The sequence below is a fragment of the Sciurus carolinensis genome, chromosome 14 (assembly GCF_902686445.1).
Source record: "Sciurus carolinensis chromosome 14, mSciCar1.2, whole genome shotgun sequence".
In the NCBI taxonomy this organism is placed as follows: Eukaryota; Metazoa; Chordata; class Mammalia; order Rodentia; family Sciuridae; genus Sciurus; species Sciurus carolinensis.
Window position 1 is genome coordinate 80,688,338 of NC_062226.1, and position 72,089 is coordinate 80,760,426.

Genomic DNA, 72,089 nt, shown 5'->3' on the forward strand with positions numbered 1-72,089 from the left:
AGCTTTATATTTTTGTATGTTTAATGACCTTTTGTTCCTACCTTATTAATAGAAATGTTGCATTTTTAATTTAGTTTTCACAGGGTTATATCAATTATGTAGCCTGTCCTGGGTGGGCCATAGGTGGGGGCCTGACAATAACTAATTCTTACTGTATCTAAATCTTAAACCAACTCTTCTAAAGTTCTTTTCAAGGCTTATTTGTCAAGGTAAGAGGGTAGAAGCAATTTAATAGATTCAGGTAAATTCATAATTTTTAAGATATTTGAATATATTCCATTTTCCTTTGTTCCAAATCTATTATTATCTGTGAGTTTGCCATTTGGAGTCAACAGTATTTAAAAATAAAGAACAGAGAAGAGTTCTAGACTTCTGATTTTTTTTGTTGTTGTTGTTTGTTTTGTTCTTTATTTTTGTATTTTGAGAAGCATTGATGGGGACTGTTGGTTGCCTTCACCAAATCCAACAGTAGCAATGACAGAAAGTAAAGGAACATATATAGATATGAAAAATGTGTGTTAAATCCTGTGTAAACTCCTGGAGAGATGAAGGTGGTTGTGACCTAGCATGGGATGGAAAAAGGAGTCTAAGTGGATGTAGGCTGGAAGCTCCCATCAGGAGACTAGTTAAGGGAGCTCTTTGGACTGATGCTGCTTTAAAAAAGAAAAATAGCACCTGCCCTGAATGGCTTGTTCTCCAGGTAATTGCAGGGCAGCATTAAAGTCAGACTGAGGTGTAAACAAACTGCTGAAGCCTTTAGAGTTACCTCCTACTCTTATGTTATTAATGCTATGTGATGGAAAGGGAGAGTCCTTGAACAACAGGAAGCCATGAGAGGCAGAAAGTTTTGCTGAAAGACTAATTTGCAAACTGAGTTGGGGTTGAGCAGCATATAGATGAATATAAGCCCAGATTATGGCACTGGTGCTTGTCCACTCTGATGAAGCTTTTTTCTGTTGAAGTCATTGAGACCTGTTTTTAAAAAAAGTCATCAAGTCCTGTTAAAATGATAGAGCCTGGACTTTGGCTCCTCCTCCCCAAGTACACATAACAAAGTAAATTGTACTGAGGATACTTCCTTGGAATCTACAAGTAGGATGCTTATATACTTTATACTTTATCATCAAAACTAGGATATTCTGAGAGTTAAAAGAGGAGCAGTAAGTAACTGCCCATGCAATGAGTGTGATCTGGGATTGTCCCAGACCAACCAGGACACAGGATCACCTTACCCATAAGTTTCATTTTCATCAATTAGTAAAAGGCACCTAGAAACAGGACATAAGGTGGACAAGTTGAGAAAGAAAAAAAAAAAAAAGGCACACATTTGAGAGGAAAAATTAGAAATAGTCATTCTGTACTAAGAATAAGGAAGATAGCACCATATGACCTGGCTTGGAAAGTGTCACTTTTGGATGGAGAAAAGCTTATTTTCACTTTTAGTTGTTGCTATGTCAACAACTTGGTAATGGAGTACTGGAGTTTTTCAGGTCCCCTTGTCCTTTGAATTGGCTATCTTTATATAATGTTAAATCATCAGTTATGTATAAAGGTCCTGCTTATGAATCTAGGAGGGGAAAATTAATGCCAGAGAACATATCAAGGCATCTGAGGAGTTTTGAAAGAAAATAAAGGTGAACTTAGAATTTTATATCCTGCTCAATTATCATTTACAATGAAGGCATTTTCAGGCATATAAAACATCAGAAGGTTTACCATATAGAAGGCTCATTTGGAAACACTTCTTAGGAAAATGTACCTTAAATAAATAAATTCAGAAATGTGCTATGAAATATGTAGACTCTATGGTAATTATAATTTATTATCTAAAAAACTCAATGATCACGGGGCGATCCAAGATGGCGGCCTAGAGGGAGACTGCACCCCCGGTCGCTCCAGAACCCAGGAGTTAAGAGGGGGAGGCATTGAGAGACTCGGACTGAAATAGAGCCACGGGTGAGTCTGCCCACTGGGTAAAGCTCAGCCCGGGTGGCAGGCCCAGATAGAGGTGGCTTATCCGAGCCGGGCAGGGCAGCTAGAGTCATCCACAGGCAGTCCTGCGCACTCCGGCGGTGGGCCCCGCCCACACAGCCAGCTTCTCCAGGTTCTCGGAACGGAACTGGCCCGCTAGTGAGAGCCTTTCTGACCAGAGCAGGCTCCGAGTCCCGGAGCCCCTGCAGCGCAGCGTACTCCGGCAAAGAACCAGCGGAGAGCCTCGATCTGCAGGCAGCCTCTGGGATTAGGGCAGGGCAGCCAGAGACCTCTTCAGGCAGCTCTGCCCACTCCGGCTGCGGACTCTCTTCACGGGGCGATCCAAGATGGCGGCCTAGAGGGAGACTGCACCCCCAGTCGCTCCAGAACCCAGGAGTTAAGAGGGGGAGGCATTGAGAGACTCAGACTGAAATAGAGCCACGGGTGAGTCTGCCCACTGGGTAAAGCTCAGCCCGGGTGGCAGGCCCAGATAGAGGTGACTTATCGGAGCCGGGCAGGGCAGCTAGAGTCATCCACAGGCAGCCCTGCGCACTCCGGCAGTGGGCCCCGCCCACACAGCCAGCTTCTCCAGGTTCTCGGAACGGAACTGGCCCGCTAGTGAGAGCCTTTCTGACCAGAACAAGCTCCGAGTCCCGGAGCCGTTGCAGCGCAGTGTACTCCGGCAAAGAACCAGCGGAGAGCCTCGATCTGCAGGCAACCTCTGGGATTAGGGCAGGGCAGCCAGAGACCTCTTCAGGCGGCTCTGCCCACTCCGGCTGCGGGCTCTCTTCACGGGGCGATCCAAGATGGCGGCCTAGAGGGAGACTGCACCCCCGGTCGCTCCAGAACCCAGGAGCTAAGAGGGGGAGGCATTGAGAGACTCGGACTGAAATAGAGCCACGGGTGAGTCTGCCCACTGGGTAAAGCTCGGCCCGGGTGGCAGGCCCAGATAGAGGTGGCTTAGTGGAGCCGGGCAGGGCAGCTAGAGTCTTCCCAAGGTAGCCTTCCACACTCCGGCAGTGGGCTCTTCCCACATGGCCAGATGCACGGTGCAGGCCCACAGTGAGAGCATTTCCGCACAGAGCCAGTTCCAAACCTTGGAACCAGTAGGGGGTTAGGGGCAGTTTTCTTCAGATGAGCTGCTTTATCAGATTCCTCCAAGACATCAGGCTACTGAAGGCTGGGAGGTGATACACTGGAAATCTACTGGGACACTATAAGCCAATAGTGGAAAACTGCAATATCTCAGGGTCCCACTGACAACTGACCAATATGAGAAAACAAGGGAAGAAAATGTCCCAAACAAACCTAGATACTACATCAATAAAACCCAATGACAGCAGAGCAGAAGAAATGTCAGAAAGGGAGTTCAGAATGTACGTAATTAAAACGATCAGGGAAGCTAATGAGGAGATGAAAGAGCAAATGCAGGCATTGAAGGAGGAGATGAAAGAGCAAATGCAGGCATTAAATGATCGCACCAATCAACAGTTAAAAGACCAAATACGGGAAGCAAGAGATCATTTCAATAAAGAGTTAGAGATACTGAAAAAAAACCAAATTGAAATCCTTGAAATGAAGGAAACAATAAACCAAGTTAAAAACTCCATAGAAAGCATAACCAATAGGATAGAACACCTGGAAGACAGAACCTCAGACATTGAAGACAAATTATTTAATCTTGAAAGCAAAGTTGGCCAAACAGAAAAGATGGTAAGAAATCATGAACAGAATCTACAAGAATTATGGGATATCATGAAAAGGCCAAATTTAAGAATTATTGGGATTGAGGAAGGCTTAGAGAAACAAACCAAAGGAATGAACAATCTATTCAATGAAATAATAACAGAAAATTTCCAAAATCTGAAGAATGAAATGGAAAACCAAGTACAAGAGGCTTATAGAACTCCAAACATACAAAATTACAACAGACCCACACCAAGGCACATTATTATGAAAATACCTAACATACAAAATAAAGACAGAATTTTAAAGGCCGCGAGAGAAAAGAACCAAATTACATTCAGGGGGAAACCAATAAGAATATCAGCAGATTTTTCAATCCAGACCCTAAAAGCTAGAAGGGCCTGGAACAACATATACCAAGCCCTGAAAGAAAACGGATGCCAACCAAGAATCTTATACCCAGCAAAACTTACCTTCAAATTTGACGGTGAAATAAGATCCTTCCATGATAAACAAAAGCTAAAGGAATTTACAAAAAGAAAGCCAGCATTACAGAACATTCTCAGCAAAATATTCCATGAGGAAGAGATGAAAAACAACGATGCAAATCAGCAACAGGAGGCGCTAGCCTAAGGAATAGCCAAATAAAGGAGAAACCAAATCATGTCAAAAACAAATATGAGTCAATTGACTGGGAATACAAATCATATCACAATAATAACCCTGAATGTTAATGGCCTGAATTCATCAATCAAAAGACACAGACTGGCAGATTGGATTAAAAAGAAAAATCCAACAATATGCTGCCTGCAAGAGACTCATCTCATAGAAAGAGACACCCATAGACTAAAGGTGAAAGGATGGGGAAAAACATACCATGCACACAGACACAGCAAAAAAGCTGGAGTATCCATCCTCATTTCAGATAATGTGGACTTCAAACCAAAACTAGTCAGAAGGGATAAAGAAGGACATTACATGCTGCTTAAGGGAAGCATAAATCAGCAAGATATAACAATCATAAATATCTATGCCCCGAACATTGGCTCATCCACGTACGTCAAACAAATCCTTCTCAATTCCAGAAATCAAATAGACCACAACACAATAATACTAGGCGATTTTAACACACCTCTCTCACCACTGGATAGATCGTCCAAACAAAAATTGAATAAAGAAACTATAGATCTCAACAACACAATCAGCAATTTAGACTTAACGGACATATATAGAATATACCATCCAACAAAGAACGAATACACTTTCTTCTCAGCAGCACATGGATCCTTCTCTAAAATAGACCATATTTTATGCCACAAAGCTACTGTTAGCAAATACAAGAAGATAGAGATACTACCTTGTACTCTATCAGATCATAGTGGATTGAAATTAGAAATAAATGACAGAATAAAAAACAGAAACTTCTCCAATACCTGGAGACTAAATAATACACTATTATATGATGAATGGATAACAGAAGACATCAGGAGGGAAATAAAAAAATTCTTAGAAGTAAACGAGAACAAAGACACATCATATCAAAATCTCTGGGACACTATGAAAGCAGTACTTAGAGGAAGATTTATTTCATGGGGTGCATTCAAAAAAAGAAGTAGAAACCAACAAATAAACGACTTAACACTACAGCTCAAAGCACTAGAAAAAGAAGAGCAGACCAATACCAAAAGTAGTAGAAGACAGGAAATAGTTAAAATCAGAGCCGAAATCAACGAAATCGAAACAAAAGAAACAATCGGGAAAATGAACAAAATAAATAGTTGGTTCTTTGAAAAAATAAATAAAATTGATAAACCCTTAGTCACACTAACAAAGAGAAAGAGGGAGAAAACTCAAATTACTAAAATTCTGAATGAACAAGGAAACATCACAACAGACACAAGTGAAATACAAAACATAATTAGAAGCTATTTCGAAAATCTATACTCCAACAAAACAGAAAACCTTGAAAACATCAACAGATTTCTAGAGACATATGAACTACCTAAACTGAACGAGAAGGACATACACAACTTAAATAAACCAATTTCAAGCAATGAAATAGAAGAGGTCATCAAAAGCCTACCAACAAAGAAAAGTCCAGGACCAGATGGGTTCTCAGCCGAGTTCTACAAAACCTTTAAAGAAGAGCTCATTCCAATACTCCTCAAACTATTCCATGAAATAGAAGAGGAGGGAACCCTCCCAAACTCGTTCTATGAAGCCAATATCACCCTGATACCTAAACCAGACAGAGACACATCGAGGAAAGAAAATTTCAGACCAATATCCTTAATGAACATCGACACAAAAATTCTCAACAAAATTTTAGCAAATCGCATACAAATATATATTAAAAAGATAGTGTACCACGATCAAGTGGGTTTTATCCCAGGGATGCAAGTTTGGTTCAACATTCGGAAATCAATAAATGTCATTCACCATATCAACAGACTTAAAGTTAAGAATCACATGATTATTTCAATAGATGCAGAAAAAAGCATTTGATAAAATACAGCATCCCTTCATGCTCAAAACACTAGAAAAAATTGGGGTAGTGGGAACATTCCTAAACATTATAAAGGCCATCTACGCTAAGCCCATGGCTAATATCATTCTAAATGGTGAAAAACTGAAAGCGTTCCCCCTAAAAACTGGAACAAGGCAGGGATGCCCTCTTTCACCGCTTCTATTCAACATCGTCCTTGAGACTCTAGCCAGAGCAATCAGACAAACCAAAGAAATTAAAGGGATACGAATAGGAAAAGAAGAACTCAAACTATCCCTGTTCGCTGATGACATGATTATATATTTAGAGGAACCTGGAAATTCCACCAGAAAACTTTTAGAACTCATAAGTGAATTCAGTAAAGTAGCAGGTTACAAGATCAATGCTCATAAATCCAATGCATTTTTATACATAAGTGATGAATCTTCAGAAAGAGAAATTAGGAAAACTACTCCATTCACAATAGCATCGAAAAAAATAAAATACTTGGGAATCAATCTCACAAAAGAGGTGAAAGACCTCTACACTGAGAACTACAGAACACTAAAGAAAGAAATTCAAGAAAACCTTAGAAGATGGAAAGATCTCCCATGTTCCTGGATAGGCAGAATTAATATCATCAAAATGGGTATACTACCTAAAGTGCTATACAGATTCAATGCAATTCCAATTAAAATCCCAATGATGTACCTTGCAGAAATAGAGCAAGCAATTATGAAATTCATCTGGAAGAATAAAAAACCTAGAATAGCTAAAGCAATCCTCAGTAGCAAGAGCGAAGCAGGGGGTATTGCAATACCAGATCTTCAACTCTACTACAAAGCAATAGTAACAAAAACGGCATGGTATTGGTACCAAAATAGACTGGTAGATCAATGGTACAGAATAGAGGACATGGACACAAACCCAAATAAATACAATTTTCTCATACTAGACAAAGGTTCCAACAATATGCAATGGAGAAAAGATAGCCTCTTCAACAAATGGTGCTGGGAAAACTGGAAAACCATATGCAATAGAATGAAATTAAACCCCTATCTCTCACCCTACACAAAACTCAACTCAAAATGGATCAAGGACCTCGGAATCAGACCAGAGACCCTGCATCTTATAGAAGAAAAAGTAGGTCCAAATCTTCAACTTGTTGGCTTAGGATCAGACTTCCTTAACAGGACTCCCATAGCACAAGAAATAAAAGCAAGAATCAACAACTGGGATAGATTCAAACTAAAAGCTTTCTCTCAGCAAAGGAAACTATCAGAAATGTGAAGAGAGAGCCTACAGAGTGGGAGAATATCTTTGCCAACCATACCTCAGATAGAGCGCTAATTTCCAGAATCTATAAAGAACTCAAAAAACTCTACACGAAGAATACAAATAATCCAATCAACAAATGGGCTAAGGAAATGAACAGACACTTCACAGAAGAAGATGTACAAGTAATCACCAGATATATGAAAAAATGTTCAACATCCCTAGTAATAAGGGAAATGCAAATCAAAACTACCCTAAGATTTCATCTCACCCCAATTAGAATGGCGATTATCAAGAATACAAGCAACAATAGGTGTTGGCGAGGATGTGGTGAAAAAGGAACACTCATACATTGCTGGTGGGGTTGCAAATTAGTGCAGCCACTGTGGAAAGCAGTGTGGAGTTTCCCCAGAAAGCTTGGAATGGAACCACCATTTGACCCAGCTATCCCACTCCTTGGCCTATACCCAAAGGACTTAAAATCAGCATACTACAGAGATACAGCCACGTCAATGTTCATTGCTGCTCAATTCACCATAGCCAGATTGTGAAACCAACCTAGATGCCCTTCAGTTGATGAATGGATAAAGAAACTGTGGCATATTTATACAATGGAATATTACTCCGCAATGAAGAATGATAAAATTATGGCATTTGTAGGCAAATGGACGAAATTGGAGAATATCATGCTAAGTGAGATAAGCCAATCTCAAAAAACTAAAGGACGAATGATCTCGCTGATAAGCGGATGAGGACATATAATGGGGGTTGGGAGGGGCTAGCATTAGGTTTAGGGTTAGGTTTAGAGTTAGGCGAAGGAGAGCGGTAAGAATGAAGGAAAGAAGGACTGTGTAGAGGGAAAAGAGGGATGGGAGGGGTGGGGGGGGAGGGGAAAAATAAAATAAACATCATTACCCTATGTAAACGTAAAAAAAATAAAAAAAAAAAAGAAAGGGAAAGACTAAACATTGAATTAACAACGGGAAAAAAAAAACAAAAAAAAAACCTCAATGATCATATCAGTGGACATATTCATAATAATTCACACAAAATTTTTGATGAGGAGGGTGAGGGGAGCTGAAAAGAAATAAAATCATGTTAGAATACTTTTCTAATTTGAAAGAATTATAGATTGATACTTGAAATTGCACTTCAACATTGAAATGTACAAAAGAAAACTATAATGTGTAAATTTCCAAAAAGAAAAAAATATCTGCAATGGAAGGTCATGTAGGAGAAAGCAGAATACAGTGAAAGTGTGAGTACACAGAAGAAAAACAAAGTTAAATGGCCTCAATAGATTCTACCATAATATTAATTACAGAATATATAAATCGGTGGAATTCATTTACTGTAAGACTGGACTAAAAATGCAAGATTTAACAACATGTGGTCTACATGATTCATCCTTTAATAAACGGAACAAAGGTGAGTTAACATAGTAAATTTAAAAATTTAATGCAAATAAAGTAACTATAATAATTAAAAACTAGATACAATAAAATATTGTAACACAAAGAGAAATTATATATTCTGCTAAAATAAGCAATAGATAAAGAATATATAACATCTGGAACCTAAATTAGAGTATAAAGTATGTAACAAAAACAACTGATACCTGAAAACTTAAAAAAGAAAAGGTATTTTAATGCCAGTTTCTCAGAATGAGTTAGATCAAGTTGGCAAAGGATAAGTAGGAATAAAAGTTTGAATACTGCTATTAATATCTTTAAACTGATTCAGGAAGAACTTTATAATAAACAAATAAAATAAATTTTTCCAGATTACATGACAGTTTCCCAAAAAGTCATCATAAATCTTCATTCTTTTAAAGAAATATGATACATCACGTAAAATACAGTCTCCTACAATAACATCAGATGTATAAAATTAAGAATAGATATGTTAATTTCATATATCTGGTTGTTAAAAATAAATTTCAACATCCTTGAGTGAAATAGGTCAAGAAAAATTCTTAAATACTTAACACTTAATGATATAAACAATTTACATCAGAATTGAGTGACTCATAATAAGTAGTATTCAAAAAAACCAAGACTTAAATACATGCCTATTAAAACATAATATATTTAAAATAAGTGGTAGTAAGTCTAGAAATTGGGTAAAGAAATGTATTTTTTCTTTTCTGGGGGTTGAACCCAGGTCTCATGCCTGCCCCTACCAAACAAAGAAGAAATGGCACCACCTGAAATATAGTCTTGTATGTTGGAAATATGTTTAATATAGAAAGACTTCTGGTAACACTATTGGAAGAATTGTAAAGTAAGAAATGCAAGCCATCAAAATACCAAATGAAAGGCATGAAAAATAACTACAAATCTGATCACTTGCATCAAAATAATTTAAAAAGCTATCAGTAAACTATATGCTAGTGAATTTGTTTGAAAACAGTATATGAATTCATGAAATGAATGACTTTTTTTGGAAGAAAGAGTTAAATTGGCATGTTTGACCAGTTAGAAATAGGACAAATAGAATGCTTGAATATATAACTCCTTAAGAAAATGAAATAAAGATAAGAATATCCAGGGGGAAGAAAACACACATACATATACCCACAAAAAATTCAAAATCTAAGTCATTTTGCTGGTAGGTTCTATAAAATATTGAAGGCATAGATCATTCCTACTAGCTTTTACATTTTTTATTAGAAAACTGAAAATATACTCCAAAATATGTAAAGGGATAAGAAAAGTAGAATTAAAAGCAGGGAGAGGGGGAAAGATTGATTTATCAATTAGTTTCAAAACTAGATGGAGACAATATAAGAATATAAAATTCTGCAACAATTATGAATAGGATGCTAGCCAGCCAATTCTAGTCATATGTTTAAAAATAATACATCATTTATTCCAGGAATTCAAGGATGACTTAGCACGAGAAAGTTGACCAAATTGAAGGAGAAATATATTGTGAGTCAATTATTAATGAATGTTCCTTAGAAAGCTTTGTAAAACATTTATTTAAGATTAAAATTCTCAGACTAGAAGTTTTTGTACTTGATAAACACAACAAAACAAACAAAAACTAAAGAATGTTACATTAAAATTTATGGAGTAGATTTTCTCCCACTGTACACTCTCTCTTCACATTATTGATTGTTTTCTTTTGATTTTGAATCCATCCCATTTATTGATTCTTGATTTTATTTCTTGCTCTTTAGAAATCTTGTTAAGGAAGTCGGGTCCTAAACCGACATGATGAAGATTTAGGCCTACTTTTTCTTCTATTAGACCCAGGGTCTCTGGTCTAATTTCTAGGTCTTTGATCCACTTCGAGTTGAGTTTTGTGCAGGGTGTGAGACAGGGGCTTAATTTCATTTTGCTGCATATGGATTTCCACTTTTCCCAGCATCGTTTGTTGAAGAGGCTGTCGCACACATCAGATAGAGCACTAATCTCCAGGATATATAAAGAACTCAAAAACTGTAGCACCAAAAAATCAAATAACCCAACCAATAAATGAGCTAAGGAACTGAATAGACACTTTATAGAAGAATTACAACTGATCAAGTATATGAAAAATGTTCAACATCTCTAGTAATTAGAGAAATGCAAATCAAAACTACTCTAAGATTTCATCTTATTCTTGTAGAATGGCAAATATTAAGAATACAAGCAACAATAAGTGTTGGTGAGGATGTGGGCAAAAAAGTACAGTCATAAATTGCTTATGGTACTGCAGATTGGTGCGACTACTCTGGAAAGCAGTATGGAGATTCCTCAGAAAACTTAGAATGTAACCACCATTTGACCCAGCTACACTCCTTGGTTCATACCCAAAGGACTTATAATCAGCATACTACAGTGACACAGCCCACATCAGTGTTTATAGCAGCTCAATTCACAATAGCTAAACTGTGAAACCAACCTAGATACCCTTCAACAGATGAATGGATAAGGAAAATTTAAATATACACAATGGAATATTACTCAGCCTCAAAGAGGAATGAAATTAGGGCATTTGTGGGTAAATGGATGGAACCAGAGAATATCATGCTAAGTAGAATAAGCTGATCTCAAAAAACCAAAGGCTGAAATGTTTTCTCTGATAAGTGGATGCTGATTCATAGTGGGGGGCGGTAGGAAAGAACGGAGGAACTTTGGATTAGGCAGAGGGGAGTGAGGGGAAGGGTGGGGTGGTGGGGATAGGAAGAGTGGTAGGATGAATCAGACTTTATTACCCTATATACATGTATGATTACACTACTGGTGTGACGCAGCACTATGTAAAACTAGAAGAATGAGAAATTATGCTCCATCTGTGTACAGTGTGTCATAATGCATTCTACTGGTATAATCAATTAGAACAAATAAAAATAATAAATTTTAAAAAATCAAGATTTTCTACTCAAGATATTTCATAAATGAAATTAATGTGCAGTGACTGGGAGAATAAATTCCAGCAAATCAAAAGAAGACTAGAAACCCAAAGGAAAAGGGAAACGAACAGATAAATGGAAAACTAAATATCACCGTAGCACTGATTCTACTTCATATATCTTTTCTGGAGTTTCAAAGATCAGACGCTTACTTTCCATTATTCTTTCCAATTTCTCTTACAAAGCCCTAATATTAATCATGCATTGAGAGTAAGGGGTGGAGGTGCTAGCATGTGCATAATGAAGCTGTTTCTTTCTCTCTTCTGCTATCTCTGTAATGCGACACATGATTTTTCTCCTGTAGTTTAATGTTTTCATCAACGCAAACTGGGGTTACTTTCTTTTCCTATTTAATGCTTTAAATGTATTTTTAATTGTATGAGTTCTTTATATTTATCTCTTCCAATGACTGAAGTATATTCTCAGAAGAGAAAAATATGGGGAAAGGAGAATGATTACTACCGAAACCAGAAAATTTAGTTTATGCCATAATATTGTATTTTATTAACAGGTCAATAATGTAAGAGTGTGGATGTGTCTGTGTTTACTTGGGTAGTCTCCTGATTATATAGTAGTTGACATGATTTTCACTTAACCTATACTTAACTGAGTATCTTCCAGTGGTAATTTTAAAGCAGCGTAACCCTGCTGAGATTTTAAGAAACTAGCTTTTTTCCTCTCCGATACATGAGAGACCACATAGTGCAGATCCTGACAATATCTTGGTGGATATATGTTTTGCACATATCTGAACTGAATATAAACAAATTCTTTGTTTTACTTTTGTCCTTATGTTTATTATTGCTTTGAGGTAGGGAGGACATTTTTGAAGTATTACGTTCTAGAAAATTTTTTAAGTTCAAAAAGTTATTGTGTGGGTAGCTCCAAGTGTTTGATATATGCATTGTTTCCATTCTCTACTGAGGGAGAAAAGAAAATTAACCTTAAGTTTCAATGGTGGTAAATTAGACACAGGTATATCATGGAAGTATCTGCATACTTAGGGTTGTCAGAGGTTGACCAAAAAGAAGGAAGCTAAAGTTAGAGGGGACAAAGAGTCACAAGAGTTGTAAGTTGTTTAGAATGAGTCCTGTTTGATGAATTCAAAGATCAATACTTGTAAAGCCATATATTTTATATATGTATATGTATTAAAAGCATATTAAATTTGACTATGAAATGTCAACAGTTAGTTTGAGGGGCATTTATACTGTCTTTCTGCTTGCTTATGTTAACACTGGCCATATATCAAGATCGTCTGTGGAAATAAAAAGACAAAAGTTCAGGTGCCCAAGCCCAATTATGGTTCAATAGGATTTTGATTTACACAGTTGTCTGATGTGATGCACAGACATTATTTAAAACCTCTATTGTAAAGTAAATAATACTTTATAACATTATTATTTGATAGTTATATTAATACATAGAAACTTGATGGTTAGATCTGATGTCAGTGTACTCCCCACTTAAAAAAAACTAGTACTCTCTACTGCCACTTGGTGGCAGCATACATATATTGCAAGGTCAATTATTGTAGGAGGCCAATTTAATAGAACATTTTAGATCTGGAAAAACCTCACAGATCATGTAATCAAGTGTCTACCTTTTAGAGTTGTAGAAACTAATGCTCATTTAGTGATTTATCTCCAAAGAGAGTTAGTGAAAGAGCATGAAATTTTAAAAAAAAGATCTCTGGATTCTTAATTTAGTGCTATTTCTATTAATGTCAAATTATAGCTCAAACTCCAGTGTGACATTTGGAATTGAATTCTTGGTAAAATTTACTGCAGTGTGCCTTTCAGCTAGTTACTAAAACACTTCAAACCTTGATTTTCACATATGTAAATTGTAAAATGGTGAGACTTGAATGATATATATGAAAGTTCCTAGAACTGTTCTTAATATGTATTTAAATACTTTAAAAAATGTGTTTGGCTCTCATCCTTCTTAAACAGTCTTTCTCCATTTAACAGTAAAAGTGCCATTCAACTAGCAAAGCACCCTAGAACTGACAACATTTTGGCAAGAGATATAGGATCTCTCCACCCCACTCCATGCCTTACACCTGATATTTAAACTGCACTTACCCATCAACTTCTGTTGTTTATATTGTATTAATAAATTTGATGGAAGAATTTTTAAGTATCAGTATGAAAGAATTAAGCAGCTGACTCTTAATACATATAATTCATTATTGGTGAATAGAATCATAAATACAAAACATATCAAATATCAGTATTTGGTATGCATAACATGCTTTTTCACTTTTTAAGAATAATTAGAATTCTTTTAAATCTTTTCTTAATGGGCAGTCATTTTCTTCTGACTCATTTTAAACTACCTTATAAGGAAAAAAAAGCCCAGAAGTCCCGCAAATAATAAAGTAAATAACTTTTTGCAACATTTCCCAAACTTTTATCAAATTGAGTACAGATTCCCAAAGATCATAATTATATAGTATTACCTCCATTTTTACATTACTCTAATGAATAGGCCTAAAAAATGAGCATTGAAACCAGGGCTCCACTTAAAACATATTTTTAATTTTATACACAAGCAGTATTAGGAAAACAGACCATTAAAGGATCAGGGAATCCAGTTATGAAAATGAATGGTATATATGCTATGGTATGTATGAAACTTGAAGCACTATGATAAATGAAAGACACAAACATAAAAGGCCATATGTTGTGGTTCCACTTATATGAGCTGTCCAGAATAGGCAAATACAGAGAGACAAAATGTCTCTGATAGAAAGACAGAAAGTAGTCACCAAAGGGTGAGGGGATGAGGAAATAGCAAGTGATTGCTTAATGGTACAGGTTTCCTTTGGGGTGAGGTAAGTGTTCTGTAACTGATAGTGATGATGGTTGTAGAACAGTGGAAGTATATTACATTACACTGAATTACATACTTTAAAGTGATCAGAATGATGAATTTTATGTTTATTTGACTACAGTATAAAAGAGGTTTAGGGAAAGACTTAATGTTTGGGAATATCAGGTGAACTGTTCAAGAATAAAGACAGTTTTAGTACTCTATTTTCTCTCAGCCTTCGCAGGACATTGGTACTCAGCAAACAGTAACTGGAACACATATTCTTCATTCAACACGACCCTAGGAAAAATAAATATAAATAAAATAAAATTCAACTTTCTCTATAGCACATCTGTCAGCCATATAGACATACATGTACACAGTTCAACTTACAGTTTCCTCTATGTCAGCAATTTACTCATAGTTGATTCACTCATGTAGACAATATCATTCTTAATTCAATGGATTCTCCAGCACTGATTGTAATCACTCTCATTCAAAGAGAAGAAAGGGAAAACCTCTAGTTAACCTGGTAGACAAGGGACCAAACAATTGCCAACATGGGCAGCTTCTTTGTCCTCCTGGAAAATTTTATGTTTCCTTTTCCTCTTTTTTTTTTTTTCCCCCATTGGTGTCCAAGCCACTTCTTTTGTTTGTCTTTTTTTTAAATTGTAAACAAATGGGATACATGTTGTTTCCCTGTTTGTACATGGCGTAAAGGCATACCATTTGTGTAATCATAAATTTACATAGGGTAATGTTGTTTGATTCATTCTGTTATTTTTCCCCTTCTCCCCACCCCTCCCACCCCTCTTTTCCCTCTATACAGTCCTTCCTTCCTCCATTTTTGCCCCCCTCCCTAACTCTAACTCTAACCCTAACACTAATCCCTCCCACCCCCCATTATGTGTCATCATCCACTTATTAGCGATATCTTTCGTCCTTTGGTTTTTTGAGATTGGCTTATCTCACTTAGCATGATATTCTCCAATTTCATCGATTTGCCTGCAAATGCCATAAATTTATCATTCTTTATGGCTGAGTAATATTCCATTGTATATATATACCACATTTTCTTTATCCATTCATCAATTGAAGGACATCTAGGTTGGTTCCACAATCTGGCTATTGTGAACTGAGCAGCTATGAACATTGATGTGGCTGTATCTCTGTAATATGCTGATTTTAAGTCCTTTGGGTATAGGCCAAGGAGTGGGATAGTTGGGTCAAATGGTGGTTCCATTCCAAGTTTTCTAAGGAGTCTCCACACTGCTTTCCAGAGTGGCTGTACTAATTTGCAGCCCCACCAGCAATGTATGAGTGTACCTTTCTCCTCACATCCTCACCAACACCTGTTGTTGCTTGTATTCTTGATAATCACCATTCTAATTGGGGTGAGATGGAATCTTAGGGTGGTTTTGATTTGCATTTCTCTTATTACTAGAGATGTTGAACATTTTTCCATATGTTTGTTGATTGCTTGTATATCTTCTTCTGTGAAGTGTCTATTCATTTCCTTAGCCCATTTGTCGATTGGATTATTTGCATTCTTGGTGTAGAGTTTTTTGAGTTCTTTTCCTTTTCCTCTTGTCTTTCCTATCAGGCTGTCAGGTCTTCTGCCCACCCCCAATCACTATTGTTATTCATCCTTTCAAACAAAAAAGATACCAATTGTCAACATTAGTTTTGTTTCTTTTTAAAATAAATGTTGTATTAGGTTTCTTGCTGTTTTATGAATGTTCTCTCTTTCATCACACCAAATGAGCTTTGGTGTTTGATGCAGGGATCTCCTGGGAACTTAACTTTTTCAATTGGAATGATAAAAGAAAAATGTTGCTGTTTGAATTGCTTTTTAGTGGATGCTCCAAGCTTGGTTCTTGGCTCTTTGACAGGGTACAGACAAGTACCACATTTCCTCTGGGGTTCTAATAAGTAAAGGATCCCATTTCCTCCTTGGAACTTTAAAGTGATTTTTCTGTGTTCTTTAATAGTCAAATAGATAAGCCAGGGAAAGAACGTATAAGTAATTGATAGTTTTAGAATTGATAGGCTGTGATTTTTCTTTCCCCTCTGTGGTGATGAATTGGAAAGTGGCTAGAAGGAAAAGTTAAACTTATATATTTAGTTGAGCATTAATCAGCTACTTATGATCTACGTTTTTCTCCATAATTTCCTCATTTTTTTGATAACTGATTAATCATTGTCAATTATGTAATTAATAATGATTATTATGTATATATTAGGTTTTGTCTGGATCCTAAAGGACTATCCCAAATTATTAACTATGACTTTGCTTGACTTCCTTCGAAGGAACTACTGGAATTTCTGGTCTAAAGGGAATTAAAATTTGAAAGTAAGAAGTTTCCTAGATATCCTAGAAGATCCTAGAGAGCCCATTGGTGAAAGTTGGAAAACATTGGGCTTCTTGAAATTGATTATGGTAGTGTTTTGAGAAAAATGAATCAAAAGGATGGCAAAATGTTTCTTTTTCAGTTATTTGCCTTCTACAGGAAATATCACTAGGATTTCTGGACTCAAGTTTCCTTATTTGTGAATTTTACTAATATCCAATTCCATTGTATCTACATATAACTAAGCAAAATGAATTTATAATAGAGTAGTTGATGAGTGGGTCCTTTAGGGAAGTCATTATTGTTTTTTGTGATGAGATGTAGAATGAACTTGAAACTGGAAAAATACAGTTGGCAAATATTAACTACATAATTCTGAGTAATTGCTTAATCTTGTTCAGTGTCATTCAGTGCCCACGTCACAGAAAGTCCTGATGATTAATTAAATATTCTTTGTATAAGGAATGATGTTCTACAAATCATTGTTATTGTTTTTCTTGAATAAATGCATGTCCTTAAACAACTCACCTGAAGAGATAATGACTTATATATTTAAGTTACTTATCTTCTGTTATGGACTGAATTGTGCAGTCACAGACCCTCACCTCAATATGTTGAAGCTGTAATCCCCAGTACCTAGAATACCACTGTTGGAAGCAGGGCCTTTGAAAAGATAATTAGTGTGGAATGAAGTCAGAAGAGTAGTACACCTTTCCAAGATGTCCTTAGAAGAAGAGGCAATTAAGACATAAAAAATTGCAAGGAAGGACCACGTGAAGCCACAGGGAAAAGGCAGCTATCTACAAGCCAAGGAGAGACGTCTTTGAAGATATCAAACCCTTTGACACTTGAGCTTAAGACTTCTGGCCTCCAGAACCATGAGAACATAAATTTCATTTGTGTACACTGCCAAGTCTGTGGCATTGGTTATGGTAGCTCTAGCAAGCCTATATCTAAATATGGCTTTCTTGTCTTTTATTTTTTTTTTTGTTTAAGTTCTAGGAATGGGATTCTCAGCTTTTTTTTTTTTTTTTTTTTTTTTTTTTTGAGGCAGGGTCTTACTAAGTTTTAAGGCTGACCTTGAACTCTTGAACTTCTAGTCCTGCCTCAGCCTCCAGACTTGCTGAAATTAGAAGTATGGACTGTCATGCCTAGCTAGCCTTTTTAAGTTGAAAATTCAATACTTGGCATCATAGATAGAAAAATATTAATATTAAGTTTCTTTTATAGTTTTTTTTCCTCATTTGTATAACTGGTGATTTCCATATTTTGGGTTGATTTTCTGTATCTTGTGCTATGTTCATTCTTAGCTTTTTTATTTCTAATAGGCAGTAAATATATAGATACTTAATAGATTTTGGAAAATTCTACATATAGTGTATCTATATGTGTGTGCATATATGTATGTGTGCACATATATATATCTTTATACATGTATGATTTTTACCTTTTTATTTCTGTTTTCTTTTTCTTACTCTAAGAATTTCTGCTTTTGTGACTATAATATTGAATAACTAGTCACCGAATTTAACATACTAAATTTTTCAACAACAGCAATAACAGTAATATGGGGAAAGGTAAGAGGAAGTTATAGGGAAAGTAGGAAGATTTTATCAGGGAAGGGTAATACTGCAAAGTATTAGGCTCTTATTAATATGATTAATTTAGAGGAGAGGAAATTATGTATCAATAGTGAGTTCATCTAGTCTTTATTGATCACTAGAGGCAATCCTGAATTCTGCTTCTTCTTGGTCTCCATCCATATGATTACTAGTGACTGGGAATATTTTTTGAGCAATTATAGTTACTGAATGGAAAAGGAATATGTCTTTAGAGATAAACAGGGATTTTTTTTTCTGGCTGATTAAGAAGTAATGTTGGCTGATTTTGGAGAAATTTTAGTCATATTCATAAACAGGACAATGTTAGTTATTCAAAATGGATAATGGGAAGAAAAGAGCAAAGACTTTGTAAGTAGATGTATCTGTGTCTAATTTCCAACTCTGCTACTTATTAGCTGGGCAACCTAGGTTAACTTTATACCTACTTGAAATTCACTATTTTAGTCTATAAAAGGTACATAAAAACATTATTGCATCCTTTTAGGAATTTATAAATAGTTATTAAAGAAAAAATACCCCATAAATTACATGCAAAATTATGGGTTTCTCAGAGATGTTTGACCATTCATATTCTCTACAATCTCTATTCTATATTGAAGAGAGAAAAATACCTTTTTTCTCTTGTTTTTGTTGATAGCAGACATTTAATTGTTATGAAGTCAAAACAGTCCATAGACAATAATGGGTTGACCTATTATCACCAGATTAGAAGTAAAATATCCCAGGTATTCATGAGAATTCCTATTTAGAATACACTAGAACCTATTTGTATATATTTGTTTGCTGTTTACAACACAAGGTTAAATTTAAAAGACCCAGTTCCTTACTTCTAGAACTTTAAATAAAGTACTAATTTACAGATTATAAACTACCTGCTTTTTTTTTTTTTTTTTTTTTTACTGGGGCTTGAACTCAGGGGCACTTGAACACTGAGCCACATCCCCAGCCCTATTTTGTATTTTATTTAGAGACAGGGTCTCGCTGAGTTGCTTAGCACCTCACTGTTGCTGAAACTGGCTTTAAATTCAAGATTCTTTTGCCTTAGCCCCCACACCTCCCGAGCCATTGGGATTATAGGCATACACCACTGTACCTGGCAACATGCTACATTTAGAATTGAGAATTTTATCTTTTGGGCATTTTTATTAGAATCCGTATAGACAAAAAGAGCAACAACTTCAGAACAGAAAACATAGAACATTCCACATTTAAACTACATGTACATTTTACTTTGTGATTTTAAAAATATTTGTTATAATCTGGGTCAGGGGAAATGTGGGTACATTAAGGAGAAAGAACAGGAGAACGTTTATTTACACAGATTGTGCTACTATTTTGTTTCTCAGTTTCTCCATGGAGGGAACAATAATAGAGAACATAATTTGTTTAAAAAGTCTATTTGCAGGTGCCAGATTGCATATTAACAGTTTGACACCAAGGACAGCACAGAAGAAGTATTCAAAGAGAAAAATTTTTTAAATCTTTTAAGTTTAAAACTATTTGTAGCAGGCATAATGAGCCTTATATGCAATTCAACCTTGAATGTGTTGTTAATCACATATTAAATTATGTCACAGTCATTAGAAATAGACTGGGCTCTCTAAACTTATCATCTAAAACTGATCTGTAACATGTAACACTCAGGAGGTATTGTCTGTTTTTCAACTTTGGAACAGGCAAAGTTGTTTCACAATGATAATGAAGAATAAAATAAACACAGAAGGATACAAAAGCCAAGTAAAGTGCTAGGAGAATATATGAACACAATCAAACCAAACTAAATTCTATTGAGTGGGGACCATGATTGCATAAATCCTCTGGAAGTACACCAGCCAAACTACTGACATGAAAGGACAGGCATTAACCAAACCTATCACAGTATAAACTTTTCAAATGTCTAAAGCAGTTTTGTAGGGAGAAGCAAATTGAGAAAGAATGGAGGGAGAGAGAGAGAATTAGAAGGAAAAAGAAGTGTGGAGGGTGAAAGAAAGAGAAAGAGAAGGGTCTGGTGGAGGCACACCAGTGCAGGGAAACTAGAGAACAGAAAAATAGGCAGCAATTGCAATTGCTAGAGACATTGAGTAGAACAAACTGCAGACCCTTCCTGGCTTCCTGCTGCAACTTTGGTAGCCATCAGTGACTGAAACCAAATTTCCTCTCTCCCTTGGTTACCAGGAAATTCCCATATCCTTCAGTACATTCCTTTCTTATTAGAGCTAGTTATATTTTTACTAATTTTAACCAGAAAGTTATAATTTGAACAGGTATGTGTTCTAGTTCCCAAAATGTACCTACAGATTAAAAAAATAGACATAGACTCCTTATCTAGGTGAAGTAATAAAATTTCTGAATATATCACTTTTGCATACATCTCTTAGAATAAGAAAAAAGATAAGAAAAATCATGCAGGCTAATGGGTCTTAATAAATGGATATAAGAAAGGAGGGAAAATAGGTAAGCAGAAAAGCAAGGTATAAGGAAAGATTAAATTGTGGGTTCAGTGAGGAAAAAATGGATTAGAGTAATATGGAGGTTAAAAAATGTGAGTAAATTTAAATAAAGGAATATCTAGTTTCCAACTTTTATATCAGTGTATTTCCACACCTTAAAGCTTGGAACCTATTTCTAGAGTTTGAATACTTGTAAATCTCAGAGTAATTGGCAGTTTACATTAGTTTTAGAATAAAGACTTGGGACAGCCTGGTCCCAGCCTAAGCAAGTTCTTCTCTAAAGGGTTAAATAGTCCTCCTTGTTTTGCCTCCCAATTCAGTCAGCATTAGAACAAAGAAATGTCCTTTATCTTTTGGTTCAGAATAAGTGATATTTGGCAATATAGAAACAAAATTGGTTAAATGATTGAGCTCTTCCAAATCAGAGTGAATGACTTAGTGAAAGGACCTTTCAATTTAGTGTTCTTTAAAGTATGTTGATGTAGGCTCTTCAGTGGATAATTGAAAACAGCAACAAAATATTCAGTTCAGGTAAAGGGATGGCATAAAAGTATATTGAGTCGCATTCAGTTTGCTCCTATAAAACTTTTAAATTTGAGTGGAGAGTAAATTGAGAATACCTAATTGTGGGCTAAGGAAATCTGAGACTTGTGTGTCACATTGTATTTTTCCGGTCATTTAATAAAGACACAAGTTGGGTTACTGGAAAAATATTGGAAAGAATAAAAAAAAAATGTGTGGGTTGTTGTAGTTACTTTGCTCTTCTGATTTCTAAAGTCTCCATCTCAACCTTGGTCCCACGTGGAGAATGACTCTGTGAATGACTTCTCCCTACTCATTATATACCTGTTGAAAAAAAGAGAAACCCAGTTCTTTTTCTGTGCTTTCAACTGATTATCTTAGTTAGAAATTTGTTTGGGATGTTTTATGTCAACCTTGCCTAGGAAGAGACTGAGGAAGTTTTTTTCTATTATTGGTGCCAGTGTTTGTATCTGAAAAGAAATAGGAAAATGAAGAAAAAGCAGTGTTATCAACTTACCCATTTTTGAAGCTTTGTCCCAATGTGTATGAAGCAACTTTCCAGAAAGTTAACCTGACAGAGCTTGCCTTCTTATTACATCTTATTTTGGAAGTAATGATATAGAAATCCACAAATGCTTCAGTTTTCCAGAGTCCCCTGTATTCATGTTTTGTTATCTACCAGGAAAAACAGTATTTTAAGTCACTACTATCCACCCATATTATTTATAATCACTCTAGTTATAGGAATGCATGGAACGATATTTAAATAAAGCCACTTTCTTAGAACTATTCTTTCCTTATAGTTGGAATACTGTCAGTTCTGATTTGTTAAAATTTCGCATTGGAGTGGTTTTAATTTTGTTTCTGATGGGGTCCTAGGATTTATTCCAATATCTGCCCTGCACCAGGTTTTCTTTGAATTATTCACTTTGTTGTTTCTGTATCAGACAGGGCATTCAGGGTAGTGACAACCTGGACATTATAATTTTGAAAAAGACAGGGCTATTGAGATTTTTCTCTATCTGAAGGCCTTTGATGTCAATCTTCCCTGCCATTTTTCCAGGCCCTTTTAGTGGACTGGGCAGCTCCTCATGGACTTTATGCAAAATCTCTACCAGCTCCTCAGTATTCTTCTGTCATGAGTCTAGACTTCTGTCCTCTGGGTGAAGTTAGAGTTATAGCCCAGCCCCTATATGCCCAGCCCTTCCTGTCCCTCTGGCTTTTATTTCTTTCAGTTTCAGAAACCTGAAGATGTCTTTTTCTTCCTTTCAATTTCAATGATGTACTTTTCAATTTTTCAAAATTCATGTGAAATTTTCATGCATTTAGAGAGGGGGAGATATTAAATTTCAGTTCGCTCTGTCATTCTACTGCCACATTTGAGCCTGAGTTTACCAGCTGTTTACTGGATTCTATTACCTGGGTATTTCAGGCACCTTAAGATCACCATGTTTCAAATTTACCTCCTTGTTTTTAGTCATTTTGTTCAACATCTGGATGACATGAAATATAATTGAAGCCAGTGAGTGGTTTTATCCCTTAGTGGTAGAGTTCAGGACATCTCACAGTCATAGACTGACAAGTCTATGCCTCTTAGCTGCCCTTGATGTCAAGGTAAATGTTGCTCCCTTTTAGACTTGAGACAGATCCATGCTACAACAAACTGTAAAGTTAGTTCTAAGAGACATTGCAGTAGTTTCTTGGAGCTGAATACTCTTTCCCAAGGTAATCATTGACAACTTCTTCCTTTTCATTCATGTATCAGCTCAATGGCTACATTCAGGTGGAATCCTTTCCTTCAATAGCCAAGTAAAACCATTTTCTGCCTTACCCTATTTGTTCATAAATGCATTTATTTTAAAGTTATCTTTCTCATTCATAAGATTCTGGTGTCTACAGTAGTGCCTGAAACAAGTATAATTTCAACAAAGAATTATCAATTGCATGATCTAATTTTTTTCCCCCTAGGAATAAACCTGACCTTTAGGTAGACTACCAAGTGTGTGCTGAAATTTTCATTTCTGTGCCAAGTCTTTGTGGGACCAATAATTTAATTAAATTAATTATTTTGCAGAGTGCTTCAGGAAAGCCAGGGTAAAAGAGGCAGTATGTAAATCAAATACTTTCTATTCCACACATTCCAAAACATTTTACAGATTATTATTTTTAAAATACTATAGGTCAATGACCAAATGACAGAGAACAAAGCAGCTGCCTGATCTGATGTAGCTCACCCAAAATAAAGGAAAACTTTTATAAAAAACAGAATTGAGATCTCCTGGTTCCACTATTCAATAAATGCCACAATATCCAATGTTTACACACCAATCTCTGACCAATGTTTTGGTTTGGAATATTAATGAGGTAGTAGCTTTTCAACTGAGAAGTCTTTATAATACTAATCATCAGTAATGCTTTTTATGGTTGCTCAAACCTGGATAAAGAAACATAATAAAGACTCACAATAAGGGAATACAGAGTAAAACATTACTTTTGTCTTTACATGTTACCGTTTGTGACAATGCTGTTGGATTTGTAGGTTAGTTTTGTAATTGTGTGTGTGTGTGTGTGTGTGTGTGTGTGTGTGTGTGTGTGAGAGAGAGAGAGAGAGAGAGAGAGAGAGAGAGAGAGAGAGAGAGAGAGAGAGAGAGAGAAATTATGTTGTGAGTTCTCTAAGTCTTTTCTATCCTGTGCTCCATTGACTAACCAATGCCTAGTACAAAGTAAATGCTTAGTAATGGCAGCTGCTGTTACTAATCATTCATACTGTCCTAGTTTTAGTTTTCTGAGCCTGAGGCTAAACTCACATGGAATGTACAGACCCAAGAAAACAAGACTTAGAAAAGAGTGAACTGATGCAAGAAACAAAGGAAAGCAACACAAGCTGGTGTATTAATAAGAAAACACGGCCAATCTCACTGTTACAAGCAATGTCTCTAGGGTGGCTCTTATGAAACCAATGCATGTTGAAAAAGTCCATTAGGGAGAAGAAAGTCCAGAAAATTCATTTGTAGACTTCTTTCTCTTCCTCTCTTTTCTAAAATCAGCTTAAAATTCATGTTGATGAGCATTTTATTTGTACTTAAAAAGAATGCATATTCTTTTATTACTGTATGTAGTGTTTTGTAAATGTCAAGTAAGTGAATGTAGTTATAGTGTCATTCAGAGCTTCTGTTTATTGACTTTTAAAAGTTGTCTGTACAATTATGAGATAGTTGTAAAAATAAAAAGAAATTATGTGTATTTATCTGTTTTTTGGTCCTGTCAGTATTTGCTTCATATATTTTAAAGGTCTGTTATTAAGCACAAATTCATTTGTAATTGTTATATCTTCCTGATTCACTGACTTACATTGTTGTGAAGTGGCACTCTTGCATCTAGTAATGCTCTTTATCCTGGAGCTCATTTTGTCTGGTATTAATAGAGCCACTCCAGTTTGCGTATCTTTTCACATCATACTTTACATTCACACTATTTGTATCTTAGTATTGAAAATGAGATTTGTGTTGATATCACATATTTGGTGGTTTTGAATTTTTAAATTGAGTCTGACAATCTTTGTCTTTTAATTTGAGCATTTACTGCATTTATAATGTAATTTTTGATGGTTGTATTTAGACTACCCTTTCTCTATTTGTTTTAATTTGTATCATCTGTTTTTGTTATCCCTTTCCTTTTCTGACTTCTTTTATATAAATCAAATATTTTAAGTGTCTCATATTTATTTTTTCTTGGCATTATAATTATAACTCTTACAATGATATAGAAATTTGTCATCTCAAAGGCTACTCTGTATTTTTTTTAATGTACATTGTTTTGGATATTTTAAATTGTCATTCTTTAAATTCACTGACCTTTATTTCTGTGGTCTGTAGTCTGTGAATTATCCTTCAATTTTATTTTTCATTTCAGATATTATATTTTTAATCTCTTAAAGTTTCATTTGAATATTCTTTAAATTTTCTATTTCTCTTAAGATCCTGTTTACTTTTTCCCCTACCTTCCTGAATATGTGAAGCATAATGATAATAACTACTTAAATTTTCTATCAATTCTGGGCCTATTTCTACTGACAGATTCTTCCCTTGGTACTTGATTTGTTTTTACTCCAGTTCTTTTGTTTTGTTTTGTACACTTTCACCTGTAAGGTATTATTTTGTTTTATGTAGTCAAAATCCATTTACATTTATTCACATTTTTGCCCACTCTTCGTGTTTTCATATTTCTCTTTAGGCTCACTTTTTTCTTTTCCGAACTCCTGGAGTATATCTCTTAATAAAAGATTGCTCATGACAAATTTTTTAAATTTCATTGGTCTGAAATTATTTTCATTCCATCTTAGCTCATGAAGAATTGCTTTTATGTTTAGTATAGAACTCTAGTTTCACTTTTTTCTCATTTAATATACTGTACTTGCTTATGGACTCCATTTTCTCTGTTGAGAACTCAAATGTCATTTTTTTTTCTTTTCTCTCTCTTTTTTTTTTGGTGTTGGTTTGAAGGCACTGTGTCTTCTTCTCTCACCACAGCTTTGAACATTTTCTCTTTGATATAAGGATTGTTTCTATGAATTGCCTAGACAGAATTCCCTTTGTTTTTATCCTAGTTAGCATTTTCATAATTTCTTGAATCTGTAGATTGGAGTCTTTAATCAGTATGGGAAAATATTGACCATTTTATCTTTTTTTTTTTTTTTTTCGGACCAGGGATCAAACTCGGGGGCACTCAAACACTGAGTCATAACCCCAGCCCTATTTTGTATTTTTATTTAGAGAGAGGGTCTCACTGAGTTGCTTAGTGCCTCACTTTTGCTGAGGTTGGCTTTGAACTTGAGATCCTCCTGCCACAGCCTCCTAAGCCACTGGGATTACAGGCATGCACCACTGTGCCCTGCTCATTTTATCTTTTTATATATTTTCTGTTCTTCTGGCATTTTGGTAATATGATTTTATCTCTTTGTATGTCTAGAACCTTTTGAATGAATGCTGATCATTTTATATGACTTCTTTTTCCTCAGGAGGAAACTTGTTTTGCTTAAAAATATTTTTTCTATCTAAAAATGAATCTTTTTAAATTATAGATTTTTTAAATGCAAACTACCTTTAAATATCAGATAATTACAAAATCTAAAAAATTAAAATTTTATCACCTGATGCTCTTATAGCTACATGTTCTTTAATTGCCTCTTCTTGTAATAACTGCTTTGAAATATTTTTTATATACACAATAAGAAGTAAACTGTATTTTATATACATTAATTTCTTCTATCATGGTCGGTTAGAATTTTTTTCTAATTATTAGTATCTTAGAAAAGTTTTTTTTCAGCTTCACAATTTGTTATCAATAATGTCACATTCATTTTCACCATCTAAAAATTTGAGACACACACACACACACACACACACACATACACAATCTATTATTGATCAAGTGTATTCTGTTTTGACTAATCATTGATGAGAGCCACATCTTTTACTCACATTTTACATTGAAAAAATTTTCCTTAGAACAGTTTTTGGCTTCACACTTTTTAATTTTTTTTTCAAACATGTTTTCCAAAGCTATAAACTGTAGGAAATGGTCAGGTTGTAAAATTGCCTTTGTCCTTGGGTTCCTGTTTTAGTGCCATTTAAGTCAGTGGAGTGGAGGTATTAGGAGTATTTCTGGAAGTCATTCCTAGGATGGGGGAATAAATAGTTCATTATAGATGGTACTCTTGCAAATCACATAGTAGCCTCAACTCAGACTTTCCCTAGCTGGATCCAGAAAAGATTTTGATCATTCCAGTATGACCTAACACCAGGGGAATATGATAGAGAATTAGAAAAGTAAGAGACAGTGATCTTATTTGATTGAAATTAGAATATTTCACTTTTGAAATTTTTTACAAAAATATATAATTACATGAAATGATTTCTAGGAAGGCTCTCAGAACCTAAAAAAGATACCTATTAAGTGTGCAAAGCTTAAGCTTCATTAGTTTCATGCTAAATCTATCTCTTATATAAAGTGGTGAGAGGAGGTAATGGATAAGGGTTATAAAAGGAATTATGAATCATTAGAAATGGACAAATGGAAATAGGAAAGTAAGAAACACATTGAATATAGGGATATTCTGAAGCAGAAGAATATTAAAGGAAACAAAAATTTACTAAGGAAAGTTCACTGGGAAATAAATACATATAATCGGGTCACATAGTATGTTTTTGATCACTTACAAAGAAATTTAAATCTACAGTCTCATTTAACCTTTATAATACTTTTAGGTAGGCCCAAAATGGTAGTTAGGCTCCCTTGCCAAGGCTTACAGCAGGATATGTTATGTTTTCAATGGGCATCCAAGGCCATGAATCAGCTATGTTATGGTCAGTGTGTAGTCAAGTCAAGGTCAGAAGCGCTCAGGTTCAGTATATATACACAAGGTCATAAACATTTGCTTGTGAGTATGCACCTAATGATGTTATCTGTTAGCAGTGTGCCTTCTTCATCTGGCCTGCATATACAAAAGGCCTATGGAAAAGTTTCTGGGCAAAATGGAACTCCTGGGAGGCTAAAGCTAAAGTTGGAGGCTGGGGCTATTGCCACCTCAGAATAAAGCAAGTCTACTATCCTGCCCGTGCCTTGCATCCTTCTACCTGCTAGGATCCCAAATCTACTTCCTGGGTCTGAGAATTCCACCTGACAAATGCATTTGTAAAACTGGTGATTATTATGAGCCTTATTTTATAAAGGATGAAATCAGACCTAAATAGCTAAGTAACCTGCTCAAGGTCATATAAGTAGTAAGTGGTAGCCTCAACTTGAGCTGGGTCTGCTGGATTCATTTTCTGTACTTTTTGCCTCCTAGTTACAATAGAAACATGAGAAACTAAAGGCCATGGAAACTGAAGATATTAATTACATTTTAGAATGGTCATCAATATATAAAACTTTTAAAAATAATTGTCACCATAAAAACATACAAAATCATCTATTTCTGTCTAAAATGTTTTCCTAACATTTTATTCTTTATTGTTTTTATGACTTTGATGCAGTATTGACAATTAACAAACATTATTTGTCAAATAAATATTAAAGATTTAATAATTCTCAATTATGAGGCCTGAGCAATGTTCTACGAAGAACTTAGCTAATATGTACAGCTTTTTAAATATTAAAAAGCATCCTTCAATTTTAGCATTATACATAAAATTGGTTTATTATTTGTGGTTTGGAAGGGCAAATTTCAAATTTTCTGCTCTTAGTGTATCTAAATTCAAAACCATTATGTTTTCCACATCAATTGAATGATAAGGTAAAATCAAGTCATGTTTTTCCTTTCCAACTAGGCAGGAAAAAAGTCTATAAGACTATTAACTTTTGATTTTTAAATCTAAGGCAAATGTATAGTTAATTTATAGTCTCTGATTAGACTAAAAATGATGGAAGAGGGCAGTATTAAGAATTAAGCAGTGAGGCTATTAGTTCTGACTTCAAATTATTCTTATACTGCTTGTCAATCTTGTTAACAGAGACTGTTGTTTTACTAATCCTTATGATCCAAATGATTTCTTTTTTTCATGTTCAGAGCACAGCAGGTGAGAGAGTGGATTTGTTAAGCTGGGTGGGTTTATCCTTCTTTTATGTGTTCATTCAATTTTATCTTCATTTACTTATTATACACATATGGCTGTAGAAGCTGCTAAAGCAAACACTGTTAGTTATCCTGCAAAACAACAAAGTGCAAAAGCAGATGTATTTCTGAATAGTTTTTACCCAGCACTATTATGATTAAAGATACTTTCCTCCCCACCCCCTTTGAGGGGAACTAGGGTTTGCTTGCATGAGCTTTCTAGTGATTTAGGGGAAAGGCTCAAATATCCCCAAATTATGGCAGTCCACCCTAGGCGCAGATCACACATGCGCAATATGGATTTAATTTATTTTTCAGTTCTAGCAAAGGTATAGTCCATTCTAATTTTAAAAATACACTGACAAATTTCAGAATAACATGGATGAAGAAAATTACTGAGGTGGCATCCTATCACGTTTGTTATAGTTGTATTAACTACACTGAAAAGGCAAAACACAGCATCTTATTTCAAACAGAAAAATAATTATGTTGGCAAACCCAACATTACAATATACATATTGAAGCCTGGTATTAGGAAAAGATTAAATTCATAGTAGGAAAAGATGTTAGCTTCTCTTTTCAGTCACATGCTAGTTCAAGAATTAAACGTCATAAATAATACAGGAAATAAAGAGGTATAGGTTAAAGAAGGGAAATCATCCTTTGCATTAGAGAATTTAAGGTTTAATATTTATTTTTTAAAGAACTTTTTTTTTCAATGAGATAGAAAAGCTAGTTTTACTATTTTTTTCTTTTCTTTTTTTTGAAAAAACATTATCATTTTGGATATTGGATCTCTGAACCAAGATGATACAAGCTGTCTTCTTTGAGCATCAACCTTTATTGATAGACTTCTTTTCTCCTTCCTAAGGACTATTTGTCTCTTGATGGCACCATCTACATTACTCACTAAAAGGCAAGCAAGCAAAGCTGAAAAGGAGAAGTAGTAAAGGTCAATGTTTATTTTTCTCTCAAGTGCATTGATGTATGTGTGTGTATTGGGGAGTGAGTTTGGGTGTGTATAGTGGGTAAAGACTTTGAGAAGCTGCCTGTTTAAGGACTTACAAAGTTTGTAGCTGCATTAGGACAAACTTTAATATTAGCTTGAAGAGGAAAGTAGAACTTAATTACAAAAGCTTCTAGCTAAACACATAGGGCAGTAAGTAAATGATACACATTTTTACATTCTTTCTATTTCCTTTTTTTGCAATCTAATTGAAAATTTCAATCCATTTCAGAGAATCAACACAACTGTCAGTCATTTCCCTTAGCACAAATCTTTTAGATGGAAGAAAATGGAATACCCTTAGCAACAGAGTTCAAATAATAGCTCATGTGTCTTAGATTTATATCTGATCACTAGCTGGCTTGCAGCCAACAGGCAGTTCACAAATTTGCTGCACATTAGGATCAACTGAGAAAATCTGATAAATTCCCAAGCCCTCCCAGAACTATTAAATTAGAATTTCTGGAGTTGGGGCCCAGGAATCAGTGTTTCTTAAATAAAGCTCTTTGGGTGTTTCAAATGAACAGCAAAGTTTGAGAACCACTTCAATTAATAAATGAATTTATTTCACATACATGAAGTAGGAACAGTTCTTATGGCAAAAGAGTATACAGTCATCCCTCCATATTGGTTGGTTCATGGATTGAACCAACTCTTGATCCAGAATAACGGGGAAAAAGTTGCATCTGAACAGAACACAGACTCTTGTCATTATTCCATAAGCAATTATGAAACATTATTTCTTGAGATTCTAGCAAGTACAATAGAGAAAAACTCAAAAATAAATTAAAGGTATAGAGATTGGATAGGTAGAAATAACATTTTATGTGTCTTCAAATGACATGATTATTGAAACAGAACATGTCAAGGAATCTACAAAAAAAAAATCCAGATGTAAGTTAATCACTGTTGTAGGATACAAGATCAACACAAAAGTTAATCGTGTTTGTATATACAAAGAATAAAAATGGAAACTTAAAATAAAAAAATGCAATACTATTTATAATTGATCTAAAGAAAATGAAATAATTAGGTAGAAGAATAAAGAACATTTATCAAATTCGTATGCTAAAACTGCAAAATGTTAGTGAAGGAAATGAAAGAAGCCCCAAACAAATGTGCATGGATTAGAAAACACAACATAGAAAAAAGATTCCAATTTTCACAAAGCTGATAAGCTTAGTGTAATTAAGATATCATCAAAATCTTTGTGGACATAGGCAAACATTCCAAATGTTATATGAAAGTACAGAAATCAAGGAACAGCTCTTTTTTTTTTTTTTTTTTTAAAGAATAAACTGGGTGTAAATCAACTTACTTAATTAGAAGATTGTGATGCTTGAGTGTAAGATGGACACCTAGGTCAATGCAACAAACTAGAAAGCCCAGAATTAGATTCACATGGATATGTTCAGCTTATTTTTAATAGTGCAAAAGCAATTCAATGGAAGAATAGACTTTCAAGGAATGATAAAAGTATATTTTAAAAATGTCAGTTAGATCCTGTTGGTTGATGATAATGTTTGGTTCTGTAGTCTTGATGACATTCTTTCTAGTAGAAGTTGCTGTGTTGAAGTCTCTAATAATAATCATGAATACTTTTATTTCCCTTTTCAGTTCTTGCAGTGTTTGTGTATTTTAGAACTTTCTAGTTTGGTGCGTACACATTTAGTTTTATGGTATCATCTTTGATTGATATTTTGTCCATATGTAATATCCCTTTCTGTCCCTAATGATTTCTTTTTGCTCTGAAGCCTACATTTGCTATTCATGTAGATGTTCAGCTTTTTTCAATTGATGTTCACATGATATTTCTCTTTTATCCTTTTGCTTTCAAACTCCGTATATGACAGCTTTTGAGGTAAGTTTCTTATAGATCATATATAGTTGGATCCTGCCCTTTTCTAGCCTGTATTTTAATTGGTATATTTATATCATTTACATTTACTGTAATTATCAATATTTTAAAATTGTCTGATTTTTTTGTTTTCTTTTCCTTCTGTTTATCATTCTTATGGTTTCTCTATTCTTGCCTTCCTGTGGGTCATTTAACATTTTTTAGAACCTTATTTTAATTTATTTATAATTTATAGTCAGTTTTTTATTACTTAAAGTGGAGTTTCTAAACTTTAATTCCATTTAGATATCTTGACCTTTCCCATTTTAAAAATAATATTTTCTTTAGTATTTTTATACATACCTGGAGAACCACATCAGATAGTGTTATAATTTTTGATTTTACCATCAAACAAGACTTAAGAAATTCAATAGATGAACTATAGTCTATTATATTTATTTACCCCTATTTTTGCACATTCCTTTGTTCCCTTTCTTTTTGCAATTCCCAGTCAACTTCTGTTATTTTTTTGTTTGTTTGTTTGTTTGCAGAATGTCAATCATATCATATGCTATCTGGGCTTTTCAGTGACATCAAATATGAATTTAGGAAACAACAAGCTTAGATCATTTACTGCTGCTGGGTGGAGGGTGGAATGTCTAGGGCCTATTGGTTCAGCAGGTGCCAGCAGATTAGGTTTGTCAAGGTTGATGAGTGTGATGCAGGAGGGTAGGTCCCTGTTCATGCTGTGTTGCTGCCACAGTAGATCAGGTTCTACTCTATGCCAGCTCTAAGACAAGGAATCACTGCTATTATCACTGCTTTATATTAGGACACTTTTCACCAGGTGTGGGATGAGGTTCCAGCTGTTGATCTCTAGGCTGGATCTCAGTTTAGAAATGCTTAGATTTGAATATATAGGACATCAGTAATTGTTTTATTGTTGTTTTACAAATTACCATAAATTTAGTGACAACAAATTAATTATCTTATAGTTACTTATGTCAGAGGTATGACACAGATCTCAATGGGCTAAAATAACCATGTTTCTTTCCTGAGATTTAAGGAATAAATCCATTTCCTGGATTAAATAACTAGCTTCTAGAGGCCACTTATAGTCCTTGACTCAGGGGCCACTTTCTCCCTCTTTGAAGCCAGCTGTATTATGTCTCTTTGACTTCTCTTTCTCATCCTAGATAGGAGTAGTTCTCTGCTTTTAAGGACTCATGCAATTAGATTTATTTCATGAGATAATCCAGGATGATCTCTCTATCTCAATGTCTGTAACTTTAAAGATATCTTCAAATTCCCTTTTGCCATGTAAAGTAAAATATTCAGACATTTGGGGGATTGGGGTCAATGCCTGTTTGGAGGTCATTATTCTGCCTATCACACCTTCAATAAGTGGCCTTGAGAAAATTATTGAGCTTTTGTAGTCCATTTTTCTTATCTATAAAACAGAAAAAAGCTTATGCCTTGTAATCCTTAGGACTTGGAAAGTTGAGGCAGGAGGATCACAATTTCGAGGCCAGTTTCAGTAATTGAGCATGACCCTGTCTCAAATTAAAATTAAAAAGGACTGGGAATATAGCTCAGAGTTTGATCCTCAGTACCAAAAAAACAAACAAACCCACCCAAAACAAAGCAAAAACAATAAAAAATAGGGAAAAGAAAAATAGTTACTTTTTGTAAAGAAAATAGCATCTATGAAAGCAACTATTACAGAAAATAATATTTTTTTTTATTTTTCTTTAGGACTTTCACTATTCTCAGGGTTCATTCACTTGAACAGTTACTTATATTAAAAAAAAATTAAGGCATTTTAGTGTCCAGGTGCTATGAGGTTATTTGAATTATCTCAGTGGCAATTAACTAAGCACAGGTGTAAAGAATTTGATTTCCTCCCTCCTACTCTTTATCTTCTCTCCTGTTAAATCTATAAGCCCTTGTCTAGCTGCAGGCAGTAGAGTCAGAGCTTGTTTTACTATTTAACCCTAGTTCAATTTAAATTCTCTCTGTATTTCTAGTACGTGTCCAGAATTGGATATGGTTGTAGTTTTCAGCCATAGTTGCACATTATAACCATCTGGGGAACTTTCAAAAAATACCGATGCCAAATTCCTACTTATTATAGATATTTGGAGAGGGACTTGAGAATGAGCAGATCTGGTTTGTGATTTCTGGAGCCAATTCATGGTCTATACTGAGTCAAATGATCTGAAAGATCGTTTCTAAAAAAATCCGTCTATCACAACGAGTGCTTTTCTTTTGCCAATATGCTTGATTTGTGCTGATTTGAAAACAACCAGCAGTTTGGCCCCCTCAGTTACATCCTTGTGCTGTGGGATTAGTGTGGCTCAAAGCACATATCTTCCCATTCCTTTCTCCTGCTCCCAACCTTCTGGACTTATGTTTAGGCAGGTTTTCACCCACCATACTCTTCTGCTTGAAGTCTTAGCAAGTCATATTTTCCATGGATGAAAATAGACATGGGACCCATCTGAGTGGGCAAATGAAATCTTTCCCCTTCTGCTTAGTATGTGAAAAATTAAGGATAGAGTATTATCTTCTAGAAGGGATTGAATTGTTCATGTAAACATAATTCTTCCCCACTGAAAAATGAGGAACCTCATTTTGAGGTTAATGACTGAGATGGTTAATTTTGCTTATTAGTTTGGTGGGGGCTATGACATATGGATATTTGGTTAGACATCATTCGAGTATTTTTGTGAGGGTGGTTTTGGGGTGAAATCAACATTTAAATTAGTGGACTTTGAATAAGGCATAGATTGGATAAGCCTCATCCAATCTGTTGAAATCCTTAAAAGAACAAAAACTAAACTTCCCTCCATACATATGCAAATTCTATTCTGTTTCTTTGAAGAACACTGATTAACAAAGCAGTTCAAAAGGACAAGAGGCTAAGTCCCTAGTTTCCCCAGATGGAAAGCTGTACAGTGAGAACTAGAACTTTGTCTCATGACTCATTTACTCATGATCTCTCATGATCACTAACCAGGACTGGTTTCAGGAAATGATGACCCTCTGATAAAATTCTGTCTGATTTTTGGTTCTGTAAAGGACTTTTTTGAACACTGACACACCTATTCATTAGTATATGACATGTATTATGGCAGCACTGGTAAATAGTTAAACAAAGAAGATCCACAAAATCTAAAACATTTACTACCTGAGTTTTTTGCAGAAAAATTTTGCTGATTCTTGCTGTACGATGTCATCTGATTTCTCATCACACTAAGGAAGATAATTAATGGTCAGTGAACAGGATTATCAACTTCATGTTAAGCTTTGAAGTAATCAAGTTGGAGAGGAATAGCTGAAGATACAGAAATACTAGTTTTACGTCTGTCCATCCTACACTGTTCCTTGACTGTGATTCTAAGAACCTGCCTATTCTAATCATCTGCCATTCATTCCTCACTGGCTATGGTTTCATACACTTGATTATAAATCTGTTTCTGGCTTTTTTTCTGGATGAGCTATACTATGGACTGATAATGGAGTAGTCTCATACTCCATATAATTTGTCCTTGATATATCTATCTTGACTTCGTCATATAAGTACTACTTTAACCAGTAATACTCTACCTTCTGCTGCTACAATAATACCGTATTTTGATTTGACTCAATGCATGGATATACTATTGTTAAGGTTTGGGTGTGAGGTGTCCCTGAAAAGCTCACACGGGAGACGATGCAAGAAGATTTGGAGGGGAAATGATTGGATCATAGTCTGAACCTAATCAGTGAGTTGATCCCTGATGAGATTAACTGGTACCTGGAGGCAGTGGGGTGTGGCTAGTCGAAGTGGTTCATTGAGGGCATGACTTTGGGGTATATATTTGTATCTGGCACGTGGAGATCTCTTTCTCTCTCTTTGCTTCCTGATCACTATGTGAGCTGCTTCCCTCTGCCGCACTCTTCATGATGTTCTGCCTTACCTAAAGCCTGGAGGAATGGAGCCTGCCTGCTGTGAACTAAGATCTCTGAAACTGTGAGCCCTCAAGTAAACTTTTCCTTCTCTACAATTGTTCTGGTCAGTTCCTTTAGTCACAGCAATGGAAAAGCTGACTAAAACAACTATTTATAAGTCATATGTGACCTATTGCTAGGTTTTAGACAGAAGTAGAATTTGGGATTAGTGTCCATGTTTGACTCAACTACTTGCCAGAAACTTTGTGTTCTAGCATCTACTTTATTACACAACTAACATTTCTTTGTACTGATGACAAGAGTATAATTTTTATTGCTTAAATTATCTGGAAAATCCTTTAGTCTCTATTTCAGTGATTATTAGATTATAAGAACTTACTGTGATTTGACTATTTCTTTATATTATTTGCAACAGGTTGAATTAAGTTTTGGTAAACATATTCCTTTTATCTGTGGTATACATTCTTCATTTATTAATCAAATTGAGCACTCAGTATTCAGGTCTAAATATGTCTTCTGTGAAAGGTTCATATCCTGTATGCAGACACAGAATTCCAGTTATCTTATTGATGCATATGATAGAACTCTAAACTTATATAAAAAATAATGTAAAATGGAATATTATTCAGCCATAAAGAAGAATAATATTATGGCATTTGCAGATAAATGGACGGAATTGGAGAATATCTTGCTAAGTGAAATAAGCCAATCCCAAAAAACCAAAGACTGAATGTTTTCCCTGATAACTGGATGATGATATATAATTGGGGTGAGAGAAGAATGGAGGAACTTTAGATTATGTAGAGGGAAATGGGGGGGGGTATGAAAAATGGTGAAATAAGACAGACATCATTACCCTATGTACATATATGATTACATTAATAGTATGAATCTGCATCGTGCACAACCATAGAAACGGAATGATGTACCCCATTTGTGTACAATGAATCAAAATGCAATCTGTAAAAATAAAAAAATATAAAAAGTAATGCACACAAATTCTGTGAGTTAGTAGTTCAGACAGTGAACAATGGGGATGACTTATCTTTAATCCATGATTGATATCTGGATCCTTAGCTCATGGAGATCAAAATGGCTAAATCTATAATCTAAATTCATTCACAAGTCTGGTACCTTAGATGAAATGACTTGAAGACTGGGTTTAACTGGGGCTGTTGACTGTAGCACCTGCACACGCATGACCATATGGCTTGAATGTCTCATTGCTCAGTGATTAGGTTTCAAAGTAGTATCTCAAGAAAAAGCGCCCAGACATCAAGCTTTCATGAGAACCATGGAGAAGCTGGTCTAGCACCCTTTCTATTGTACTCTATTGCAGGGGTTGGAGAATTCTTTTCTGTAGTGTTAGGGAGTAAATATTTTAGGATTGAGAGCCATTCAGTCTCTGTTGATACTATTGAACACTGTTTCTATAATATAAATAATATAGACAAAAAGTATAATGAACATGTTTGTGTTGGATAATTCATGAAGCAGGCAGTAGCCTAGATTTGATCCATGGGCCATAGTTTGCTGGTCTGTGCCCTATCAATTAAGGTCATAAAAAGTCAGCCTAGATTTAAGGGGGAAGCACATATAGAGTTCATCTCAGGAGGGAAGAAGGGCAAAGAATTTGAGACCCTGTATTAAAACATCACATGTGGGATAGTTAAATGGAGTCTGTCTGGGTATTCTATTTCACACATATGTGGTAGATATCAAGCACTTGTCATAAGTCTAGGTCAAGGTCAAATTTGGAATAAGAACTTAAGGACCTTAAATCTCAAAGCAACTGTGACTTTATTTATGATTCCTGGCAATTCCTTATCCCAATAAATACACCACAAAATAATTTCCAAGAAGCAATAGCATAGAACATGTGCTTAGGCCAAAAGTAAAAAAAGGAAAAGGAATTGCTTCATGTAATTTGGTAAAAGACAGGCTTTTATTAAGCTTCCATTTGCTCTTTGAATTATTTAATTTTGGTTTGAAGGCATGATTTTTGTTTTATTTCTTTCCTAAAGAAAGCTGCAACTTTTCAGATCTGGTATTTCATTCTACTTGAAGGATGATGTAGGTTATTATAATTGGAAAAAGTGGGGCAGACTGAGTTCACTCAGATCACACAATAAATTACTGGAATAACTGAAATTAGAACACAGGTTTCTGGATTTTCCTGTCCTGTGCTCTTTTTGGTAGGTACTGCTATCTCTTGGGCCAGGCAATAATCATTTTTGACCTTTTCTTCTCCAGGCTATTGTGAAGTAGTTTTGGGCTTTGTTAGCTTTCTTATAGGTTTTGCTAAATTGTGTCCATAAAGTAGGCCGAATTCCTCAGGGAAGTGTGATGGCTATATTACTGCATTATTACTTTAAAATGTTGTGTTGGTTACTTTTTTCTTTTTGTCAAACTCTATTCTGAACTTATAAAATACATTATCCAATATGAAAGATGTGCATCTGGTGAACACTAATTTAGGGGAAGAAAATTCATGATGATTACTTCTGTCAACCCTTAAAACATACTGAGCTTCATTAGTAAATTGACTACCTTCAGATCTTTTCCTGAGAACAGATCACATAATCGGCCTTTGTGTTGATTTCTCATCTCGTTCTTTAGAGACAGAACAAATTAGAATAATTGGCTGGTACAGGAAAAGCACAAAGAACTTTCCTATATTTTTGTGATGCATCTTTTAATAGAGGTTGGAAATGAGATCAGAGACACGAATGTGAAACTAGAAGGGCAATGGGGAAAGAATATTGTTTCTTTAAAAATATTCTTTCAGTGTTAACCCAGGAAAAAGGAATGGCAGAAATATGAAGCCAAGGAGAATATAAAAGAAATAATATGATTTTTGTGTTAATGATGTGAGTGTAGAATTAGAGTGAGGAGCAATCCTTTTCCACAAGGACTCAGGAACAAATGAAACTGTAAATACTCCCTGCTCCTGGAAAACCTTTGTAGCACTAATCATCAGAGAGTAGAGGCAATGCATCAGGGCATAGGTGTTCAGAGCAAAGGGAAGGAAGGAGAACAAAGGAGAGAGGATATTTTTAGAGCTGTCATTTTGAAATTTACCTGCTTCTGCTTCAGTGCTGCACTGCCACCGTATTGGTCCAGTAGACATCTCTCAAAGTGGGAGCAGCCATATTTTAAAATAATAGGATTAGAGCAAGTGACTTTAATCAAGGTCTCCTTAGTTCAAGTGCATGGAGGAGAGTGTGGCAAAAGAATGAGATCACAAGGTATTGTTCTATAGGCAAGTTTTTCCTAACCTAACTCATGGGGAGAAATTCACCACAAGATCATGTCCCTTGAAGGAAAGCAAAAATATTGAAAGTAAAACAACAGAGTACAAGGCCTGTTTTGAATATCACTTGTATCATAGTATTCTCCAGCTGATGATAATAGTAGCATTGATTAGAATTTAGAAGTCCTGAACATTTACAGTGAAGACACTTTCCTGGGTGATATGTTGTAGGAGAGTCAGAACTGAATATGTCTGGTTCAACATCATACTCTTATATCCCAGCCTATACCTTATTGATACATAGTAGAATTAAAAGTAAATATGTGTTAATTGGCTTAATAAGTAGATATGTGTGAATCATATCCTATTCATTAGTACTGTACTGTACTAATTCATTTTCCATTACTCTAACAATAATGTTTGGGGCTGAGTTACCTATGAAAGTTTATTTAGATCAGAGTTTCAGAGATCAAAGGTAATGTGTAAACAACATAGTGATGGCTCTGGTGAGGCCCCCATGTCTGCATCACCTCATGGTGGATGGTATTATAATGGTGGGAGCAGATGTGAGAGGGAGAGATCACATCACCAGGCAAGAAGCTGAATAATAGGTAGGGTCTCCTTTATAGCAAATCACACTCACAAGAATTAACTCAGAGTCCCTTGAGAAACACCTTGATCCTCTCCAGAGGTAGCACCCACAGTGACCTAGACAACTCCCAACTAGATCCTACCTCAAAAAGATCCCACCACTTCTCAAATTGCCATACTGGGGGCCAAGCTTCCAATGCATGAACCCTTGGTGGAGACACCACATCCAAATGACAGCATATGCTCTCCAGTGAAGTTTTAGTGTCAGACTATAGAAATATACATTAAGTACTTGGCATTATTCCCTGTCTTGCAGATATGATCCTGTATCACAGGACTTTATAATGACACACCAAACAAAGCCTCACTGGAATTTTTTTAGCCTCCCTTCCCCATGGAAAAGAATTTTCATGTTTATAATTTATAGGCTAGTCAGCACACTAGTAGTTTGATCAGTGCTCCTTGGATTCAAGTGACATCCCAATGATCATCCAGGTGTCATCAGAATGGTTTCTGGATTTGGGAACCAAAATATTCCTCTATAATTTCTGCTTAGATTTAAAATGGTCTGTTGAAAATAAAGCAACTTCAGCCACAATGTGGCATATGAGAAACTATGTTGATAATGTACTCTGTGCTATTGAAGTTATTGTCTTTAAACAAAAGATTCTACATCAGCTATACTATTTTTTTGCATGATATTCAGGTTAATTTTCTATTCTTCTTAAGGAAACAATGAGGTAGTTGGTAGGAGAGATAGTATAGCTCACAAAGGTGAAAATTATTGTTTTGTTATAATTTCCAGCTACCAAGGATGCAAAAGGCTCAGAATCTTACAAGTCTGTTAGATACAGTGGATGGATTGTGGTTTGCTTATGTAATTTTACAGGAATGCTTTTCTATAGAAGTTTATTATTTTTTGAATTTTGGTAGATGATTGTTTTGTAACTATGGAATACATGATGTTACATAGTTTGTGTCAGAGTCATTGTCTTAGGGTAGAGATAACTCAAGACTAGTTCTTGTCACTATAAACTACTGCCATGGTAATAGTCTGTGCTTCTTTATTAATAGGTGATGCAAGCTCTGAGGACAAGAAAGGAATATTTGGAAATCACGATGAATAAGAGAATATTATGATTTATTATTAACATATTTACCATATAATTATAAAATTAATAAACAATCATTGTAGAAAATGTGAAAAATCCCTAGATATGTAGTGGAAAAATTTAATAATGTAAAGTTTTTCATAAATATTGAGGCTATAACATTTTCTAGGACTTCAAATTGACTGTTCTTGAGACCCAATTCAGGATATGTTATTTTAATGAAGTTTCCATTATGTGGACCCAACCCCACATCCACAAATATTATCCTGTATAATAAACAGAATGGCATGAATATTTCCGATTTAGACAAGTAATTGGAATAAGGAAAGGGAAAAGTCATCAAACAGAAAGAAGATAGAGTATCATCTTATTGTATAAAATAATTAATGGAGAGTCTAATTCAAGAAAAAAGGATGAACTTATAACTTCCTGGAAGCCAAGTATTTCTCTCCACAAAAGGCTACCATCCTTTGCTGCACTTCCTTATTACCTGCCAGGTAGAAAGTATTGTGATTATCATTGGCTGTGCCAAAAGGAGGCTGTTTTCCATCAAGATTGTCATAAATAACTCCTGAGTAGTAGCCTCTGTATTATCATGACTTGGTACAGTTTTAACCTATGCTATACCTTAGCTAATTTTTATACCTACAAATTCTTTGATATTACCCATGTGGCAATTGATCTGTATTCCTTAAGGCAATCAAAATATAATGACCTAGAGGTATCATTAAAGAGTAGGAAGGTGTTGATTCCTCTAGAATGACATCGGAGTGCAAGAGGCCCCCAACTAAGCTAATGAGAAAAACCAGGTTTACTTTAAGACAAAGAGACATGAAGAAACAATTGTAACAGTATTAAAAAGAGCATCAAGAATCCTGTCCAGTACTGGGGTTGTGGCTCAGTGGTAGAGCACTTTTCTAGCAAGTGTGAGGCACTGGGTTTGATCCTCAGTACCACATATAAATACATTAAAGGTATTGTGTCCATCTACAACTAAAAATATTTTAAAAAAAGAATCATGTCCACAGTATGGTTTGTATTACATTCTGCTGAAAGTGATGACTTTTCTATTAGAAGTACCATGAAAACTGGGTGCAGTGGTGCACACCTATAATCCCAGCAGTTTGGGAGGCCAAGGCAAGAGGATGGCAAATTCCTAAACAATTTAGTGAGACCCTGTCTCAAATTAAAAAACAAAAGATAAGGGCTGGGGTTGTGGTTTGGAGGTTAAGTTCCCCTGAGTTCAATCTCTGGTACAAAAATAAACAAGTTAATTAAAGAAAAAAAAACAAAAATAAACTGGAGTTGTAGTATCAGGGAAAATATATGATTGATTGTGATAATCCTGCACTACTGATATGTTGATGATTCCCTTCTAAGATTCCTTGAAATGCATACTGACCACCAGAATGAATGAATGAACTTATCTTTCAGTCATTCAACAAACATTTTATGATCACTTTCTATTGTCGGGTACTGTTATTTCTAGGTACTGAGAATTAAGCAACAAGAAACAAAATTAACATAACAAAAAGAAACAAAGATCCTGGCATTCATGGAGATTGCATCCTATTGAGTCTGACCCTGCATTATTGCTTTAAAGTGACTTACATAAGTGATAATGATGTTATGGCATCTCTGTAGTGCAAATGCAGAAGGGTAAATTTTTTAAAAAGTGTGTTCACATCCGTCATTGCTCCCTTAGGGGAAGGGAAAACCACAAGTAACAAAAATGTCAAATTTCAAATATCCATTTTAAAAATAAATTTTCCAACTTTCCATGAAGACAGTAGTTTAACTTTTAAGATTTACAAACTTCAAAAAGGTAGGCTTTGCAAATTGCAGCAAAATATAGTCCATAAACACTAACTTTGAAAAGAATACATGATGATGTAAGACCTGGTGTTCCTTCCCTAATTCTGGACTTGATCTCAAGATAATGAAATGTGGACAAGTTTCCCTTAAGGAAGAACTCTGGCACTTTAAAATAATATAGATGATTAGAAATATATTTTATAGTAGGAAGGACCATTATGGTAGAAGAACCATTTCTCCTGGGAGTGTTCCTAGGGAGATCATTCCCGGGGGGAATCTGATCCCCTGGGAGAAAATAGTACATTTTGTTTGAGGTTTTTGAGAGGTTTTTATTTGTTTACAATTTGTTTTTAATCACTCTTACTGAGGTATCATTTATATGCAAAATGATATATTTTTATCACAGTTCATTGATTTTTAGCCAATGTATACATTTGTGTAACCACTATTATTATAAAGCCAGCGAACAATTCCAAAACCCTAGAAAGTTTCTTCTTGGATCTGTAAAACTTCCATCTCCCATGTGAGGCAACCACTGATCTATTTTGCCTACTTTAGAATTTATAAATATTGAATAATATAATAGGTGCTCTTTTGTGTTTGACTTCACTTATTTAGCATATACTTTTTGAAATTCATTCATATTGAGATATTTTAAAGCAGGACTTTAATCTAAATGACTGACTGTGTCTGAAATTTGAACCTCTGGCATTACCAGTGTCTGTTGTTGGCTCAATATGATCATTTCAAACTTACCTAAGAAGCACAAGTTTGAAGCAATGAAAGTTGCTGTCAATATAATGGCATTACAGTTTGGGGGTGGTTTTGTTGTGCTAGAGGTTGAACCCACGGTTTCATGCACTTTAGGTCAGCACTTGGCCACTGAACTTCATCCTCAACCCAGGTGAAATGATTTTAGATTTGGTGGACAAGATGTTGATAATCAAGGAGGATACTGTGTCTACAAAAACCTTGATATTGTGAAACATTTAAAAGCAGTTGACCTAGTACCATTTTAGTCTTCATTTCTTGGAAGCACTTCTGGAAAATGCAGAAGGTCACAATCTGAAAGAATCAGTAAACTCACCTGAGGGCTGATTATTTTGTAAAGTTGAGTCATGTGACTTTTAAATGTCTTGTGATAAATCCAGGTACTTTTGCAAAACAGTGCTCTCTTCTTCTGTTTTGTGCTGCTACCACAAAATACTGGAGACTAGATCATTCCTTTATAAAGAACAGACATTTATTTCTCACATTCTTGGAGCCTGGAAATTCAAGATGTAGTGACTGCATCCTCCTGAGGGGTGGAACACTGTTTTCATGGCAGAAGAACTGAAGAGTAAGCTAGAAGCTAGGCAAAAGGTAGTCCTCTTTTCTTTTCTTTCTTTTTAAAATTTTATTTGTTCTAATTAGTTGTATAGGATGGTAGAATGAATTTATACATTTTGATAAATCATACATACATGGAGTATAATTTCTTATTTTTCTGATCATACATGTTGTAGGATCACATCGGTCTTGCAGTCTACATATACATGATAAAATAATGTCTGTTTCACTCTACTATCATTCCTTCTTAATGTCTCAATCCCATCAACAGTGTAGCCCTTGTGGCTAATCACCCCCTTTTAAAAAAATTGTTTTAAAAATTTGACTTCCCACAAGACTACCTGATCCAGACAGGTCCTGGGAGAAAATTGTTACCACATGCACCTCAGATAAAGCAATAATCTCTAGGATATATAAAGAACTCAAAAACTTAACACCAAAAAAAAAAAAAAAAAATCAGTAAATGGGCTAAGGAACTGAACCGACACTTCACAGAAGAAATACAATCGATCGACAAATATATGAAAAAATGTTCAACATCTCCAGCAATTAGAGAAATGCAAATCAAAAGTACACTAAGATTTTATCTCACTCCAGTCAGAATGGCAATGATCAAGAATATAAGTAACAATAGCTGTTGGTGAGGATGTGGGGAAAAAGGTACACTCATACATTGCTGTTAGGAATGCAAAATGGTGCAACCATTATGGAAAGCAGTATGTTTTCTGAGGAGAGTCCTCAGAAAACTTGGAATGGAACCACCATTTGACCCAATTATCCCACTCCTCGGATTATACCCAAAGGACTTAAAGTCAACATACTACAGTGACACAGCCCACATCAGTGTTTATAGCAGCTCAATTCACCATAGCTAAAATATGGAACTGAACTAGATGCCTGTAAAAAGAAGAATGGATGAAGAAAATGTGGTGTATATATATGATGGAATATTGCTCAGCTTTAAAGAATGAAATTCTGGCATTTGCTGGTAAATGAATGGAGTTAGATAATATCATGCTGAGCAAAATAAGCAAAATCCCCAAAACCAAAGGACAAATGTTTTCTCTGATATGTGGATGATAATCCACAATAAGTGGGGGCAGCAGGGATAGGGAAGAATAGAGTTACTTTAGATTAGGTAGAGGGGAGTGAAGGGAGGGGAAGGGGTATGGGGGTAGGAAGGATAGTGGAGTGAAACAGACATTATTACCTCATGTACATATATGAATGCATGACCAACATGATCCTACAGTATAATCAAAAAAATGAGAGATTACACTTCATTTATGTAGAGTCTATCAAAATGTATAAACACATTCTACTGTCATGTATAAAAATTAGAACAAATAAAAAATGTAAAAAAATAAAAATGTTATTAAAATAAAAATATTTTCCTTGTAGTTATACATGACAGTAGAGTATATTTTGACATGTTTATACAAACATGAACTACATCTTATTCAAATTAGGTTCTCAGTCCTCTTGTTCATGAGTGGAGAGTCACTGTGATGTAGTTATATATGTACATAGGAAAGTTAAGTCAGATTCATTCCACTGTCTTTCCTATTCTTGTCCCCCTCCCTTCCCTTCATTCCTCTTTTGTCTAATCCACTGAACTTTTGTTCTTACCTTCTCCTCTTGTTGAATTAGCATCCACATGTCAGAGAGAACATTTCGCCTTTTGTTTTTTGGGATTGATTTCTTTCACATAGCATAATAGTTTCCAGATCCATCCATTTACTGGCAAATGTTATGAAATCATTCTTTTTATGGTTGAGTAATATTCCATTATGTATCTATACCACATTTTCTTTTTCCAGTCATCTATTTGAGGGACACCTGGGTTGGTTCTATAGCTTAGCTATTGTGAATTGAGCTACTATAAACATTGATGTGGCTGCATCACTGTAATATGTTGATTTTGTCCTTTGGATATAGACTGAGAAGGGGATAACTGGGTCAAATGGTGGTTTTATTCCAGGTTTTCTAATTAATCTTCATACTGCTTACCAGAGTGGTTGCACCAATTTGCAGTCCTACCAGCAATGTATGAGTGAATCCTTTTCCCCACATCCTTGCCAACATTTATTGTTCATTGTATTCTTGGTCGTTGCCATTCAGACTGAAGTGAGGTGAAATCTCAGTATAGTTTTAATTTGCATTTCTCTAATTTCTAGAGATGTTGAACATTTTTCATCTATTTTTGACCATATTGCTTCTTCTTCTGTGAAGTGTCTATTATTATTATTATTATTATTATCATCAAATTGGCAACACCTGAGTTTTGAAAGGGACACATTCAAACTATAGAACTCTCTTATTGGATAAAAATGAACAGGTATATGTGGTAAAATGAAAAGACAACCTGAATTCAGTTTACTGATTTCTTTTTTTAAAATTATTTATTTATTTTTATTTTTATAGACTGCATTTTTTTAAATTTTTTTTTTATTTTTACAGACTGCATTTTGATTTATTGTACACAAATGGGGTACATCTTTTTGTTTCTATGGTTGTACATGATGTAGATTCATACCATTTGTGTATGTACATGTACATAGGGTAATGATGTCTGTCTCATTCCACCATTTTTCATACCCCCCTTGTTTACTATTTTCATTTAAGTCTCTGTAGCATATAGTAATAGTTAAAACTTATTAGTCCATTTTAATATAAATTAAATATATCTACATTATATAATATATATATAATGTGTACACAATATATGTATATTTTATATAATGTATATATAAAATATTAGGTCCATTTTTATATAAATGTTGAGATATTCAATATCTAACATTTTTTCTCCTTCCTTTTTTTCCTTTCTCTCTTCGTCTTTCTCTCTCCCTCTGTAACTCTCTATTTCAACTTATTTTAACCCACTACACTTTGCCCTGCTTTGTTGAGGTGGCAGTTCATTATTGGAAGAGTGGAACTAGTGTACAAATCTGTGAAGAATTGTCTGTTCAAAATACATGCTACCCAGCTTCTATATTGGGGAGAGATCTGAATTTGCCCATGATAATCTGTCCTCAGAATTTTGGATAAACACCATTTAAACTGAGTCATAATATCTTGATAGGCAGGCAGAATTCATAGTGTTTGCTCTAAAGACCATACCTGCCAAAGACACGTATAAATTCATTTAATTATTGCTTCATTGACAGCTACTCCAACATACAGAGTCTGTTTTGTTTTATGTCATGATCATTGCCTGCTGTTTACCACAGTATACCTTGCTAATGGTGTGGTTTCTATGGCTTGTTAATTTCATGGCCAAATAATATTGTAATTTATTGTATATTTTAGTGTGGAAGACTGAGACTCTATAAATTCTAGTGCACTTTCCACCCTGTGGAATGTTAAACAGAGATCAGGCACAGTAATAAATTTGTTTCAAATGTACTCGATAGCTAAACATTAATTAGGACTGATTGGCAATATTTCTTCTTCTCAGTAACAGTGATTGTCAAGATTAAACCAGAGTGTGGAGTTACTTAACATAGGACTCAGTTCATTGGGATCACTTAGAAAAAGAAAGGAAAACTTAAGATGACTATCTGTGGCTTATTCAAATATTGACTAGTCAGCTACATCTTGGCTAATTTATTGCTTAAGAATTATTTAGGCTTTCATTAACTCTTTTGTCTATTCCCCCATGACTACTGAAAGTAGATCCTTAGACTCTTAAAATGTTGTAGGGCATCTTCCATCTCTGCAAATCTAACTCTAAAAGTACTTACTTGTGTAATGTAACCTTCTATCTTTTAGAGTAACTAGGGTTTTAATTATCTCAAAAATGAAGGCAAATAAGCGAAACACAATACTTCAAGAAATCACTAAATTTTAGAGCTAGAGAAAGAATACTTTAAAATTAAGTAGAAATCTATCATTTTATAGCTAAAACAACTGAGGCCTAAAGTAGGAAGATGGCCACACAGGTCAGGAAAAAGTGGAAAATCAGGTTTCAAGCTGAGGGAGTCAACTCAGATTTAGTTGGATGTACTTCAGAAAAAAGTGTAGGCCAAGAGTGTTTGGGAAAAGTTGGAATCACTGCAAACTTGAAATTTTATACAAATAGTAGGGCCCAGTGGATCCCGAGTTCCTGGAGTGAGAAGGGAGTACCACCACATATTCAGAAACTACCACAAAATGCAGGGGCATGACCATGGAATTCCAGTTAGTCCAAGAAAGAAAATTAATTGCCTAATTTTAAATTTAGGTTTAACCTCATATCCTTTTAGGTACTCTCTGATATTCTGAATATTAACTCCTTAAAAATGTTTCTCCCATTCTATAAGTCGATTTATCACTCTATGAAGAATACAGAAAGGTTTTTAGTTTTTATAAGTCAACTTTGTCCATTTTTCTTTCTTTTCTTTGGTCAAGTCTAAGAAATTGATGCAAAATCTAATATGGAGTTTTTGCCCTGTGCTTTCTTAGTGTTTTAGAGTTTTAACTTTTACACTTAGGACTTTTATCTTGCTTATGTTAATTCTTTTATATGGTGTTAGTTAAGGATCCAAATTCATTGTTTCTCATGGGGATATTCGATTTCCCTAGCACCATTTATTACAAGGTTATTCTCTCCCCATTCATTGTGTTTGACACCTTTGTGAAAATTCATTTGACCTGTATTAGTCTGTTTTTCATCACTATGAAGAAATTCCTAATAATGGGTAAGATTATTAAAAAAAATGGAGGCTTATGATTCTGGAGGTACAAACTCTAAGAGCCATACCTGGTGATGGCCTACTTGCTGGCAGAAACCTGAGATGGTACAGGGCATTACATGGCAGCAGACAGTTTGTGCATGTGTGTGTGTATGTGTGTCTGTTGCATATCTTTTTTCTTATTAGAAAATCACCAAAATTCAATCATGGGGCTCTCTCCAGTGACCTTATCTAATTCTGATCACTTTTCATAGGTCCTACCTTTAAACACAGTAGTTAAGTTTTCACTGTCCATATATCTCATTTTGGAGTTTACATTTTTACATATGCAGTCTTGGGGGACATTCTAACTATATCCAAATCATAGCATAGCCACATATGCAAGAGTTTATTTCTGGGCTATCTTTTCTGTTGGTCCAATCTATAGTCAGTATAATACTGTTTTGATTACTTGAGCTAAGTTTTGAAATAAAAAATTAGAAATCCTTAGCAACATTGTTGGTCTTTTCCAAGATTGCTTTAATCAATATCAAGGGCTCTCTTGATATTCCAGAGAAATTTTAAGTTGGGTTTTCTGCTTTTCAAAACAAAAGAAATAACTGGGATTTTAACAGGAACTGTTAGGTCACTTTAGGTCACATTAAGTAGTATGACATCTTATTGAAAGTCACTTTTGCCCAATTTTTGTATAGTTACCCTGTAGTACTTTGGTTGTCATTTCATGGAATTTTTACATGCTTTCAACATATTTGTGTCTTTGAATATAGAATGAATCTATTTTAAACATTTTGTGATTGTATTTTATTTGATATATTCTGCCAGTCTCTATCTTTTAATTGGAAGCTTAACCCATTTATGTTTAAAGTAATTCCTGATAGGGAGGACTTCTATCATTTTTCTATTTGTCTTTAATATGCCTTACAACTTTTTGTTCCTTTATTTTTTCCCTAAATTACTATATGTTTTGTTTAACTGACTCATTTCTAGTGCAATATTTTAATTCCCTTCTCATTTCCTTTTGTGTGTATTCTCTGTTTTATGGTTACCATGAAAATTATATGTAACATTTAAAATTTTAACACTCTAATTTGAATTTATACTTAACTTCTATATCATACAAAACTCTGTCCTCACCCCTTTCAATTATTTTTTTTTTTTTTTTTTTTTTTTTTTTTTTTTATTTTTTTTCTTTTTATTTTTTTTACGTTTACATAGGGTAATGATGTTTATTTTTTTTCCCTTCCCCCCCACCCCTCCCACCCCTCCCACCCCTCTTTTCCCTCTATACAGTCCTTCTTTCCTTCATTCTTACCGCTCTCCTTAGCCTAACTCTATACCTAACCCTAAACCTAATGCTAACCCCTCCCACCCCCCATTATATGTCCTCATCCGCTTATCAGCGAGATCATTCGTCCTTTAGTTTTTTGAGATTGGCTTATCTCACTTAGCATGATATTCTCCAATTTCGACCATTTGCCTACAAATGCCATAATTTTATCATTCTTCATTGTGGAGTAATATTCCATTGTATAAATATGCCACAGTTTCTTTATCCATTCATCAACTGAAGGGCATCTAGATTGGTTCCACAATCTGGCTATGGTGAATTGAGCAGCAATGAACATTGATGTGGCTGTATCTCTGTAGTATGCTGATTTTAAGTCCTTTGGGTATAGGCCAAGGAGTAGGATAGCTGGGTCAAATGGTGTTTCCATTCCAAGCTTTCTGAGGAATCTCCACACTGCTTTCCAGAGTGGTTGCACTAATTTGCAACTCCACCAGCAATGTATGAGTGTTCCTTTTTCACCACATCCTCGCCAACACCTATTGTTGCTTGTATTCTTTTTTTTTTTTTTTTTTTTTTTTTTTTTTTTTTTCTTTTTATTGTAAACGAATGGGATACATGTTGTTTCTCTATTTGTACATGGCGTAAAGGCATACCATTTGTGTAATCATAAATTTACATAGGGTAATGTTGTTTGATTCATTCTGCCATTTTTTCCCTTCCCCCCCTCCCCTCCCACCCTTCCCCTCCATCTATACAGTCCTTCCTTCCTCCATTCCTGCCCCTCTCCCTAAACCCAACTCCAACCCCAACACTAACCCTTCCCACCCCCATTATGTGTCATCATCCACTTATTAGCGATATCATTCTTCCTTTGGTTTTTTGAGATTGGCTTATCTCACTTAGCATGATATTCTCCAGTTTCATCCATTTGCCTGCAAATGCCATAATTTTATCATTCTTTATAGCTGAGTAATATTCCATTGTATATATATACCACATTTTCTTTATCCATTCATCAATTGAAGGACATCTAGGTTGGTTCCACAATCTGGCTATTGTGAACTGAGCAGCTATGAACATTGATGTGGCTGTATCTCTGTAATATGCTGATTTTAAGTCCTTTGGGTATAGGCCAAGGAGTGGGATAGTTGGGTCAAATGGTGGTTCCATTCCAAGTTTTCTAAGGAGTCTCCACACTGCTTTCCAGAGTGGCTGCACTAATTTGCAGCCCCACCAGCAATGTAAGAGTGTACCTTTCTCCCCACATCCTCGCCAACACCTGTTGTTGGTTGTATTCTTGATAATTGCCATTCTAATTGGGGTGAGATGGAATCTTAGGGTGGTTTTGATTTGCATTTCTCTTATTACTAGAGATGTTGAACATTTTTCCATATGTTTGTTGATTGCTTGTACATCTTCTTCTGTGAAGTGTCTATTCATTTCCTTAGCCCATTTGTCAATTGGATTATTTACATTCTTGGTGTAGAGTTTTTTGAGTTCTTTATAGATTCTGGAGATTAGCGCTCTATCTGAAGTATGATTGGCAAAGATTTTCTCCCACTCTGTAGGCTCTTTCTTTGCATTGCTGATAGTTTCCTTTGCTGAGAGAAAGCTTTTTAGTTTGAATCTATCCCAGTTATTAATTCTTGCTTTTATTTCTTGTGCTATGGGAGTCCTGTTGAGGAAGTCTGGTCCTAAGCCGACATGTTGAAGCTCTGGACCTACTTTTTCTTCTATAAGATGCAAGGTCTCTGGTCTGATTCCGAGATCCTTAATCCATTTTGAGTTTAGTTTTGTGCATGGTGAGAGATATGGGTTTAGTTTCATTCTGTTGCATATGGATTTCCAATTCTCCCAGCACCATTTGTTGAAGAGGCTATCTTTTCTCCATTGCGTATTTTTGGCCCCTTTGTCTAGTATGAGAAAATTGTATTTATTTGGGTTTGTGTCCGTGTCCTCTATTCTGTACCATTGATCCACCTTTCTATTTTGGTACCAATACCATGCCGTTTTTGTTACTATTGCTTTGTAGTAGAGTTGAAGATCTGGTATTGCGATACCCCCTGCTTCACTCTTTCTGCCAAGGATTGCTTTAGCTATTCTGGGTTTTTTATTCTTCCAGATGAATTTCATAATTGCTTGCTCTATTTCTGTAAGGTACATCATTGGGACTTTAATTGGAATTGCATTGAATCTGTATAGCACTTTTGGTAGTATGGCCATTTTGACAATATTAATTCTTCCTATCCAAGAACATGGGAGATCTTTCCATCTTCTAAGGTTTTCTTGAATTTCTTTCTTTAGTGTTCTGTAGTTCTCATTGTAGAGGTCTTTCACCTCTTTTGTGAGATTGATTCCCAAATACTTTATTTTTTTCGAAGCTATTGTGAATGGGGTAGTTTTCCTAATTTCTCTTTCTGAAGATTCATCGCTTATATATAAAAATGCCTTCGATTTATGTGCATTGATCTTATATCCCGCTACTTTACTGAATTCACTTATGAGATCTAAAAGTTTTCTGGTGGAATTTCCTGGTTCCTCTAAGTATACCATCATATCATCAGCAAATAGGGATAGTTTGAGTTCTTCTTTTCCTATTCGTATCCCTTTAATTTCTTTGGTCTGTCTAATTGCTCTGGCTAGAGTTTCAAGGACGATATTGAATAGAAGTGGTGAAAGAGGGCATCCCTGCCTTGTTCCAGTTTTTAGAGGGAATGCTTTCAGTTTTTCACCATTAAGAATGATATTAGCCATGGGTTTAGCATAGATGGCCTTTACAATGTTAAGGAATGTTCCCACTATCCCTATTTTTTCTAGTGTTTTGAGCATGAAGGGGTGCTGTATTTTATCAAATGCTTTTTCTGCATCTATCGAAATAATCATGTGATTCTTGACTTTAAGTCTATTGATATGGTGAATGACATTTATTGATTTCCTGATGTTGAACCAACCTTGCATCCCTGGGATGAAACCCACTTGATCATGGTGCACTATCTTTTTAATATGTTTTTGTATGCGATTTGCTAAAATTTTGTTGAGAATTTTTGCGTCGATGTTCATTAAGGATATTGGTCTGAAATTTTCTTTCCTCGATGTGTCTCTGTCTGGTTTAGGAATCAGGGTAATATTGGCTTCATAGAATGAGTTTGGGAGAATTCCCTCCTCTTCTATTTTCTGGAATACTTTGAGAAGTATTGGAATGAGTTCTTCTTTAAAAGTTTTGTAGAACTCGGCTGAGAACCCATCTGGTCCTGGACTTTTCTTTGTTGGAAGGCTTTTGATGACTTCTTCTATTTCATTACTTGAAATTGGTCTATTTAAATTGTGTATGTCCTCCTCGTTCAGTTTAGGCAATTCATATGTCTCTAGAAACCTGTTGATGTCTTCGAAATTTTCTATTTTGTTGGAGTATAGGTTTTCAAAATAGCTTCTAATTATGTTTTGTATTTCGGTCGTGTCTGTTGTGATATTTCCTTGTTCATTCCGAATTTTAGTGATTTGGGTTTTCTCTCGTCTTCTCTTTGTTATTGTGGCTAAAGGTTTATCAATTTTGTTTATTTTTTCGAAGAACCAACTATTTATTTTGTCAATTTTTTGTATTGTTTCTTTCGTTTCAATTTCGTTGATTTCAGCTCTCAGTTTAACTATTTCCTGTCTTCTACTACTTTTGGTGTTGGTCTGTTCTTCTTTTTCTAGGGCTTTGAGCTGTAGTGTTAGGTCATTTATTTTTGAGTTTTACTTCTTTTATTAAATGCGCTCCATGAAATAAATCTTCCTCTAAGTACCGCTTTCATAGTGTCCCAGAGATTTTGATATGTTGTTCTTTGTTCTCGTTTACCTCTAAGAATTTTTTAATTTCCTTCCTAATATCTTCTGTTATCCATTCATCATATAGTAGCATATTGTTTAATCTCCAGGTGTTGGAGTAGTTTCTGTTTTTTACTCTTTCATTAATTTGTAACTTCAATCCATTATGATCTGATAGAATACAAGGTAGTGTCTCTATCTTCTTGTATTTGCTGACATTAGCTTTGTGGCATAATATATGGTCTATTTTAGAGAAGGATCCATGTGCTGCTGAGAAGAAAGTGTATTCGCTCTTGGTTGGATGGTATATTCTATAAATGTCTGTTAAGTCTAAATTATTGATTGTGTTATTGAGATCTATGGTTTCTTTGTTCAATTTTTGTTTGGAAGATCTGTCCAGTGGTGAAAGAGGCGTGTTAAAATCACCTAGTATTATTGTGTTATGGTCTATTTGGTTTCTAAAATTGAGAAGGTATTGTTTAACATATATGGATGAGCCACTGTTTGGGGCATAGATGTTTATGATTGTTATATCTTGCTGATTTATGCTTCCCTTAAGCAGTATGAAATGTCCTTCTTTATCCCTTCTAACTAACATTGGCTTGAAGTCCACTTTATCTGAAATGAGGATGGATACTCCAGCTTTTTTGCTGAGCCCATGTGCATGGTATGTTTTTCCCCATCCTTTCACCTTTAGTCTATGGGTATCTCTTTCTATGAGGTGAGTCTCTTGCAGGCAACATATTGTTGGATCTTTCTTTTTAATCCAATCTGCCAGTCTATGTCTTTTGATTGATGAATTCAGGCCATTAACATTCAGGGTTATTATTGAGATATGATTTGTATTCCCAGTCATTTGGTTCATATTTAAAATTTTTGACACATCTTGGTTCCTCCTTTATTTGACAGTTCCTTTAGGATAATTCCTCCCTTTGCTGATTTGCTTCTTTGTTTTTTATCTCTTCCTCATGGAATATTTTGCTGAGAATGTTCTGTAATGCTGGCTTTCTTTTTGTAAATTCTTTTAGCTTTTGTTTATCATGGAATGATCTTATTTCATCGTCAAATTTGAAGGTAAGTTTTGCTGGGTATAAGATTCTTGGTTGGCATCCATTTTCTTTCAGAGCTTGAAAAATGTTGTTCCAGGCCCTTCTAGCTTTTAGGGTCTGGATTGAAAAATCTGCTGATATCCGTATTGGCTTCCCCCTGAATGTAATTTGGTTCTTTTCTCTCACAGCCTTTAAAATTCTGTCTTTATTTTGTATGTTAGGTATTTTCATTATAATGTGCCTTGGTGTGGGTCTGTTGTAATTTTGTGTATTTGGAGTCCTATAAGCCTCTTGGACTTGATTTTCCATTTCATTCTTCAGATTTGGGAAATTTTCTGATATTATTTCTTCAAATAGATTGTTCATTCCTTTGGTTTGTTTCTCTAAGCCTTCCTCAATCCCAATAATTCTCAAATTTGGCCTTTTCATGATATCCCATAGTTCTTGGAGATTCTGTTCATGATTTCTCACCATCTTCTCTGTTTGTTCAACTTTGTTTTCGAGGTTAAATATTTTGTCTTCAATATCTGAAGTTCTGTCTTCCAGCTGTTCTATCCTATTGGTTGTGCTTTCTATGGAGTTCTTAATTTGGTTTATTGTTTCCTTCATTTCAAGTATTTCTGTTTGGTTTTTTTTCAATATCTCTAACTCTTTATTGAAATGATCTTTTGCTTCCTGAATTTGCTCTGTTAACTGTCGATTGGTGCGATCGTTCAATGCCTGCATTTGCTCTTTCATCTCATCGTTTGCTTCCCTAATCATTTTAATTATGTACATTCTGAACTCCCTTTCTGTCATTTCTTCTGCCATGCTGTCGTTGGATTTTATTGATGTAACATCTAGATTTGTTTGGGGCATTTTCTTCCCTTGTCTTCCCATATTGTTCAGGGATCAGTGGGTCATTAAGATATTGCAGATTTCCTCTATCAACTTATAATGTCCCTGAAGATTGTTAGTATATCCCCTCTTATCCTTCAGTAGCCTGAAGTCTTGGAGGAGGTTGATAATGCAGAGCTCCACGAAGAAGCTGCCTCTCTAGGGTGGTGACCCTCAGGTGGCGTATATTCCCTGCTAGTGGGCAGAGGTGTCTCCACTTGTTGACCAATAGTCATCCAACGGGGAAGTAGGCTGCGGGCTGAGGCAAGGCCTGTTTGTGCCTATGTCTCTGACTTTACTGTCCCTGTGGGAAAACCTCCCCTGGCCGGGAAGAGTCACTCGGTGGGGACGTCTCGCTAGTCAGTTGCCCTCCTAGAGGTTCCCCTCAATCTACAACTACCCCCTGGGCTGGGCTGTCTTCTTCTGCAACGATCCCAGGGGCCCGGACCTACGTCTTGGGCCTGGGAGCCTCACCCTTCGCAGGCGAGTCTCCTTAGGCTGCCTCTCCCAGAGAGTCTGCCCACAGTCCTGGAAACTTCGCTCCGCCCCTAGGCATGTCTCTGTGCGGCTCTTCCAGCAAGAAGCCACCTAGCTCCTGGGACCCTGCTCTGCACCAATCGCCTGGCTATGCAGCCCCTCCCCTGAGCCACCACCTGGAGCCCCGTACAATAGCTCCGAGACACAGAGACCCGCCACACACCTCCTCCTCCGGACAGCCGCCCGGTTTCCGACGCAGTCACTAGGAATCCAAACAACTCACTTTGGGTCTCCTCCTCCCACCAACCACCCGTAGCCCTAGGCAGTCACTCCAAGTCCAAGTGACCCGCCCTGTTCCTCCTCCTCCTCCTTGGGGTAGCCGCCCGGGTGTTCAGGAGCGGTGGCTCCGAGACCAGGTGACTCACCACGCTCCTTCTCCAGGCAGGCCACCGGTGTTCCGGAGCGGTTGCTTTTAGTCCAATCAACTCACCACTCGCCTCCTCCTCTGGCAACCGCCTGTGGTTCTGATGCAGTCACTCACAGACTAAGCGTCCCACCGCTCTCCTCCTCCAGGCAGGCCACCAGTGTTCTGGAGCAGCTGCTCCGAGTTCAAACAGCTCGTCACGCAGCTCCTCCTTCGGCAACCGCCCGCAGCTCTGATGCAGCCACTCCCAGGTCAAACAACAAGCCACGCTCCTCCTCCTCCTCCGGGCAACCTCCCGGCACTCAGGAGCGCTCGCTCTGGGTTCAAACAGTTCACCACACAACTCCTCCTCTGGCAACCGCCCGTGGTTCTGATGCAGTCATTCCCAGACCAAGCGTCCCGCCGTGCTCCTCCTCTTCCTCCGGGCAGTCCCCCGGCGCTCAGGAGCGCCCACTCTGAGTTCAAACAGCTCACCACGCAGCCCTCCTCTGGCAACCGCCCGTGGCTCTGATGCAGTCACTCCTAGACCCAAGCGACCCGCCGGGTCTCTCCTCCTCCTCCTCCGGGCAACCCCCCGGTGTTCGGAAGCGGTCACTCTGGGTCCAAACAGCTCACCACGCAGCTCCTCCCCAGGCAGCCGCCCGGAGCCCCAGCGGCTGCTCAGCCGCCTCCTCTACGATGATCCCAGCCGTCCGTGCCTACCGCTCCAGTGGGGGGAGGGGCGTCTCGCCGAGCAACTCCACCTCACAAATTCCCTGCGTTCCGGGGCTACCGCCCCATCCGGGACACCTCCCCAACAGGAGAGACTCACCCGGCAGCTTTGAGTTGGTCCCAAGTCTCTCACTATCTCCTCTTTTGAATCTTGCGTCCTGGAGCAGCGTGAAATGCAGCCGCCCTCTAGTCCGCCATCTTGGCCCGCCTCCCTTTCAATTATTGATGTCATAAAAATGACATCTTTATACGTAATCTGTCCAAAAATATAAACCAGTAATTGTTTTTGTAAATGTATTAATCTCCCAAGTTATGTCAAAAATAAAATGTGGAATTACAAACCAAAATCACAATAACACAAACCTTAGAGTAATAATTGTTTCAAATATATTACTATTTTAAATTATGTAGAAAATAAAGAGTAAAGTTACAAATTATGGTTATAATAATTGTTTTTGTAATTGCCTATATAATTACCTTTAATGAGATTGTTATATCTTTTCATGGCTTTGGGTTACTGTCAAATGTTCCTTCATTTCAATGTGTAAAGACTTCCTTTTTTATTTTTTGTAGGGGAGATCTAGGGATAACAGACTTGCCCAGCATTTATTTATATGGGAGATGTCTTAATTTCTATTTAACTTTAAAAATTTTTTGATTTGTTCTAATTAGGCATATATGAAAATGAAATGCATTTATACATTTTTATAAATCATAAAAACATGGAGTATAATTTCTTATTTTTCTGATTGTACATGTTGTATGATCATGTTGGTCATGCAGTCATATATGTACATGAGGTAATAATGTCTGTTTCACTCTGCTGTCATTTCTGCCCCCATACTTGCTTCCCTCCCTTCACTCCCCTCTATGTAACCTAAAGTAACTCTATTCTTTCCTAGTGTCTCCCCACTTAATGTGGATTAGCATCCACAGATGAGAGAAAACATTTGGACTTTGGTTTTCCTCGGATTGACTTCTGTCACTTAGCATGATATTCTCCAGCTCCATCTATTTACCAGCAAATGCCATAATTTCATTCTTCTTTCAAGTTGAGAAATATACCATTTTATATATATATATATATATTATATATTATATATAGTGTATTTATATATATATACACACATTATATACACACACACACACACACACACACGTGCACACAACACATTTTCTTTTTCCATTCATCTGTTGAAAGGCACCTAGGTTGGTTTCATAGTTTAGCTATTGCGAATTGAGCTCCTATAAACGTTGATATGGCTGCATCACTGTAATATGAAGAGTTTTAGTCCTTTGTGTATAAGCTGAGGAGTGGGATAACTGGGCCAAATGGTGGTTCCATTCCAAGTTTTCTGAGGACTCTCCATTCTGCTTTCCATAATGGTTGCACCATTTTGCATTCCCCCCAGCAATGTATGAGTGTACCTCTTTCCCCACATCCTCACCAACAGCTATTGTTACTTGTATTCTTGATAACTGCCATTCTGACTGGAGTGAGATAAAATCTTAGAGTACTTTTGATTTGCATTTCTCTAATTGCTGGAGATATTGAACAGTTTTCACATATTTGTTGATTGATTGTATTTCTTCTTCTGTGAAGTATCTGTTCAGTTCCTTAGCCCATTTATTGATTTTTTTTTTTTTTTGGTGTTAAGTTTTTTGAGTTCTTTATATATCCTAGAGATTAATGCTTTATCTAAAGTGTATATGGTAAAGATTTTCTCCCATTCTGTAGGCTCTTTCTTCACATCACTGAATGCTTCTTTTGCTGAGAAGCAGCTTTTTAGTTTTAATCCTTTCCGTTTATTGATTCTTGATTTTACTTCTTGTGCTTTAGGGATCTTGTTAAGGAAGTCAGATCCTAGGCTGACATGGTGAAGATTTGGGTCTACTTTTTCTACTATTAGGCACAGAGTCTCTGTTCTAGTGCCTAAGTCTTTGATCCACTTTGAATTGAGTTTTGTGCATGGTGAGAGATAGAGGTTTAATTTCATTTTGTTACATGTGGCTTTCCATTTTACCTAGCTCTATTTGTTGAATAGGCTATCTTTCCTCCAGTAAATGTTTTTGGTGCCTTTGTCTAGTATGAGATACCTGTATTTATGTGGGATTGCCTCTGTGTCTTCTGTTCTGTTTCATGGGTCTACATGTGTGTTTTGGTGCCAATACCATGCCGTTTTTATTGCTATAGCTCTGTAGTATAGTTTAATGTCTGGTATTGTGATGCCTCCTGATTCATTTATTTCACTGAACTGCCTCTTATTCTTCCAAATGAATACCATGACTGCTTTTTCTATTTCTGTGAAGAATGAATGTTATTGGAATTTTAATAGGAATTGCATTAAATTTATATAACACTTTTGGTTGTATGGCCATTTTAATAATAGTAATTTTACCTATCCAGGTCTTTCCATCTTCTAAAGTCTTCTTCAATTTCTTTCTTTAGTGTTCTGTAGTTTTCATTGTAGAGGTCTTTCACCTCTTTTTTTAGATTGATTCCCAAGTGTTTTATTTCATTTTTTGAGGCTATTGTGAAAGGGGTAGTTTTCCTAATTTCTCTTTCAGTGGCTTCATCACTGATGTATGGGTACATGTTTGATTCATGGGTGTTGATCTTATATCCTGCTATTTTGCAGAATTCATTTATTAGTTCTAGAAGTTTTTTCACGGAATTTTTTGTATTTTCTAAATAGAGAATCATGTCATTGGCAAATAATGATAGTTTGAGTTCTTCTTTACCTGTATGTATCTCTTTAATTTCTTTCTTCTAATTGCTCTGACTAGAGTTTCAAGGACAATGTTGAATAGAAGGGGTGAAAGAGGGCTTCCTTGCCTTCTTCCAGTTTTTAGGGAAATTGCTTTCAATTTTTCTCCAGTTAGAATGATGTTTACCTTGGGTTTAGCATACAAGGCTTTTTATAATGTCGAAGTATGTTCCTACTATTCCCAGTTTTTCTAGTGTTTTGAATATGATGGGGTGCTCTTTTTATCAAATACTGTTTTCTGCATCTATTGAGATAGTCATATGATTCTTCTCTTTATGCTTATTGATTTCTGTACATTGAACCAACCCTCCATTCCTGGGATGAAGCCTACTTGATTTGTGGTCCACTATCTTTTTAATATGCTTTTATGTGATTTTCCAAAAATTTTATTAAGAACTTTTGCATCTGTGTTCATCAGGGATATTGGTCTGAATTTTTCTTTCCTTGATGTGTCTTTGTCTGGTTTTGGTATCAGGGTGGTATTAAACTCATAAAATAAGTTTGGAAGTCTTCCCTCCTTTTCTGTTTCATGGAATGCTTTGAGGAGTATTGGTGTTAACTTCTCTGAAGGTCTTGTAGAACTTGGCTGAGAATCCATCCTTGTGACTCTGGACTTTTCTTGATTGGTAGATTTTGATGGCGTTTTCTATTTCATTGCTTGAAATTGTTCTGTTTAAATCATGTAAATCCTCCTGATTCAGTTTGGGTAGGTCATATGTCTCCAGAAATTTGTCCATGCCTTCGATATTTTCCATTTTATTGGAGTATGAATTTTCAAAATAGTTTCTAATTATTTTCTGTATTTTAGTCATGTCCATTGTGATATATCTTTTTTTATCTTATATTTTAGTAATTTGGATTTTCTCTTCATTAGCATGGCTAGGGGTCTATCAGTTTTATTGATTTGTTTTCAAAGAACAAACTTGTCAATTTTTTCATTTGTTTCTTTTGTTTCAATTTCATTGATTTCAGCTCTGATTTTAATTATTTCCTGTCCTCTACTATTTTTGGTGTTGATTTGGTCTTCTTTTTCTAGGGCTTTGAGATGTAATGTTAGGTCATTTATTTGTTGACTTTTTAATTTTTTTCATAAATGACATCAGTGCAATTAACTTTCCTTTTAGCACTGCCTTCATAGTGTCCTAGAGATTTTCATGTTATATGAGTATTCTCATTTATCTCTATTTTTTTATTTCATCATTGATTTCAACTGTCCATTCATCACTCACTACTGTATTACTTAGTCTCCATGTGTTAAAGTAGCTTCTATTTTTAAATTTTATCATCGATTTCTAATTTCATTCCATTATGTACTGATCGAATGCAGGGCATTATCTCTTTTTTTTTTTGGTACTTATTAAGAATTGCTTTGTGGCATAAGATATGGTCTATTTTAGAGAAGGATCCATGTGCTGCTGTGAAAAAAGTGTATTCACTTGTTGATTAATGAAATATTCTATATATGTCTGTTAAGTTTAAATTATTGATTGTATTATTTAATCCTACAGCTTCTTTATTTAGTTTTTGTGTAAATCTGTCCAGTAGTGAGACAGGTGTGTTAAAATTACCCAGTATTATAATGTTATGATCTCTTTGATTCTTAAAATTAAAAAGGGTTTTTTTGATGTACATAGATGCTCCATATTTTGGGGCAAAAATATTTACAATTGTTATGTATTGCTGATGTATAATTCCCTTAAGTAGTATAAAATGTCCTTTTCTGTCCCTGATTAACTTGACTTGAAGTGCACTTTATCTGATATGAGGATGGAAACCCCTGTTTGTTTTTGCATTCCATATAAGTGATATGTTTTTTCCCATTATTTAACCTTCAGTGTGTGGATGTCTATGCCTATGAGGTGAGACAGCATATTGTCTTGTAGACAGCATATTGTTGAATCTTTTTTTAAATTCAGTCTGCCAGTCGTCTTTTAACTGATGAGTTTAGGCCATTAACATTCAAGGTTATTATTGAGATATGATTTGTACTCCTAGTCATTTTGGTTTATTTCTGGTTTTTGATTTGATTTAGTTTCTCTCTCTCTCTCTCTCTCTCTCTCTCTCTCTCTCTCTCTCTCTCTCTCTCTCTCGATTTAGTTTCTCTTTTGATTGACTATTCCTTTAGTGTAGTTCCTCCCTTTACTGGTTTTCACTTTTTTTTTTTTTCCACTTCATTCTCTTGGAAAATTTTGTTGAGAATGTTCTGTAGTGCAGGCTTTCTAGTTGTGAATTCTTTTAACTTGTTTATCATGGAAGTTTTTTATTTCATTTTTTAAATCTGAAACTTAATTTTTTTGGATATAAAATTCTTGGTTGGCATCCCTTTTCTTTCAGAGCTTGAAATTGTTGTTCCATGGCCTCCTACCTTGATAAATCAGTTGAGATCTGTATTGATTTCCCCCATACGTAATTTGCTTTTTACCCTCTTATGGTCTTTTAGATTTTATCCTTATTCTGTATTTTAGTCATTCTCATTATAGTGTGTCTTGGTGTGGTCTGCTGTAATTTTGTACATTTGGGATCCTGTAAGCCTTTTGTATTTTATTTTCTATTTCATTCTTTAGGTTTGGGACTTTTTCTGATATTATGTCATTAGAAAGATTGTATATTCCTTCATCTACCCTGATAACTCTTAAATTTGTTCATTTCATGTTATCCCATGATTCTTGAAAGTTCCGTCCATGGATTCTTACCATCTGCATGGTAAACTTTATTTTCAAGAGTATATATTTTGTGTTCATTACCTGAGGTTCTGTCTTCCTAATGGTCTAGTTTGTTGGTGATGCTTTCCCTTTCATTTATTGGTTTATTTATTGTTTTGTTTGTTGATTCCTTCATTTTGAGGATTTCTGCTTGGTCTTTTTGCAGGATCTCTAACTCTTTTTTTTTATTGTAAACAAATGGGATACATGTTGTTTCTCTGTACATAGCGTAAAGGCATACCATTTGTGTAATCATAAATTTACATAGGGTAATGTTGTTTGATTCATTCTGTTATATTTTCCCTTCCCCCCACCCCTCCCACCCCTCTTTTCCCTCTAAACAGTCCTTCCTTCCTCCATTCTTGCCCCTCTCCCTAACCCTAACTCTAACCCTAACAGTAATTCTTTATTGAAGTGATCTTTCAATTCCTGTATTTTCTGTTTGATTTCACTCTTTATGCCATCCTTTACTTTGCAGATCAGTTTAACTATGTACACTCTAAACTCCTTTTCAGCCATTTCTTCTACTGTGTTGTCCATAGATTCTGTTGTTGGAGCATATTGGTTTGTTTTGGATAGTTTGTTCCCTCATTTTTTTCATGTTTGTGTGTTTTCTCATCTAATTGTATGAATCTGAAGCAGTACAGATTCTACCCCATAGACTTATATTGTCCCTGAAAATTTGCAGTACCTCACCTTTAAGGGGGAGACCAATATGAATAGCACCCTGTGTAAATAATATATAGCCTGTTTATAATTTCAGGTGGTGAACAAAGAAAGAACAGAAATAGTGTAGGATGTGATGTTCATGAGGAAGGAAGTGAAGCTAGAAGTGAAAATTCACAGGAAGAGCGGAAGATGAACTGACGAGATTGACTGTTAGGTGGAGAAAAGGTAGAAAAAGAATCAAGAAAACAGACAAGTGAGAGGAAGAATACATACAAAGAGAAAATAATTAAAAATATAAGAATATACAACAAAACTGCAAAATACCATTCGTGTATCACCACCTCAACAAATTGAGGCATGAAAAATAGCTTACTCCAAATATGGTGGAGAGATGTTAGAGAAGAAAAAAATTTTTTAAATCTCAATGGAAAATTGAACAACTGTCTCTGTTGGCATTCGAAAGTTTCTCAGTCCTGTCTCTGATTCTCATGGGGTTGCTTGACCCAAGACTGACCCTGGCAGACCCAGGCGCTATGCCCCTGATCTGGGCCTTGGATATTCCAGGTTTGTACAGTTCCAAGATTTCAATGCTGCTGGAATTTGCAGAGAGACCACGAGGGATGACCAGTCCTGAGAAGCAGCAGCAGGATGGCATCCACTGCACTCCCAGCAGGAAGACCCCAGGTCCAGTCAAACCCATAGGCATCCTGATCTGGACCTCCAGGTCCTGGCCAGTGTCCCCAGGCAGGGGTGGTTACCTCTGGAGATGGCAGAGGCAGCAAACCTGCTAGTACCCTGACCCCTCCAGGCCCTGGTCCAAGTCCCAAGATGGTTGCAGCTGCATAAAACCAAACCTGGAGTCTCCCTGGCAGCAGACCCCTGGCCTATGGTGGAAGCTATAGTAGCAGGAGTTGGTGGCAGCAGATGGTGGTCAGTGGCAACTGCAGAGGGTCGGTTGTGTTGGCAGTGGGTGGAGAATCACGTTGTAGCCATGGCAACAGCAGCACCAGAGAGAAGATCTGAAGTGAGGGAGGGGAATGGGTAACTTCTGTTCAGCTAAGAGCTAAACTGAACCTCAATTTGCTATTCAAGCCTTAAACTTTTTTTTCTGAAATAGTTACATCAGACTGATTCTTCCAGGGCAATTGTCTAGGTGGGGGGATGGATTCCTGGTGCTTCTTATTCCATTGTCTCTCCAGGATTCTCTCTTCGAATCTTATTTTAACAATAGATCTCAGTATGGTGAATTATATTTTGCTTCCATACTATTTACTGCACAGATATGTTTTGAAGTTAGTATAAGACTAAGCAAGTGATCATAAAATGGTCATATACATCTAGCAAATCAACCAAATGACTATTTTTTTTTTCCTCCTACTATGAACTTTCAGGCTAAAATTTCAATTTTTTTTTTTTTTTTTTGTACTGGGGTTTGAACACAGGACATACAAGGGAAGCACTCACCTCTGAGCTACACCTCCAGCCCCTCAAATTCTTCGATAAGGAGTGAGGTATTTAAAAATAAGTTTAATACATGCATATCCTAAATAAAACAGATATTATTTATTAGAGATATGATTTTATACCAGGTATTTTTATTTTTCAATTTACAAAAAGAAATAAAAGAGGGGGTTGCTTTTGATTATTGGTTGATTTCCTAAGTGTTTGTGACCATAATAATGATTTTTAAACTTTGTATTGTATCTTAAATTTTGAGCTGATCAGCAGTGGATATTGTGATGTTTGTGAAAGCTGTAATATAAATATAGTTCCTAACTTCAAAGAACATGTAACTTATTGGAAAACACAGACACATTGAATAATCATGGCAGCTGCATTTGTTTACTAAGTGAAATAGTGAAGTGGATAAAGTGCTATGAAAACTTTGAACAGCCACATAGGGTTCAAAAATAGATATGTGGTTTTTAAAGATTATTTTTAAGAGCTAACTTTCAACATTTTCCTAGATACATGTAGAAAATAACATAGCATAAAAAAGGCAATGATTTTACTTTAAGCATTTTAACATTTTTGACATTCTGAGCATTCTCATAATGAAATTAAATCCAAAAGAAGATTTCTCTTCATGATCTCTTGAAATGGCCCTTGTTCACCCACAATATTTTCCATAATCACAAGGTGATTTTGAGGGCAAGAAACTCCAACATTATTAAAGTTTCATAAAAGAAAGGACGTTTAAGAATATAATGTTTTGCTTGGGATGTAATCAGTGGTAAACTGCTTGAACAAGGCCCTGGGTTTGATCCATAGCACTGCAAAGAAAAAAAGAATTCTAATTTCCTGTTTGTCAGAAGGCAAAAATATTTGAGTTAATGAATGATAGAGCTATAGAGTGGAGAGTGTACTTGAAATCATCTACATCTCTATTTTAAATGTGATAGACCCTAGAGATGTGCAGCTATTTATATTTAAATGAATTTAAAAATAAAATTTAAAAATTCAGTGCTTCAGTCACATAAGTGTTCATTTCAAGTGTTCATCACTTACATGTGACTAATGGATACCATAATGGACAGTATAGATATAGAAAATTTCCATTTCTTACAGAGAGTTCTATTGGACAGTAATACAGATATACTTAGATATTTACAGAGATGGAAATACTACAGGGCATAATGTAACCCAGGGGCATTAACATCTGAGCTACATCCCTAGCCCTTTTTATTTTTTGAGACAGTGTCTTGCTAAGTTGCTTAGGGTCTTACTCAGTTCCTGAGGCTGGTCTTGAACTTGCAATACTCCTTCCTCAGCTTCTCAAGCCACTGGAATTATAGACGTGTGCCACATGCCCAACCCAAGGACATAATGTAACCTTCCAGTGATCACACAGCTATGTTTTTCTAGAAACACAGAATGACCCAAAGGAAGTAGTAGCAAAGGAATAAGAGAAACCCAATAGCTTCTGGAACTGCCCGAATAGCATTTTTACAATGCACACTTAGTTGTTAACAGGACTGAAGCCCCCCATAGTTGTTGGCAAGGTCCACCTGCCTCAATTTGGACATTTTACATTTTATGCAGTCAATTTCATAGCAGAAAACAAACTATTGCCAGATCCACATTTTTAGCCACTATTGTGCTTTCAAATTATGTTAATCAGATTCATGTACAGGGCACCACTCTACAATGTGATCACTCCCTAAAGACAAGAAATTTTGTGGAGGTTATGAGTATATTTAAAAAGGTTGATTTTTAAATGCATCATGCAGACTGGCCTTATTTAAAAAGGTACTCCTGCCATCACATAATCAAAATGTGAAATCTTTTCTCACCTTGCAAAAGTCAAAGACAGTCCCTGCATTTTCATTATTTTGTTGAAATCCAAATATTATTTTTCCATTCTCTGACTTGTTTTCATCACAGTGTGATCAACTATTGCCAGTAAAGGAAAGGTTAGATTTATCAATCCAAGTCTGCTACAGGCTCTCTAAATAATTGAACCCTCAGGAGAAACAATCCTCATGTCTTCTTTTTCTGTTGTTTCAATATCATCATAAAAAGTCATTTCAATATGTTTGGTCCTGTAGCGGAGGTTCTAAGGTGTGCTTATCTTCCTCATATGTCCAGAAAGCCTGTGATCAGTGGATAAAGATGAGTAAAGAGAGAGAATGACAATGGAGAGAAGTCTACTGCTGAGGAAATCAAGTTTCTTGAGTTAAGGTCATGAACAGTCATGAGCAAACTAGAAATAATTTGCATTATTGAGTAGATGAATACCGTGAAGTTGTGGTACCAACGTTCCTTCTAGAAATAGAAATTGCCTTCTTTAAGTCTCCTCTCCCTCATGCCCCAGAAAAGGATCAAGAGGGTCAAGAGTGGTAGAGTGAAAGAAATGTCAGCTGGAGGGATCTAGCCTGAAGCAGGAAGATTATGAAAACGGAAACAAGCATGTGGAAGGCAGACTTTGCACCTAGGTCCTCAAGTAGCACAAGTTGTGGGAGCACAAACTATGAGTCAAGGAGTGCTTATAGAACCCCTTGCAGCCCTAAATGGAGTGGGTAAGATGAGGCAGAGAGTAGAATAGCATCACTGTGTAGATATCATAGTCACAGTGAAATTTAACCATGGAAGGGCCACCTTATAGTTTCTAGCAGCTGGTTTTCTTCCTGTCTTGCTGGTTCCTAGTGAGCTGTTCACAGCTTCACAGCCTCTTCTGTTTGTAAATGTTCTGCCTCCCCTCTGCTCTGTAGTAATCCAGACAAGAAACTTGACCCAGTAAAGAGATCTCATGCACCTAACCGACTTAGAAACACAGGGGCTTTTATTTAAGATTTGGAAGTTAAGGATAGACTTGGACTTTGCCCCACAGCAGTGCACACTGGCACACGTATTTCCCTCTTCCTCCCTACTCCCCTTTCTCCTGCATTTCAGCAGTCTCTGGGTTTTATCTTTCATCCTTGCTGTATTATCCACAGGAACTCCCAAGTTGTTCTTCATTTTGCTGTCCTGGTAACAAGACCTCACTGTGAATTATGAAGGTGCTCACCTTCTACATCAAGCGATTGTTATTTTCCCCCAGCAACATAAGTTATTCTTCAGAGGAATTATGGTGTCAGCTTTTAAATGTATTTTGGTTTCTCTTTTCTTTTATACATTAAAAGCTCTTCATTGATGGCTATTTCTGGCCTTGATATTCCCTGTGGTCTCATGTGGAAACCATTCTGTCCTTGTCTGTTGCTGGCTTTTGCAGTTCTTAGGTTGTCTTGCCCCAACTCCACAAAGGAGAGTGAGTAGACACTTTGCTAGCTGATACTCTTATTAGATGCTGTTCCACCTAACAACACAAGTGTCTCTTGAACCTAGTAATTACTGACTGATAACCATCTTAGTAGACTAGGCCCAAGTCTACTTCTTTGTTCTATCAGAACCCATTGGGCACAATCAACAAAACTCTTGCCCCTGACAATGACCAAGTAGGTGACAGTGATTAAGTGGCAGGGTTCCACCTTTCATGATGTACGTTTGAAAGTAGCCCCAAACAGTTTTGCTAGTTATTTCACTAAGCTTAGTGGAGGAGTTTTGTTACTTTTTAATTCTTTGTTACTCAAACACAGATATATCACCAGGGTCTTGCACCAGGTGTGGTCTGAATATAGTTTTATTCAGAATCACTACTCTTAGCGGATTTTAAGAATTCTTACTGAGCAAATATCAAGATGTCTGGATTTCCCCCTTAATTTATATTGGGAACTCCCTAAAAAGATATCTTGATTTCTGATTGTGATGGTCTGAAAATTACCACTCTTCTACCACCAAACAACAACAACAACAACAAATTCATATCCTAGTTTGTCACCTTGTTTAGGAAAAGTGCCTCTGCAGAAGTGACTGTCATCAATAATACAAACAATAAAAAATGTGGGGGAAGATGAGGAGAAAAGGTACAATTTTACACTGTTGCTGAGATTTTAACCACTATGGGTATCAGTATGGAGGTTTCTAAAAAGACTAGCCATGGAACCACCATATGACCCAACTATACCCCTCTTTGGTATCTATCCTAAAGAATCGGTCATCTTACTACAGTGATACATGCATACCCATGTTTATAGTAGAACAATTCACAATAGCAAAACTGTGGAACCAGTCTAGGTATCCATCAATAGATAAATGAATGAAGAAAATGTGGTGTAAATACACAATGAAGTTTTATTCAGCCATAAAGAAAAATCAAATTATGTCATTTTCTGGGAAATGGATGGAACTTGAGACCATATGTCTGGCGAAATCAGCCAAACTCAGAAGGTCATTTGTTTTCTCTCGTAAAGCTATAAAGAAAAAAAAGAAAAGAAAGGTGCAGGGCAGGAATCTCACAAAAACCAAAGGGAAATTAGGAAAGGGATCAGGGGATAAAAAAGAGGGGAGGGAGGGGGAAAGTACTGGGGAGTGATATTGGCCAAATTATATTGTTATATTGTGTGCATGTATGTAACAACAAATTCTATCATTACGTATCAAAAAATATGGAAAGAAAAAAAAGAAAGAAAGTGTCTCTGCAGATGTGATTAAAGATTTGGGGATGAGAGATAATCCTGGGTTATGTAGTCCCCAAATGCATTCAGTAATATCTTTATAAAAGAAATGGGGAGGGTTTGACATCCACAGAACAGAAAGAGGAAATGGGACTACAGAAGGAAAGATTGGAGTCATTCAGCCCAAACCACCAAAGATTGGTAGCATTTGTTAGATGCTGGAAGTGCTAAGGAATTGATTCTCCCCTAGAGCATCCAGAAGGAACATGGACCTGCTCACACTGATTGAGTGACCTGCTCACACTGCTCACACTGTCCAGTGACACTGATTTCAGATTTCCAGAATTGTGAGAGAATAAACATTTTATTGTTGAGACTTAGTAGGTGTGTGGTACTTGTTATATAAATTATAGAAAGCAAAAATAGTATTTTAGTTGTCTCATGCTATGTAATAAACTCCCCTAAAATTTAGTGACTTAAAATAATTTATTATCTCTTAATAGTTTTGTGACTTGTTTGGGCTTTGCTGGGCAGTTCTTGATTGTGGTCTCCAATGAAGTTGCAATCTGATGACGCTTGGTTGTCTGAAGAGTCAGCATACATACTGTCCAAGTTGTCTCTCTTATATGGCACACAATTCATGCTGGCTGTCTAATGGAAATTCAGCTAGGAATGTGGAATGGGAGGATCTAAACATGACTTTCCCATTTGGTGTAGTCTTCTCAAAATATTGGGAGTGAGTTTTGAGAGAAGATTCTAACAGCCAGTATTTGAAGAAACCGAGGTGTAAACTTTGAGGCTTCTTATGGCCTGATGTAAGAATTCCCACAATGTCACTTTGTCCACCTTCTATTGGCTAAGCAAGTTCTTAATCCTAACCCAGCTTCAAAAGGTAAGTATCAAATAGATTGCATCTCTTCATGTGAGGAGCAACAGGTGCTTATAGGGGGAAACTGTATTAATGGTGATCTTCTCTGTAAAATACCTGCATCAGCTGGATTTTCTAATTTTTTTTTTATTGTAAACAAATGGGGTACAACTTTTTTCTTTGGTTGTACATGAAGTAGAGGCGTACCATTTGTGTAATACATTTACATAGGGTAATGGTGTTTGATTCATTCTGTTATTTTTTCCTCCCCTGTACGCCTCCCACCCCTTTTTTCGCTCTATACAGTTCCACCTTCCTCCATTCTTGCCTCCCTACCGCCCCCCATCATGTATCATCATCCGTTTATCAGCGAGATCATTCGCCCTTTGACTTTTTGATATTGGCTTATCTCACTTAGCATGTTATTCTCCAATTTCATCCATTTGCCTGCAAATGCCATAATTTTATTATTCTTTATGGCTGAGTATATTCCATTGTATATATATACCACAGTTCTTTATCCATTCATCAACTGAAGGACATCTAGGTTGGTTCCACAATCTAGCTATTGTGAATTGAGCAGCTATGAAAATTGATGTGGCTGCATCACTGTAGTATGCTGATATTAAGTCCTTTGGGTATAGGTCTAAGAGTGGAATAACTGGGTCAAATGGTGGGTCCATTCCAAGTTTTCTAAGGAATCTCTATATTGCTTTCCAGAGTGCCTGCACTAATTTGCAACCCCACCAGCAATGTATGAGTGTACCTTTTTCCCCACATCCTCACCAACACCTATTGTTGCTTGTGTTCGTGATAATCACCATTCTAATTGGGGTGAGAATGGAATCTTAGGGTAATTTTGATTTGCATTTCTCTTATTACTAGAGATGTTGAACTTATTTTATATATCTATTGATTGCTTGTAGATCTTCTGTGAAGTGTCTGTTCATTTTCTTAGCCCATTTGTTGATTGGGTTATTTGTATTCTTTGTGTACAATTTTTTGAGTTCTTTATATATTCTGGAAATTAGTGCTCCATCTGAAGTATGAATGGCAAAAATTTTCTCCCATTCTGTAGGCTCTCTCTTCACATTGCTGATTGTATCCTTTGCTGAGAGAAAGCTTTTTAGTTTGAATCTATCCCAGTTATTGAGTCTTGCTTTTATTTCTTGTGCTATGGGACTCATGTTAAGGAAGTCTGATCCTAAGCCAACATGTGAAGATTTGAACCTACTTTTTCTTCTGTAAGATTCAGTGTCTCTTGTCTGATTCCAAGGTCCTTGATCTGTTTTGAGTTGAGTTTTGTGCAGGGTTAGAGATAGGGGTTTAGTTTCATTCTGCTGCATATGGATTTCCAGTTTTCCCAGCACCATTTGCTGAACAGACTATCTTTTCTCCATTGCATGTTTTTGGCACCATTGTCTAGTATGAGAAAATTGTATTTATTTGGGTTTGTGCCCGTGTCTTCTATTCTGTACCATTGAACTACCTGTCTATTTTGGTACAAATACCATGCCGTTTTTGTTACTATTGCTTTGTAGTAGAGTTGAAGGTCTGATATTGCGATACCCCCTGCTTCACTCTTCCTGCTAAGGATTGCTTTAGCTATTCTGAGTTTCTTATTCTTCCAGATGAATTTCATGATTGCTTGCTCTATTTCTGTGAGGTAGATCATTGGAATTTTAATTGGA